Genomic DNA, 72,089 nt, shown 5'->3' with positions numbered 1-72,089 from the left:
ATGAAGACACCAAGAATCAAAAGATATCACATCTTCCAATAGGAGAATGTTTATGATCTAGTGTCTCTGACAACTGGTGATGTTGATTCAGAAGATACACTGAAGCTGCAGTCTGGCAAGAAAATTATCACTTAATTTGTTGGGAACCAACTGGTCACAAAGAATAAAGACTTCCACGACAGCCTCTCCAAAAACATCCTCAAGCCTCTACAGTGCAGAGTGCACTCACTGCCAGTTCACTAAAAAGAGAAAAAAGAGAGCCTGGAAATTGTTCCAGCCCTCAACTTCTCCATAACTTTGGTGAGGATGAAGTACCAAGTACAGCTACTATCTCATTGGCAGTTTGTATGCACACTCTATGACCCCAAATCAACAGCAAATCAATTCATGCAGTTTCTGTGGCCTGTTTTGAAAACTGAAAGCCAATATTGATACAATGCCGCCAACAAGTGATGCCCTGACTCTACACATCATGAGGACCCACTATCAACAAGGGCATCCAAAGCCCTCACCAATGAATTGTGGCTGGCACATGGTAGAAGGCAGGTTGGTCCCCCAGCTTTAAACTTAAGAACCTCTTCAGGCCAGATGCTTGGAACAGTTTGTGCGCTGGTTTCCACTTACAGGCAAGTGTAAACCAGTGCAGTATAGGGCATTGTCTCTGTCATAAAAGAGGGCTTTACTGAAGTGGAGCATATGGATGTGCCTGTGCAGCTTGGTACAAAAACGAATTTGACAATGAAGAAACTGACAATGAAGAATTAGATCTTGATCAGGAGTCTTGCCTCATAGTAAGGAAATAATAAGAGCAATCGTTCACTCGGTGATACAAGCGTGAGAATTGGTACACATCATCTTTGGAGGCCACTCTTTGATTTAAGAAGCTGAGCCACGTGAAAATCAAAGATGGCGGCCCCCCGAAATCCAAGATGTCCGTCCAAAAAAGTGTTTTCCTTTTATTCTCCAAAAGCGTTGGTTTTAAGACCCATTAACATATTATAGTTGAATATGAAGTTGGGCATTGCGGATATTTTGGTACCAAGTATGTGTCTGTATCTATTACAATTTTTGAGATACAACAAATAGGTACTTTTACAGACTCAGGTGTACCTATATGCTGCATCTCAAGAACCGAAATGGATACAGACATGTACCTGGTACCAAAATGTCCGCAATGCCTGATTTTATATTCAACTTGTATACATTTATGGGTCTTAAAATCAATGCATTTGGAGTTATAAAGGTAAAAACACTTTTTTGGACGGACATCTTGGATTTCGGGGGCCGCAGAGGTCAATTCAGAAGTGGTTCCACGTCTGAAAACAAACTTCATAGTATATAGAAACACTGTACTATAAAGTTTCATGCTTCTGTCATAAAATGCACAATACCTTCCATATAATGAGCTTAACAGCCCCACTAATAGGTGAAAAGTAGGCAACTATTAAAGTGATAGTAACAGAATACATTATACCGCCCGGTATATGCTACAGTTAGTTGCAGGGGCGCTGGAAGTGGGGTGCTGAGGGAGCTGCAGCTCCCCTGGTGGTGGGGAGGGGGGAAAAACGTTTTTTTTTTTTTTTTTTTTTTTTTCTTTTAAATAAGCCTATATATACACACACACACAGAGCAATATTAAAACAATAATGTATTTGACTTTGGGGAATAAAATATGTTGAAAAAAGGTATTTGATTATCACATGGTGACCTAATCACATGGTCACCTTGCCACTTCCGGTCAGAAGGGAAGTCAAATTTAAATCCCGCTTTGATGGCACACCAAAGTCTATTTATTTGAGAACTAGAAACCGTCTATAGGCTCATTGTTGCAAACTAACACCGTTGTATATGGGGAATAAAAAACAGTAGAAAACTGTTACAAAAGTAATACCCGATTTTGTAGTGTGTGCGTGAGTGACTGTGTGTGTGCATGCGTGCTGTGTGTTGCACTGTGTGCTAAAATAATAGTAACTATACAGCTCCTTGTTACACCGTTGTGCTGGGAATAAGCACCCGAAACCGTAATAAAAATAACCCAAAACCGGATAAAAAACGTGAATTTTTCGGCACGCATGAACTCCTCCAGGCTCAGCTCCCCTTGGGATTTGGGAGTTCCAGCGCCCCTGGTTAGTTGTACTGTAAAATACAATGAGGGATATCAAAGGGTTAATAGAAGTCAGAAGAGAGTTTATGACACATGCAGCAACTTGTTTGTGTAACTGACTGAGCACATGAAGAGTGAAACTGACACCCCTGACTTCTTGGTATTACTGTGTGTGTGTGTGTGTGTGTGTGTGTGTGTGTGTGTGTGTGTGTGTGTGTGTGTGTGTGTGTGTGTGTGTGTGTGTGTGTGTGTGTGTGTGTGTGTGTGTGTACTGTCTTGTATGTGTTGCTTTATTTCTGTGTGTGGTTTGTTAACACACATGCAATACAAATGCAAATGGAAAAATAAACGTGACATTTGAAACTGTCACGTTTGAAACTGTTTAGTGGTGTGGGTGCCTTGGTATAGAGTGACTAGGTTTGTGTATGTAAACAAAAGTGTTCTTTGTCCACCCTTCCTAACATAAAGCCACCTCCCCCTGTATACTAACTTTCTGTATACTTGTGTAAGCAATTCTTTAGGACAGATGAGACATTCAGAATCATCTTGAATGGATAGTTCACCCCTAAAATTACCTTTTTCCTATCGATTATCAGGTGTGCCACAGCAAATTCTGGGCCCTTGGTATTCAATTCAATTACATTTTAATAAAGTGTCAAATCCTAGACACTTTACATAGGCTACAGAGCCGATCAGAGACCTAAGTAAGTAAGAGAGGACCCCACCCTGAGCGGGCACGTCCTGATAAGGCAAACGCCGATAAGGCAAACGCTGATAAGGCAAACTAATGTACTAAACCTCCTTTTGTTATGGTGAAATGTGAGCTCACCTGCGTCACGTTTCATGATCCCATTCATGCATAAATATAACGATTGCATTCACCACGAAGAGCAGGACCAAGGTCCGCTGGCCCTCGCGGCGCTTGCAATGTCGTGGACAATAACTGTGAGATTGACATATAACCATTGTATTGCTCAATATTCTTTATTCATCACTACAGTAGGAGACCCGGGCGCCGCTTGCAATGTGTTTGCTTTATCTGCGTTTGCCTTATCGGCGTTTGTCTTAGCAGGATTTCCCCCCCTGAGCAAGCCATTTTGCGACAGTGATAACGAAGATCCCCCTCTTAATTGGAGGAAACATCAACACAGACCCAGGCTTTAGGGTGGGTGGCCATCTGCCTCGACCGTGTCGGGGGACAGCAAGGGCCGATTCATACTTCATTTTAGAGCCAAATTTATTTCGGTTCAGTTAGGGGAGTCACAAAATCTCAAATCTCCATGAATTCAAGGCATAATGGGGCGTGTGTGTAATTGATAGAGAATACGTAATTTTTTTTATGTATTTCTACTTGGATGAAATGCATGGGGTCTGGCTTTGGTAGGCTGGAAAAGATTCAGATCAATAGATGTGCACAATGTCAGGTACATTTTATTTGGATAGCACATTTCATGCAGGTGCAAACGTGGTGTAATGAGTTTCACATTGTTGGCAACAAAGTACTGAAATTCACCAAAGTACAGTATAGCAAGATATACAGTGACCACCCTATAACATCCCACCCACACATACTGAAAGCATTTTAAACCCCAATAAATCCACATTCATCTGGCAATGCACTGATAAGGGTTAGGGTTAGCAGTGGTGTAAAGTACAGTTTTGAGGTACTTTTACTTTACTGGAGTATTTCCAATTGTACATACTTTTACTTCTACTACACTACATTTCAGAAGCAAATATTTTACTTTTATCCCACTACAATTTATAAAAACATTTGTGACTTGTTACTTTGTAGATTCAGATGATTACTACAAAACATACATTAACCACTTCAGCCCTATTCATTTCTACTTATTTGGCAAAGCCAAAATGAGTCGCATTGTGAGCTTGTCTGCTATTTTCAAAATACTTTATACAATTGTATACATTTGAAAACCTGTGAAACGTGACATTCTGCATAATGAGTACTTTCTACCTTTGGTACTCGATTTTGCTCAAGTACATTTTGAATTCTGGACTTTTACTTGTAACAGAGTATTTCTATAATTCAGAATTGATACTTCTAAAGTAAAAAAAGAATAAGTACTTTTTCCTAATGAGGGTTAGATATTGTATGCATGCAGATCACAAGTCTAATGGCTGAGGACATTCAAATCAGTCAGAGCTTTCTTTAAGTAAGTCTTGACTTCCTTTTACAGAGAATAGAGTGGGGATGTTTGCACTTGGCCTGGTTTAGGGTTGGTGTCATATACTATATGAGTTATTGTGGTTTGTTGGTCACAGCATCCTGCCATCTCTTCCTGTCCTCTTCTGCGTAACATTGTCACAAATGCAAAGGCAGGAGGTTTAGGACCCAAATGCAGACAGGTACAGGCATAAACAGGAACAAACATAACAACGGTGACTTACAACAAAGATCTGACAAAGGAACTTAACAGACAGGGGAGTATAAATACACAAGCCTAACTAGACACAGGTGAAATCAAACATACAATCAACACAGGGATTGACTGGGACACAGGAGGAGAACATAACTAATGAAAAAGATATGTTGAGGGATTGACAAAAATTATAATTTCCTTGAATACACAAGCAGGAGGCTTATGAATCAATTGAAAGAAAAACATTTATATTATTGACAAAGTCTACACAGTCTCTACCTCCCAACTATATTTACAGTTTATGCATAGAGATGAAGCTCTGACATCATTGCAGGACCTGTAAGTCATACAATTAGGCAAAGAAAATGCAAGAGTTCAATCTCTGTGATTCCATATGGCTACCCTGCTGAAGTGACCTTGAGCAAAGCACTGGATAGGTGTGTGTGTGTGTGTGTGTGTGTGTGTGTGTGTGTGTGTGTGTGTGTGTGTGTGTGTGTGTGTGCGTGCGTGCGTGCGTGCGTGCGTGCGTGTGCATGTGAGTGTGTGTGCAGGTGTGTGTTGGTCCATCAAGTGGCCATATTCCAAGTCCATATTCATTTCCTTGAACATGACTTCGACACACACATCTACCCATTAGACAGGCAGTAGTTCGATGAACTATCACCATCAACACTTCTTTATGGCTAGACGGCTACCTCCATTATGACATGATGTCCTCTCTCCACATTTGCTGCAGCTGAGGAGGGAGAGAGAGAGAGAGAGAGAGACAGACAGACATAATATCACAAGGTTAAAGCCAAATGTATTATTTGTATTCATTCTTTTCAGGTAAGTATGTTTGCACATGTCATTCTAAACACAAGATTATAAACAACAAGATATAACAGATAAAGACCCAAGGACCACGAGGGATATAGTGGCCATTCACGTGGGCAGAGGGACAGTGGGCATGGCCTGTACTCATTTACCTCTAGCCCGACTTGGTATAGACAGACAGACAGACAGACAGACAGACAGACAGACAGACAGACAGATAGACAGACAGATAGATAGATAGATAGATAGATAGATAGATACCTGTATTATCCCACGGGGGAAATTCAGTTGCCCAGAGGCAGCACAGCAGTTTAAGGTTACAAGTTACAAAGAAGTAGGAACAAGAAAAAGAGTACTGTAGTGTACAATCCAAAGAGCAAGGCACAAAGAAAAGAAGAATATAAACATAAAGTGTCACAGGCCTATTATGTTCCCTCAGCCTTATGTTTACACATTTTTGTTAGGCTGAGGGAACATACCGGTAGGTACTAGGTAGGCCCCAACCCACCCCAGCCACCACACAAACAAATATCAGTATGCTGGACACAAGTTAAAGGAGCTAGAGTCAACTTTTTATTGAAAAACATAGGTAATTGTCAGGCTGACACTTTGTTTACATCCTAGTCTATTCTTTTATATGGATTGATAGGATGTAAACAAAGTGTCAGCCTGACAATTGCCCAAAAATATTATTTTACTCTTTTTGTGGACATTTTTATACAGAAACACATATGTGAAGCATTTTCTATTATAAAATATTTTCGAACATTATTTTTAATTTAGCATCCGTTTCTCAAGAAAAAGTTGACTGTAGCTAACACGTTTCACTCTCACCTCCAGCTCTTTCTCTGTGTATTAATACCAGTAGAATGGTCGACACCACGAAAGGAATGAACATCAAAACGTGAATGATCAGATGGGGCAGAGACATGATGAGGGATCCAGATGATGTTGAATCTGAAAAGAGAACCAAGCCTACCAAGGCATTCAGTATCCAAACACCGGTTTATTAGTGTGGTTGCCGACCAAGGCAACACACTACAGTACTAGTGCTACTTTATTTATTATTTCTTTCTTTCATTATTTCTTTCTTAAACAATCTGGACTATAAATAGGTCAAGCTTCATATGACAATTTGGCTATCCAGACAATAAATAGGAAACCACACTCGCAATTTCCCAGAATTGCATTCTTTCTAGTTTACTCATGTTGTTGATAGTGTTCCAATAGGCTCAACACTCACCTCTTACATCCACCCAGCTCTCTGGTGACTCTCCATCGCCAGAGTGGCACTTGTAGAATCCTCCGTCAGACTTGGAAACACTGTGGATGGTCATCTGTCCTGTAGACTCAGTCCCGATGAGGGATCCGTCTTTGTAGAAATCAGCTGGGCGGTCAGAGGATGGATTATCAGTTGTCTTGTCTTTGGACCAGCATCGGAGTGTGACATCACTTCCCTCCATTACAGGGAGTACAGGGCTCTCCAGAATCACAGCCCCATCTGAAACCAACAGCAAATTGAGTTGTTAACCTACATGGTATGTGCAGTTGTCATCAATAGATCAAAATCATTAGCATGTGCTTTAATTAGTATATGGCAACAAAGTACAGTTATACATTTATAATTTCATAGTGAAGTAAAAAAAAACTTCTTATTCTCCATAAAAAAGGAAAATCTGCATATACTGCATAACCAAATATCAAGGACTTTAATGCTTTAATTAAAGTGTTCATAAAATTATATATTCTTATTGTTTTAATAATAAACAAATGTTTGCCTGTCATATTATCCATACCCAAGGTTGAATAAACTAGGAGATAATCCCTAGTTATAATTTATTTATAGTTATACGTTTATGTTGTTCCATCCGGGATTCGAACCGCCGTGTCCCACATAAGGGTCCAGAGTTTTACAGCTCATTCAAGAGGCAATCTCTACTTCATGATGAACTTCATGCGGTACTACTTGTCGACGAATAGACACCAGGGTCTAAATTAGGCACAGTTAAAATGTGACACCATAGATGTCTTATCTATGGAAATGAACATATTCTTGTTAACAATGATAGTATGTGAATTATGTCTGCCTCTTCGTCTACCAACTAATATGTTGTTTATATTGATGTAAGTACAGTAAGTAGTACCAGAGACAGTAATGTTTATGGGCCGGCTGAGTTCTCCTGCCTTGGACTGGCACCAGTAAATTCCACTGTCCCAACGATACACTTCCATCTTACAGGATGCTCCTCCTACACACAATCAGAATGGCAAGAAAGAGGAATTTGAGTTAAAAGCCGTCCGTCCTTCCGTCCATCCGTCCATCCATCCATCCATCCAGGGGCGTCAATTGGGTATGGCAGGGGTATGCAGCTGCCATACCCTAGGTCCAGGGGAGAAAATAAAAGTTACTTTTAAATATAAATCCATGAATGTCTCTTTGTCTATCTGTGCTGGTTATTATGTTGTTAAAAATGGTCACTTTAACAAGGTATTATAATTATATTCTCACACACTTGTATTCTCAGGTCAGCTGCACAGGTGCAATGCATTATTGTTAATTGTGGCACGTTTACTAACATGCCGAATTTAGCTGCACTTGAACAACTGTTCCAGGCTGCCATATCCAAGAAACTGTAGAAACGGGGGAAAAATTAAATGTACTTCTCAAAATAAATGTATCATGCCTGTTGCTAAGGTATGGCAACATGACTGGTGTCTTGCACGCTCGCGAAGGCGCGCTTGCAAGACACCAGTCATGTTGCCATACCTTAGCTTTTTCTGAACTGACACCACTGCATCCATCCATCCATCCATACCTTTGGTGGCTCCCAGTCCCCACTCATAGTTGCAGGTTCCGTTCCCCCTCTCACGGCTCTGTCTTTTCACAGACCACCCCAGCGTAGTGTTCCCTTCATCCTCACAGCTCAGTGAGATGTACTCATATGTAAAGAACTGGCATCTCTCAGGGCTGACTCTCACAGACACTGGAAGGGGGGAAAGAAAGAAGGAAAGAAAGAAAGAAAGAAAGAAAGAAAGAAAGAAAGAAAGAAAGAAAGAAAGAAAGAAGGTGGATAAGATGGAGAGATACATTCTATATTAAATTCTCCTTATACTTGCCACTTCTGTACCCTAACCTACTGGCTGACCTGCAGTGAGGAGGATCCGGGAGGATGTAGCATCTCTGTCCTACTCCTAATTCAAAGTTGTCTGATAGTTTTCTATACCTCAAAATAATATAAAACATTAGAAAAGATTGCATGGAAGCACTTTCTTACAATTTGCAATTACAATTTACGAACTTGCCTACTGGCAGCATGCACAAGACATTTGGGGCTGATCAGTCCAGCGGTTTGCACATTATGCACAACCAGACCCGGACAAAGACAAACAAAACAGACTGAACAAACCATTTTGTAGGAGTCTTGCAGTTTAGTGCAACAGTAACCAAAAGTTGCTGTAGCAACCACACAACTTTAAAATCGCATGCATCGTGGACATAAACCACTCCGTTCTCAGCACGTTCTGTAAAAATGAATATAGTAGGTGTGAAAAGACTCCCCCTACTATGTACAATGATAATACAGGCTAATCGCCAATATTATCTATTGACCTTCTATGAATACATAAAATACTTAATGTATGAGATGCATTCTGGTGGTGTTTGAAATGAAAACCCCTGAATAAAGTTGATTGTGTGTAATTATTAACTGAATGGTTGGAATACATCTGATGGTTTGTCTCACACTAGTACCCATAAAGCAATGCATTGAAGTTGTCTCACCGTTAGTTTGAGCAGGTCCACAACATACAAGGAGATGCAGCACTAGAGAGAGAGAGAGCAAAGAGAAGAGAAGAGAAGATTGTAGATCTGTTATTTTCAAGTCCCAACCCAGTGTTTGGGTATCTCATGATCATCTCAACTAGGATTGATCATCTTCATGTCAATAGATTCAATTTGGCTAGATTTCTCAGAGATTCAGCCGCCACCATTGCTCCAATCATTACCCACATAATTAACCTTTCCATCGAACAGGGTCATGTCCCCCAGGACTTCAAACTAGCAAAAGTAACCCCCCTGCACAAAAAAGGTAGCAAACTAGACCCTGGAAACTACCGCCCGTTTCCATTCTTAGCTCCATATCCAAAGTCATGGAGAAAATAGTCTACGAACAGATTGCAAGATATCTCGATGAGAATAATCTGATTTACGAGTTCCAATCTGGATTCAGTGAGCTGAATGCAATCTTACCTGGTGGGGAGGGAACAGGTGGTGGAGATTAACGGAACCCTGTCCCCCCCCCTCCCAGTAAGCCGTGGTGTTCCTCAAGGTAGCATACTGGGACCTCTGTTGTTCCTAATATACGTGAACGACATGGCATCTGCTTGCGACTGCAACCTGTTCCTGTTCGCGGATGACTCGGCTCTCCTAGTCTCGGGCAAGGACCACTTGCAGGTTGAAAAGACACTTAACTCTGAACTGAGTAAGATCTGCACATGGCTTAACGACAACAAATTATCAATTCACCTGGGAAAAACCGAGTCCATCCTCTTTGGATCAAATCATAACCTCAAAAAGGTAGATGACTTCACAATCAAAGTGGGTGACAAGGTCATAACACGAAAAAACGAAATCTCTTACTTAGGATGTATCCTTGAAGCTAATCTTTCCAGCGAAAAGATGACTTCAAAAGTAATACAAAAAATCAACCAACGAACTCGTTTCCTACAGAGGATCGCCCCAATGGTCAACTTCAACACACTGAAGACCATAGCTGGTGCAATAATCCAGCCCCTCTTTGACTACGGAGTCCACGTATGGTATCGTGACGCCCCACAAGCCCTTAAAACTAAACTCCAAACAGCCCAAAATAAACTAATTAGGGTCCTGCTTAACCTTCCCTATCAGACTCACCTCACCGCTACTCACCAGTTAAGAGTGGGGTGGCTCAGAGTAGATGACAGAGTACAGCAACTTGGCAATGGGCCTGGTGTACAAGATACACTACACCACTTACCACTATGATACCCAAGTACCTGTCAAAATACTTTATAAACGTTAAGGATGTCCATAATTACAACACCAGAGGCAGTGCCACAGATCACGTTCAACCCAGAGTCAACTCAAAGAAAGGGTCGAACTCGTTCTTCTGCTATACCACAAAAATGTGGAATGCCTTACCGAAGGCCATAAAGGAGTGTGGATCACTAGCATCCTTTAAAATTGCCCTGAAAAACCACTTACAGGCAGCAGCCGTTCGCAACTGGTAAAAAACCTAGCCCAACCCTACCCTCCCTGCCCCTTCCTTGTATATACTTTTATACTTGTATATTCCTTGTACATACTTACTGTCTGTTTAGATTTACTGTATATTCCTTGTATATACTTACTGTTTGTTTAGATTTACTGTTTTCTTTTCTTTTTTTCCCCCTTTTTCTTTACATATCTACTGCATAGTACTGTGTTCTATTTGTCTGTCATTCAATGTTATATGAGATACTTAAATGGTTTCCTGTTGAAATAAGCTTAGTCTTTTCATGGATCTCCTTTTAGTAGACCTTGTACCAGTGAACTGTACCGTCATGAATCTGTACATTTTCCTATGCAAACTTCTAATAAAGCCTTCAATCAATCAATCAAAAGGTTCAGTGGTTCATTTCAGTTCATTCGATTTTAAGGGCCCTGTTTTCGCCATCTTCTTTGCCTTTTTTTTTACTATTTTGAAAAACATTTCTAAATAGTTCAAATAGCTGATACAAGATCACAACGTGTCGATGTAGATCGGCTATTTGAATTATTTAAAAATGAAAATGGTACAAAAGGCAAACACGTTTAGGAGTTTAGGGTTTAGCGTGGACAAAAATATGTCCCTAAGTGTTATTCAAGTTCATTTCAATAATCCTTCACTTTGCAAAGTTCAATAAACAGTGTTTATATTACTTCTACAGATTTTGTCCAAACATCAGGAAAATTGGTACTTATTATATCTATAGTCATGACTGTACATATTCACAACTATAACCTATTGACCTGGCTCTGAGGAGCACTTTTTGTGTTTTTAATATGAATATCCTGCACCCCACAGGTGATCTTGAACCTGGGACCTTCATCTTCCCAGGTGGCCAGCTGTTATGGCTATCCAAGGCCATGCAGATTGACTAATCTAACGTTACTTCTAAAACTCAAAATCTGTCATATATATTTGATTCATTTTCAACATGAGCTTCACTCCAGATTGAAAACACTAACCTCCAGCACTTTAATAACTAACATTATTTCTGATGCTGTGCTAAGGAAAAATACGACATAATTAAGTAAAATACTCACGTAATATTATATAGATTGATGCAAATGTCATCCTTCAAACTGAATCACTGAAAGTGACTAACAGCTACATTGTTTGACATACTGTAGGACAGACCAAAGAGTTATATAGACCTCTGTGCTTCCATTTCCTGTGTGACCTCTGTGCTTCCATTTCCTGTGTGGTAAGACCCCCCCCCCCCCCCCCCCCTCATACACCCATACATACATGTAGGGGTGTTGCATTAATTTAACATGGTTAAAGGGCAACACCCCTTCACTCAAGTGTTTACTGCACCATCTAGTTCTCAAAAACATTTGAGAGCAACATTTTGTTGTAAATGACACAATTGATTGATTGATTGAAGAATTTATTAGAAGTTTGCAATAGAAAAAAGTACAGTTTCATGACAGTACAAATCACTGGTACACGGTCAACTAAAAGGAGATCCTAGAAAGCCGAGGCTTATTTCCACAGGAACCACACTTTAAGTATCTCATATAACATTGAAAGACAGACGGATAGAACATAGTACTTTATCTAGGATAATATCAGTTTCAAGAGCATAACATAAAATACAAAAGGCAGAATACAAAGAAAAGGGGGGGGGGGGGGAGCATGGGGGCTTAGTCTATTTACAAGTCACGGGTAGCTGCTGTCTGAAGGTGACTTTTCATACCAATTTTGAAGGAGGCTAGGGATTTGCTCTCCTTTAGGGCTTGTGGAAGGGCGTTCCACATGTTGATGGTATAGCAGGAGAACGAGTTAGCGCCTTGTTTAGTGTTAAATCTACGCTGATGATGATTAGTGGAGCTGCCTCTGGTGTTATGATCGTGAACATCCTTGACCTTTAAGAAGTAGTTTGTCAGGTACATGGGAATCTTGGAGGTGTAGTGTATCTTGTACACCAGGCCCATTGCAAGATGCTGTACTCTGTCAGCTACTTTGAGCCACCCCACGCTTTCGTGGTGATGCTCGGTAAGGTGGGTCAGAGGAGGGAGACCAAGCACAACCCTAATTAGTTTGTTTTGGGCTGTTTGGAGCTTTAGCTTTAAGGCAGCTGGGGCGTCGCGATACCAGACAAGGACTCCGTAATCAATGAGGGGCCCAATAAGAGCACCTCCTAGTGTCTTTCGGGATTTGTTTGCAACAATGTTTGTTTGCATGGCTGTCATGTTTGATACGGCATAAAATTCAACAATGCAGCAGGTGCTCTGATCAAGTCTTTCATTAGGCATCGGTCTGTAACTGTTATTGAGCTCATTAGTCAATATCCAGAAATAACACTAGTGGCATTTCCCCATTGAAATTAATGGGATTTAATAGCAATTAAAAGTGAAATATCTCTATAATGGATAATTTATTCATAAATTCTGTAAACAACAACACCTCGTTTCTTATTCCCATATGAGACAAAATTACTTCACAAAGAAATAAGACAGGAGAATGGATCAAAATGTATATTTAGATTTGACTGGTCTTTGAGGGAGTCAGACAGGTTCAGTACAGAAACAATGGTTCAATGGTTCATGCTCTCTCTGACAAGGTGGTGGTCAAACATTCGTATATAAAAGAATACAGTATATGAATGACAGTTAGATGTGGGACAGTCAGGTTCATAGGTTCCTGCTAATATGACAAGGTTTCCAAATCCATCAAAAACACAAGTATCATAATAAAAAATCTTCATGAGACTGCTGCCAAACATTAGTATGTTAAATCCACAAACGCCTCAACATCTTCACCTGGCCTGGGGTCTTTCTTCCAATGGTCCTGAAAATCAATCAACAAACATAGAGAGGTTTATAAATACATTCACGTTTTCACCAGTAGGGAGCAGTCTTGACACAGGCTGCTGTTGATATAGCCTGATAAATCAGTCCGCACATAGTCTACCACCCCCAACGAAGTGAAACTTAGTGTGTGAAAAGTCTGACGCTTGCAGTCAGGCTACTGTTGATAGGCCTACCTGATGTGTATTCTATTTCAGTAATAAAATATTCGCCTTAGAGGACCAGGGCCTTCATTTTCTCCATCCTAAACGATGAAAAGCATATGAGCAGACTTCCCTGCAATATAATGACATGGCATCTGAACCGTAGATGGCACTATAGCCATGTCAAAATAATCAATACAAATACAAAGCATTATGAATACCAAAATAAATACATTCACCATTTTCTAATTTTCAGCAAAATATCCATCTATCCGATTCCCATCTCTACAAGGATGATGATCGATGATGAATGATGATGATGTTGATTTTTTTTTCTTCTTTTTTAATTTGTGAAGTCATTTTGTCTCATATGGGAATAAGAAACGAGATGTTGCTGTTTACAGCATTTATCCATTATAGAGATATTTCACTTTTAATTGCTAAAAAATCCCAATCATTTCAATGGGGAAATGCCACCATTTCTAGATATTGACTAATGAGCTCAATAACAGTCACTCACTATGTATTAAAATACTCTAAAATATCTTGATCCAATGCTACTAGGCACTCACAGAAGTAGTTTAATAACTGGCTTGGATTTCAAAGGAAATATATAAAACCCATTTGGATTATGATCAGAGGAGTGTTGAATTCAACAAGTCTGTGTTTTGGCGCAAATGAAAGGGCTTCAAGTAGCCTGACTGAAACTTTGTATTTGTTGGATTTTACCAGTGAATTCTGCTCATCATTTTAAAAACAGAATTGAAAGTCACCCCAGAATAACTCAAATAACACATTCTCACAGGCTAGTACTGTTAGTGCCGAAATGGTAAGGCTAAATGAAGAAAATGCGCTGAAAAAAAGACCTCTCAGACAGTCTGTGCATGCGTGGACAAACATTACCAACACCTTGACGTCTCAACCCAAATATTCACCGTGGCGACGCTGCGTGACGGAATCAAGAGTGTGTCCAAAACGCCACCTGAAACATCACCCATATTTTCCAAGAAGTGTCAAAATCAAACAGTAGGCCTACGCGCAGCCAGGACGCAGCTAATGTCTCAATGTCGGGGAGACACCAAGACGTTTATTAGACATGGAGAAGCCAGCTTTATTAGCGTCCATTTACCTTCTCCTAATTCTGGCACATTTTGGCACCGGACAACACCATCACGCACGCGAACGCATTGGACCGTGGAGACAGAGGATCCAGTGGGAGAACAACGGCCGGGTGCATCATTTACTGAGCACGGGGACTGAGTACCGCGCACCTGTCCAAGCCAAAGGCCATCCGCAGGTCTTCTTGTCAACTAAAAGGAGAATCAACCGACAGCCAGCTGCTGTAGGTCTGCTGAGCAGGACCTCCAGGACCCGAGCTGTAGGAGAGGAGCAGAGACCCGGGGCTCCAGCACGCCGTCAACTGGACGCCTCGTTCCTCGGTGCTGATGCTGGCCAGTATTTGCTCGCCACGACGGGCGCACGGACTCGGAGTCAGCCTCAAGTTCCGCGCATGGCGCCCACGAGAACCACTGTAGTTATCACTGCCACTGCATACCCTGGAGCGCACCGTTCTCCCCACCAACCCTCATCTAACAACAGCACCGCTCACACCATTCAGGAGTTCTCTGGCAGCGGGGTGCCGAGAGGAGGACGGAGCCCCGCTGGGGACGTCGGTCCCACGGCTCCACCGCAACATCAGGCCACTGCGCCATCGGTAGGATCACCAGACTTTACGCACGGTCGGAGATCACCAGACTTTACGCACGGCCGGGACTCCCGTCTGCGGACAGAGCGCCTCGAAACAACGGCTCAGCCTGCCGCCACGGCTCGGTGGGTCGGTAATGCAAGGGACCCCGGTGCCATTCGACGCATTCACCAGCCTCCTCCCGGGCCCAGTTTAGGGGACATCACTCGGGGTGTTCACAGAGCCCATTCTTTGACCAGACCCATACCGCCGTCAAACGTCTCCCCCGTATCCAATAATAACGCCGTGGAGAGCGATTTCCCAGCTCGCCCACCCCACGAACCAGCATGGACGGCGGAGGGGCCAATAAACGACGATAGCCGCGACGCACAGATCAATAATCACAGGAACTCTGTTTTTTATAACGTGTACCCACCAGGCGGCAGGAACAGGGCACCTGCTGCGCGCAATCCACCCGGAACGGGCTATGGCACCAGGCTCTTTCACAATGGTATGGCAGAGTGGAAGATTTAACTTGGAAAGATATCAGTCTTTAACATTAGAAATTGGAATATTCTCATGTTTTAGTGCAGTAGCCTAAGCCTACAGTTCTTCTGAGTCTAAACAATAGTGGATCCATTGTGTTCTGACTTCAGGTCTCCCAGATCTGGTTCCTGATCCTTATTACATCCAAGCCTCATCTTACATCCAGAGGGTGCAGATGTATGCCCTGCGCTGTGCTGCTGAGGAGAGTTGTCTGTCCAGGTAACTCCATGGGGCTATAATGTTATACTGCAATACTTTCACTTTTGTGATCTATTTTGTTACAATAAGTGTTAAAAAGCTTTATTTTTATTGCTTCGTCGTTGCTATAAAGTGTTTGTTCAATAACATGGGTCTCCCTTTTTTCAGCTCTTTAGTAAACAGAATATAAATGACAGGTTGTGACACTATACTATTTAAATTGATATCATATTTTTCTCTCCTGATTAGATTGACAACGCACCTGATGCATTTTTAGTTTACTGAAGAGAGAGAGTTGTGGAGACAGGGATACTCCTGTTACTGAACAAACACTATATGACTACAGAATAGAGCTTTATCTTTATGTTATATGTTATATGTTTATGTAAAATAATGAATTAGCCTACTTACAGCAACTTTACAGCAAACTAAAGTTTTCAAATGATTGTACTGGAGGAAAAAGTACAACATTTGCCTCTGAGATGTAGTGGAAGTACTGAAAATACTCCAGTAAAGTAAAAGTACCTCAAAATCATACTCAAGTACAGTACTTTAGTAAATGTAGCCTAGCCTACTTAGTTACTAGCCTCTCTGCCAAAGCTGAAGCAAAACCACTTATAATATGTTTCAGAAGAGAGAGAGAGAGAGAGAGAGAGGTAGGCCTACACTGAGAGTTAAATTATCGCTCTGGACGTGAAAGTGTAGATTCAGCTGTTATTTGTCCCCTCTTGTCTCTTGAAGGTCTGCGTACCATCACAGTGTGGGCGACCTGGACTACAGGGTTCTGCTCCGCTTCCCTCAGAGGGTCAAGAACCAGGGAACAGCTGACTTCCTGCCCGTGAAACCCAGACATGAGTGGGAATGGCACAGCTGTCATCAGTGAGTTCAGACACCACTACACTACTACAGCCTGTCATAGGGGTGGGGGGTTATGCTGATAATTATCGTTGAGACGATACAATGTCTCCACGATATGCCTTTTCAGAGGTATCGTATATATCGTGATACAATTGAGGGAGCCTTGTAAAATAAATCCTGTTTAATTGTTAAAGAGATTCATTGCAGAATTCAATTTAAACCTGCATTTTGGTCTAAATCGGTAGTTCTCAAACTTTAAAATGTCAAGGTCTCCACTTAACTCTGACAGTATACTTGGTTTCATTTGTATAGATACATATAGTTACATACTTGTAAAGTTCAATTTAGACCTCCCAAAAGGAACCCAGAGAGTCTAGTTTTTGTCAAGTAACTTGAAAAATATCCATAAAAACCAACTTGAAAAAAGAATTGTGATAAAATCGTGTATCGTGATACAGCTTGGGAAAATATCGTGATATTGTATTTTTCCATATCGCCCACCCCTAGCCTGTATAATCACCTGTATGCATGCTATGAATGTCTTGCAATGAATTGATATGGTGCACAGGGGCAGCATATGGAGAGTACTTGTGAATAGTTCTTAGTGTTTCTTTTAACCTGTGGGGGGCAGTGGCTCAGGGGTAGAGAAAAAGTCAGTAGGACACAGAGGGTTCCCGAAGGGTTCCCAGTTCGATCCTGGGCTCCCCCAGAGTTAGTGTCGAAGAGTCTTTGAGAAAGACTCTGAACCCCTAGTTGCTCCCGGTGAGCAGGTTGGTGCCTTGCATGGTTTCCTCTGCCATCGGTGTATGAATGTGTGTGTGCATGAGTGAATGTAATGCACAATCTCTGTAAAGCGCCTTGGATAAAGGCGCTATATAAAATATTATAAATGCACCATTTACCATTTTACCTGCACAGGGTACCAGAGTTGAGTTGCCATGTCAAGACAAATACTGTACTGTATATGTACACATAAGTGTTCATTTAACTTAAAGTGTACAAATGGGACCATAAGGGTTCATTTCTGACCACTAGTCTCTCTCTCACCTCAGACACTACCACAGCATGGAGGCCTTCAGTAACTATGACCTGCTGGATAGCCTTAGCGGCAGGAAGGTGGCAGAGGGGCACAAAGCCAGCTTCTGTCTGGAAGACACTTCCTGTGACCCTGGGGTCCGACGGCGATTTGCATGCACTACTCACACACAGGTTGGTCTGCCTGATGCCTGCTCATATCTCCGCATCAGTATGACATCACACCACATGTGTACACAAACCTTTGTGTACGTTGCTGTGGCAACAGTCTGTTGTTGCTGGTCTGTTAGTGTACGTTAGCAACCACCTTAGCAACCATGGTTTTACCCTAGCAACCAACTGTTTACCCTAGCAACCAACTGTTTACCATAGCAACCATGTTTTTTTACCCTAGCAACCAACTGTTTACCATAGCAACCAGATACGCAGAGCAGGGATCTCCATATATGGGCATAAACAGGTGACATCACACTGATGTCAGATACTCAGAGCAGGGATTTTTCCATAATATATGGGCATAAAAGGGATTCTGTTAGGGATCTCCATATATGGGCATAAAAGGGATTCTGTTAGGGATCTCCATATATGGGCATACAAGGGATTCTGTTAGGGATCTCCATATATGGGCATACAAGGGATTCTGTTAGGGATCTCCAATGGGCATAAAAGGGATTCTGTTAGGGATCTCCATATATGGGCATAAAAGGGATTCTGTTAGGGATCTCCATATATGGGCATAAAAGGGATTCTGTTAGCTGTTAGTGATCTCCATATATGGGTATAAAAGGGATGCTGTTAGGGATCTCCATATATGGGCATAAAAGGGATTCTGTTAGGGATCTCCATATATGGGCATGAAAGGGATTCTGTTAGGGATCTCCATATATGGGCATAAAAGGGATTGTATCCCAGATGATGCCCTGTTAGGAGATCCACACTAACAGAATCCATATATGGTCCTACCGACAGCTGCTATAAGCCAACCCTGGCGATAAGGTCTGAGTCGAAGAAATGCTTCTTTCCGGGCAAGAATTGCCCCTTTATTGCGACCGTCAGGGAGCAGTTTACTATGAAAACCTCCACCGGCCGTCCGTCCGTCCGTCCGTCCGTCCGTCCGTCACACGTCACACCTTTGCCCTGCTCATATCTCCGCATCAGTATGACATCACACCACATGTGTACACAAACCTTTGTGTACGTTGCTGTGGCAACAGTCTGTTGTTGCTGGTCTGTTAGTGTACGTTAGCAACCACCTTAGCAACCATGGTTTTACCCTAGCAACCAACTGTTTACCCTAGCAACCAACTGTTTACCATAGCAACCATGTTTTTTTACCCTAGCAACCAACTGTTTACCATAGCAACCAGATACGCAGAGCAGGGATCTCCATATATGGGCATAAACAGGTGACATCACACTGATGTCAGATACTCAGAGCAGGGATTTTTCCATAATATATGGGCATAAAAGGGATTCTGTTAGGGATCTCCATATATGGGCATAAAAGGGATTCTGTTAGGGATCTCCATATATGGGCATACAAGGGATTCTGTTAGGGATCTCCATATATGGGCATACAAGGGATTCTGTTAGGGATCTCCAATGGGCATAAAAGGGATTCTGTTAGGGATCTCCATATATGGGCATAAAAGGGATTCTGTTAGGGATCTCCATATATGGGCATAAAAGGGATTCTGTTAGCTGTTAGTGATCTCCATATATGGGTATAAAAGGGATGCTGTTAGGGATCTCCATATATGGGCATAAAAGGGATTCTGTTAGGGATCTCCATATATGGGCATGAAAGGGATTCTGTTAGGGATCTCCATATATGGGCATAAAAGGGATTGTATCCCAGATGATGCCCTGTTAGGAGATCCACACTAACAGAATCCATATATGGTCCTACCGACAGCTGCTATAAGCCAACCCTGGCGATAAGGTCTGAGTCGAAGAAATGCTTCTTTCCGGGCAAGAATTGCCCCTTTATTGCGACCGTCAGGGAGCAGTTTACTATGAAAACCTCCACCGGCCGTCCGTCCGTCCGTCCGTCCGTCCGTCCGTCACACGTCACACCTTTGCCCTGCTCATATCTCCGCATCAGTATGACATCACACCACATGTGTACACAAACCTTTGTGTACGTTGCTGTGGCAACAGTCTGTTGTTGCTGGTCTGTTAGTGTACGTTAGCAACCACCTTAGCAAGCAACCAACTGTTTACCCTAGCAACCAACTGTTTACCATAGCAACCATGTTTTTTTACCCTAGCAACCAACTGTTTACCATAGGAACCAGATACGCAGAGCAGGGATCTCCATATATGGGCATAAACAGGTGACATCACACTGATGTCAGATACTCAGAGCAGGGATTTCTCCATAATATATGGGCATAAAAGGGATTCTGTTAGGGATCTCCATATATGGGCATAAAAGGGATTCTGTTAGGGATCTCCATATATGGGCATACAAGGGATTCTGTTAGGGATCTCCATATATGGGCATAAAAGGGATTCTGTTAGGGATCTCCATATATGGGCATAAAAGGGATTCTGTTAGGGATCTCCATATATGGGCATAAAAGGGATTCTGTTAGGGATCTCCATATATGGGCATAAAAGGGATTCTGTTAGGGATCTCCATATATGGGCATAAAAGGGATTCTGTTAGCTGTTAGTGATCTCCATATATGGGCATAAAAGGGATAGGTTACACTGTATGACCTTAAAGAGGCGGTGCCATAGTTTTGTACTTTTTCTGGTTTTCATGTGTCTATGAGGTTGACAGTACTTCATTAGACCCCCTGGTGTGGTTGTTATGAGCAATTAAGTCCCTTTGTATTTTGGGTTGTGGGTCAAAAGTGCGATCCAAAAACAGTGAATAAATGACATCATGTAATCATCCCCTCCCCTTTTACCATTCATCCAACACTGTCGGTGTGGCTAACTCCAGCTGGGTCACCACCCACCTGACATCCAGGCATACTTAATGAACTGGTGGGTGTGACCACATAAAAACCAAAATTTAACTCTTTCTGTACACTTTTTTGGAAAAAATCTTCCTCCTAGTATAATCACAATACCTGATAATCATGTTTTAGGGTTGGAAAAATCATTGCACTGCATCTCTAAGCATGGAGTGGAGTGAAAGTTTTTGCCAGACCCATGAAATGGGTAGGCCTACATAAGCAAATGTCGGTCTGTCCCTTTTCTATATAAAGGGTATATATGATGATGACATGATGATGACATGCCTACAAAAGGCATGATGTCATAAATGATGATGACAGACAGGGGGTCTGGCACAACCAGGTTGACCTGGTCTAGTTCTGACTGGTGATGGTGAGGGCTGTGACACTTTTAGAACATCCAAGTCAGCCAACTCAGCCTTCCATTGGCTCATCAGGCCTCTCTGCAGCAGGCTCCTCCTCTTGGGCCACCCGTCTCTGTGGTCTTTCCTCGAGTCCATCGAGGAACGGGGCGACATCGTCATCGTCGTAGATTGTGAACTCCATGTCTTTGCCGACGATCCCAATGGACACATTCTTTGTGGTGAGATCTTGCTGAGCGGGCAGGGTCTCTCTTAGAGCGCGGAGGCCGTGTTGCACGAGGTCATTCAGATTACAGTCAAGGAAGGTGTCCATGTGTCTCTCCAAGTAGGTCCGCGCAGACTGGGAGCGCGCACCGATGGACATGGCCTTGCAATCGAAGAAGTTGGCAGAGGGGCATGTCTGGAAAATGTGTGGACCCATATCATCGTAGCCGGCAATGAGCAGCCCCACGCCATAAGGCCTTCTTCCATACCTCTGTGTCGGTACTTGGGTCTTGCTTCCGACAACCGAGACCAGGCGGGACACGTGAAGCGGCTGGTCGAACACGTACCTGGAGTCAAGGCACTCTTGGCGCATGAAGTTGCAGAGAAGCCTTGCGTCAGCGGTGAGACCAGCGATGGAGATGCCCACGTGGTTATCCACGTGGAGGATCTTCTTCTGGTGAGCGGCCAACTCGGACTGAGCTCTCTTCAGTGCAACAAGGACTGCATGAGTGCGAGATTTCAGACCCACCGTCGCGGATCCTTGCTTCACTGCTTCCATTGCATACTCGATCTGATGGATGCGCCCCTGGGGGCTCCAGATTGTGACGTCGTTGTCATACTGGTTGCGGAACATTATTTTCGATTTATTAGAAACCGGCTATATGTAAGACTGAACGTTGATGGGAATGCGACTGCTTTTATACCCGCAGTGGTTGAGTCATTCTTGGTGATGTCATGATGACAAGTCAGTTATATCCAATATAGAATCTGCATATATGGGCATATCCATATATGGACATCTCCATATATGGGCATCTCCAAATATAGACATCTCCAGCGTCACACATGGGCATCCAAGGCTTGATGAGGTCAGCGTCAAGATGGGTCTCTCCACATATGGATAACCCTTCTGCCTCCTCCTCTCTCCGTCAAATGCGTGGGATAACGTCCTTACGGCGCTTTGTGTACTTGCCGCGGTAGAAATTGTACTTGCATGTGAAAGTCCTGAAGGACATGGATTCTGTTTCCTCGTCGTTGGGTCGCTGTAAGTAAATTTCCCAGCGTGACAGTTTCAAGCTGCCCTCCTCCACGTTCCATTCCTTTGTGCCTCTGAGGCTGGCGATCTGGAAGGAGCGGGAGCATTTGAAGGCAGGTAAGGCAAGAAGGTGGTGGGCCACCTCCTGGGCAGTGTAGTCACGATCCCCCACAGAGCTGACTAGGGCCTTGGCAAATGCGTCACCGGATGTAGCATTGTCACGATTCTGCAACTTGTCGGTAACTTCTTGGAGTGTGGCAGATGAGGGCTCGTGCTTTGTGCAGTACTTGGTAAGGTACTGGACCATGGCATGGCGACTTGTGACAGGTTTAATGTCCATGTTGGCGCGCCAGCACTGGTAGGCATCGGCCTTGATGGGGTAGGCATTCATTAGTGGATCGTTGCGTGCAGGGACATAGACAAAATCTCCGGGGGCCCTGCCTTTGTCGCTGAAGGAGGAGGTTGCAGCCAGTGGCCATGGCACCCCGGCCTTGCACTTCCATTGGCCCTGGCGTTTCTTGAGGCAGGTTTGCGTGGAGCATGTTTTGTGGCGGTTGCAGAAGTTTGCAAGGAGAGCAAGGTCGTTTGGGAGGGTGGGGTCAAATTGTTGACGGCAGGGGTGTTCAGCATTAGGTGGCAAGGGCAGGGGGGGGTTAGCAAGTTCAGGGTGTGTGGGCTCATCCTGTAGCATGGCTTGGAGCTGCTCTTGTGTCCATGAAAGAGGGTCCCAGGCGCTGCAGAAGAGGTCGTAGAACTGGAGGAGGATTTGCTGGTCTGCCCGGCGGGCAGGGTCGTTGATCACGGCCTGGACGTCTTCAAAGGGGCATACGCCAGGCTTGAGCCAAATGACCCCATGGGCGTGAATGGAGCCGCGTCCTTGCCATTCGAAGATAATCCAATGCTCCTCCACCAGCATGCCGTCTTTTCCAATTGTGTCCATGTACGCTTGCAGGCGTTGGACGAACCACTCATCCACCAAGGCAGGGTTGTCATTGACACGGGGATTACGGCCACGGTCATCCACCTCGTGCTGTGGTTGCATGCCATCAGACTGCAGTAGTGTCTGTTGGAGCAGGTTCCACTGCACGTCAGCTGAACTCCAAGTCTTGAAGAAATGGGGAAGGCCCTTGGCGTCCATCATGTCCAGTAGTTCCGCGCGGCGTGCACGTTTCCAGGCGGCTGTGCCGCGCAGTTGTGAGCCAAAGTGGTATAAACGCTGACAGGTGGCGGTGTCACCAGACTGCAGAAGTTGTCGGAGCTCTTCCAGCGTCATGTTGGCCTGACCGTTGTCATGGTTGACAAAGACTTTCCCTGTCATGCGGGCCCGGCGCCTCTGCAGCATGTTGAAGACGTGGTAGCGCCATCGGGGATGCTTAGCGAAACGAGGGTCCTTCCAGCACATGAGAAATTCAGCCCAATCAGCCAAGGAGACATCGCGGATCACGCCATTTGCCCCGACGTTGCTTATGTCGGCTGCGCCAGTGGGGAATAAAGTGGGATATGTCATGGTCCATAGTCCTGCTGTGTTGTACTCAGAGGCGGGCTGCTGGGCTCGCGCTGGCCAGTCAATGGCAGTTCTGAGTTTGTCTGCCTCCCGACGCGGATCAATATCGTCAGTCAAACCAGTAACGACAGTTTCTCCCTGGTCCACCTCGCGGGATTCGTCAACCTGTGCCTGTGCGTCCACGTCTTGATCCGCATCAGCAATCTCCTCCATATCGCTGGGTACGCCATCTTGGGGTAGCAGCTGGATGAGGTCCAGGCGGATGTTAATGCTTGCATACAATGGATTGTGGGCTTGGAGCCATGTCAAGGCGGACAAGATGCGTGCACGGCGCACTCGGAAGTCCTTGTGTGTGTTGTTCTGGCCCTGCTTTCTGATGATGAGCATGCGTGTAGTACGTGGGGTCCGAGGCAGGTCATCAACGAAGGTTTGCAAGTCCTGCTGGAAGGCGATGACGTTGTTTCTGTAGCCGTACTGGCCCCCTGCGCGCAAACGACAGACGTACATGCAGGGCAAGAAGCGAGCAATGAGCATCTCCTCCAAGAAGCTGAGGCCCGAGAGCTCTGCGGGAACATTGGAATCAGGCTGCATGCCATTGGCGGCGCTCCATTTTTTGGGCTCCTGTTTGTCGCGGTGACATATGGCACAGATGTTGTGCGAGTGCATCTTGAGGCAGAGGCGTCGCCGGTGGCAGCAGGCACACTCCTTAAGTGTGAGATTGCGTTCAGCTGCGAGGAACTGTTGCTGTAGTGTGGTAACAGTTTCCTGTCGTCGAGTGGCTCGCGCCCGCATGTGTTGTTGTCTGTTCAGGCGGTGCTGCTGGGCGGAAGCTTCCGGCGTGAGATTCTTGCGTTGGCGCATGTGCTGTAATCTGTTGCTGCGGCGGAGTTGTGCAGAGGCTTCCGGCGTGAGATTCTTGCGTTGGCGCATGTGCTGTAATCTGTTGCTGCGGTGGAGTTGTGCAGAGGCTTCCGGCGTGAGATTCTTGCGTTGGCGCATGTGCTGTAATCTGTTGCTGTGGCGGAGTTGTGCAGAGGCTTCCGGCGTGAGATTCTTGCGTTGGCGCATGTGCTGTAATCTGTTGCTGTGGCGGAGTTGTGCAGAGGCTTCCGGCGTGAGATTCTTGCGTTGGCGCATGTGCTGTAATCTGTTGCTGTGGCGGAGTTGTGCAGAGGCTTCCGGCGTGAGTCTCTGGCGGTGGCGCCTCTGCCGTTCTCTGGCGTGTTGGCGAGAGCGTTTTGCAGCACTCTGGTGGGGCTCATTTTCCTCCCGGAGAGGCTGCTGCTGCGCGGAGGCGTGTCCCTCCCTGAGACGTTGGCTGTGTCGTTGCTGCCGCTCCCTGGCGAGGCAGCGGCGGCGCTGTGCGGCAGTCTGGTTGGTGTGAGTTTCCTCCTGGAGAGGCTGCTGTTGCGGGGGTGGCGTCTCCCACCCTGCGAGACGGCATGTCGTGCTGGGCGACAGTCTGGGCGACTCCAGTTTGCTCCCGAAGAGGCTGGTGCTGTGCGGAGGTGGGTGCCTCCGTGAGAGGCTGGCAATGATGCTGCTGCCGTTCTCTGGCGTGTTGGCGAGGGCGTTTTGCAGCACTCTGGTGGGGCTCATTTTCCTCCCGGAGAGGCTGCTGCTGCGCGGAGGCGTGTCCCTCCCTGAGACGTTGGCGGTGTCGTTGCTGCCGCTCCCTGGTGAGGCGGCGGCGTCGCTCGTCGTGTGTTTCCTGAAGGGTCATTTGTGTACGGTGTGATGTCATACTGATGTCAGCAGTGTGATGTCATACTGATGTCAGCAGCTATGTCTCTATATATGGAGTTATATGTTGTTCGTGTCCAAATATGGGGCGTGTGACGTGTGACCGACGGACGGACGGCCGGTGGAGGTTTTGATATTACGGTCGCAATTTATAATAATAATACATAATTGTATAACATTTGCTTGCATGTGTATTTCTGTCAGGGGCTTGGTCCGGGTTGCTATGATATATATCATGCAAACATTGACTGCCAGTGGATTGATATTACAGATGTGCCACCAGGAAACTATGTTCTCAAGGTAGGACTGTAGTTTAATTAATAATAATATACTGATAAGCTTGGTATGGAAATTTCAAAAGACCCAAAAGGCTTTCTGTTTCAAAGACACATGCTGTATGAGACAGAATAGAAGCCAGTCTCATTCTCTCTCTCCCCCTCTCTCTCTCTCTCTCTGTTGTCAATCTCTGGCTCTCATTTGGTTCCCAGGTGACAGTGAACCCCTCTCAACTCGTCCAGGAGTCAGATTTCTCCAACAACGTGGTGCGATGTGACATCAGGTACACTGGGACCTACGTTCAAGCTAGAAACTGCAGGATCACAGCGTAAGTCAGGCTGGCACAGGTGTGAAGAAGCACTTTGTAATGCGTCTCAAAAACATATTGTGTGACAGAGGCAACATATAATATAATATTGTATTCTATTTTATGTTCCACAGAAGCTAACCTGGCTGGTGAGGAACATATTCTACCTTACACCTGGCCGCATGCAGTCTATATGTTCTTCAATCTTCAGTGTAAACACTTGATCAGCACAGTGAGCAGTCTTTATTCATTTCTGGCTAATAACATACAGTATGATACTGGCTGAAACCAGGCTGAGTTATCCTAGTTGAGTTTAGCTGAGCTATCCTAATTTTAAGAATTTCGGTTATAGCATGGGGGGGGGGGGGGGGGGGGGGTTATGCCTTTATTGATAGGACAGTAGACTGACAGGAATTAGGGAGTAAGATGGGGAGTGACACGCAGCAAAGGTAGTCGGGATCTGGACTTGAACCAGCGACACTGAGCCTATGTGGTATGCGCCTGGACCAGTAGGCCAGCGGGCGCCCATTTTAGCATGTTTTAAACAATGCATGGTCACGGGGGTAGATGTACTGTAGCCGGAGACCAGGATTAATAAAGAGCCTTTTAATTGATCTACAAGTGTAGACAAAACAAAACAGTCATGAAGGAGTATTCATATCAAACATTGACGCTTTACAGTATGACTGAGTCAGTGCTTGTTATGAAAAGTGTTAGTGGTGCTCTTGTCTCAGAATGGTTAGTAACATTTGGTCTCAAATGAAGACGATACTGTGGTCATAATAGTACCATTAACCGTTACAAGGCACGCACATTTCTTTCTGTATGGTATTTAAGATTCTGTGCATTATTTTAGCCATGTACTGCTAAAGCATAATGTTCAACAGTGTGCTAACTATGTATAAATAATGTTTGTAAGTTGTACTTAATTTTATACGGTTGCATTTTATAATAAAGTTTGACATCATATTTTGGAGACCTGGATGCCATTGAAGACTAAAGCCTTTTTCATTTTCTCTCATAATGATGGGAATTAATCTCCACTGACTATAATTTGTACTAAAATGTTATACAATGATGTCATTCCACTTACACTCACAATTAACAGGCGGTCTGTGGCACATTTCGAAAATCATTTGAAATAACACTGCACATCTCAGAGAAATGCCTGAAATGGTCCCACTAAATGCATTATGACTCTCGGAAATGGAGAAGAGAGCATGATAGGGCTACACAGAGTGTTTGACATTAAGTGTGTTTTCACCAGAGTACCTAACGTTATGCTGTTTGTTTGACTTAACCCGAATGACTGGAAAACAACCTGCACTCCTGACTCCATGTGTGCACTGTAAACATTGAAACTTGGTTCCATTTGTACATTCTCAGAGCTAAATGAACACTGCCGATTTTACTGTGTAGTGTCTAGGAATTTCTGACCTGTCTTCATACTCCGTCTAAAGCCCTCCTTCTGTTTATAATAACTAATAATACGATTATTTGTACAAGAGGAGTAAATTGCCTCGTGGTCCTGAAATGTTAAACACACCATGGAGTTGAAAACATCTCCCATTTCATGAGATGTAATGCTTACATGACAAATCTTTCAGAGTCCCAGCTGCCAAGAACCTTTGACTTCAAGGACCACTAATGGACCAAATTAATTGAATTATGAATTCAGCATATTCAAAGAAATACAATTTGGTTGTTCAGGGCATCCGAGTTCAATTCAATTCGCAATGGAAATGCCAAAATAACATGAGTACGTGTGGTTGCAACACCATAGAAGCCCTCACCATTTGTGATCGCATAAGACTTAAGCAGGGACAAAGATTTGGCAACGGGATGAGTCTGGGATGTTTATGGGAAGTGTAGGCAGACAGGTGGGTGCTGAGGTCATGGAGTACAGTCTCTCGACTGTAGCTCTATACAGCATCTGTCTAAAAATGTGTTAAAGCCATTCAGCTCTCACATTGACTCAGCCGGTGAAGCAGACATACAATAGTCCAGCTCATTGCTCTGTCTGGGGAGGTGTGAGATGCTCTCTCCATCATGCGGCCAGTCAACACAGACTACACAGTCAAATCCTTGGCCTAACGTCTGATTTTCTTTATTATTTTTTCCAAATTTCAAAAAAATAAAATAAAAATCTAAAAAAAGGCTCACAATGCATCCCGATATGATCCGTTGTGAGCTTGTAGATCATCTATTTTCAAATAGTCAAAGTAAGAGGGCATAAGTGGTCGAGAGTGGAACTGAACTCTCTCACACTTACAAATCCATACATTAACGCTGATGATTTTTCTGTGAACCACAAGACCTTTTCCTTGAAAAGACTTGGGTGATTGTTTAGCATGGGTGTAGTAGGGCAGGAGAGAGGGGTCTACCAGCACCCCAATGACATGTTTTCGAAACCTGTTTTTTTTGGACCGTTATGATGTCTAGTTATGATTTCTGCTTGTTGCCGTCGCCAACTAATGTCCCATGGGGTTCATTTTTAACCTTTTCTCACAACTATTCCCGATCTGAACCATACAATGGTCATAACAGAAAATGCCATAACGCTTGATGTAAACAACCTACAGGGACAAATGAACACACTTTTCTATATGATTTTGACCCAGGGAATTCATTAAAGTGGTTATTTTTAACATTTATGCACATCTTGACCCTATTTCAGGACAGAAACGGTGAAAAATAACCCAAAAATGTTCAAAACACGTCTATACTTCTCTTTGTACAGATAAATTAAGGTGTATTCTTTTGATACCACAGGTTTTTTAGGACCCTTATGATGTCTAGTTATGATTTCTGCTTGTTGCCGTGGTCAACTAATGTCCCATGGGGTTCATTTTTAACCTTTTCTCACATATCCCCAATTAGTGTGGGGATTTAGGGGAGCAAATGCTAATTTCGTGCAATTTTGACTTAAAGCGCGAAATTTTGCACAGATGTAGCCCAGGGCTTGCTCTAATGATTTAGCTAGGGCGCCCGAGTCTGCGACCTTCGGGGTCGCCACAGCGGTCAAATCAAGTTGGGCTTCCATTGACTTTCTATACAGGAGGAAAATACCCAGAAAAAGATTTTTTTTCTGGGTATTTAAGGAGGATCTGAGGGGTCTAACTAGGGGTTTGTCATGATGCTGAATCCATTGCAGGCATTTGTTTTGCACAAAAAACATTCTGTGGGCTAGAAATGGCCTCAGAAAACAATACACGTATGGGTGAGTATTCATGTTAGTCGGAGGCCTTAGGGTTTTTTTTTCTTGTGCTAATCAGTCTAAAAGTTCAAAATTTTGCACAGATGTAGCTCAGGGCATGTTCTAATGATTTAGCTAGGGCGCCCGAGTCTGCGACCTTCGGGGTCGCCACAGCACCGACACAACTCTGAAAAGTGATGACTCATCACTTTTCATCACTAAAGTCGATGGGAGCCCAACTTGATTTGGCCGCTGTGGCAACCCCGAATGTCGCAGACTCGGGCGCCCTAGTTAAATCATTAGAGCATGCCCTGAGCTACATCTGTGCAAAATCTTGAACTTTTAGACTGATTAGCACGAGAAAAAAAAACCCTAAGGCCTCCGACTAACATGAATACTCACCCATACGTGTATTGTTTTCTAAGGCCATTTCTAGCCCACTGAATGTTTTTTGTGCAAAACAAATGCCTGCAATGGATTCAGCATCATGACAAACCCCTAGTTAGACCCCTCAGATCCTCCTTAAATACCCAGAAAAAAAATCTTTTTCTGGGTATTTTCCTCCTGTATAGAAAGTCAATGGAAGCCCAACTTGATTTGACCGCTGTGGAGACCCCGAAGGTCGCAGACTCGGGCGCCCTAGCTAAATCATTAGAGCAAGCCCTGGGCTACATCTGTGCAAAATTTCGCGCTTTAAGTCAAAATTGCACGAATTTAGCATTTGCTCCCCTAAATCCCCACACTAATTGGGGATATGTGAGAAAAGGTTAAAAATTAACCCCATGGGACATTAGTTGACCACGGCAACAAGCAGAAATCATAACTAGACATCATAAGGGTCCTAAAAAACCTGTGGTATCAAAAGAATACACCTTAATTCATCTGTACAAAGAGAAGTATAGACGTGTTTTGAACATTTTTGGGTTATTCTTCGCCGTTTCTGTCCTGAAATAGGGTCAAGATGTGCTTAAATGTAAAAAATAACCACTTTAATGAATTCCCTGGGTCAAAATCATATAGAAAAGTGTGTTCATTTGTCCCTGTAGGTTGTTTACATCAAGCGTTATGGCATTTTCTGTTATGACCATTGTATGGTTCAGATTGGGAATAGTTGTGAGAAAAGGTTAAAAATGAACCCCATGGGGTATTAGTTGGCGACGGCAACAAGCAGAAATCATAACTAGACATCATAACGGTCCAAAAAAAACAGGTTTCGAAAACATGTCATTGGGGTGCTGGTAGACCCCTCTCTCCTGCCCTACTAGTGAGGTTTAACACCTGTGTGCATTTTTTTGTTATACATTGAGAGGGGGCAGGCACGGCTACAGGTATTGGATAAGTGTCAGAGAGATTAGGTGAACTTCTCTCTGGGACATCACGTTACTGTGCTTTACTGTTATATATAGGCTATCCGTGTTACACTGGGTGCAAACCCACTCTGTAAGCCCTTTCTGTCATGCACTTATCCAAACATGACCTTTTTTATCGAGCCCACGTCATCTTTTGGGTGGAGAGCCCCAGAGGTTAGTTGCTGATGTGAATTTGATGTGTGACTGAGGGCCGGGTCTGTCAGAGAGAGCATCCACTGCCGGGGGAGTTTGCTCAGGGCAGGCTGACGTGCGTGCTAAGCCTCCGGAGCGTGCATGGTGGGCAGAGATGTGGGCGCCCCTGCCTGCCCCCCTGGATATGGCGGGGAGAAGAGAAATTCCACAGTTCCGCAGTTGGCCAGGACAGCCTGGCCGGAGACTGCTGAGATCAGCAGAACCATGGCTACAGCATCCTTATCACAGGCTGATTGTCTCTCATACGAGTCCAGAGGCCCAACTGTCTCAGACTCCCAGTCAACAAATTCCTAGAGCAGGGCTGTCCAAAGTGCGGCCCGAGGACACATTTTATATGGCCTGCAGCTTCATTCCTGAATTGTATTATAAACACCCATGACCCATTGACTGTGACCGTCAGGTCGCAAGTCAGTCACTATGAAAAGCTCCACTGGCTGTCAGTCAGTCTGTCTGTCTGTCTGTCTGTCTGTCCGTCCGTCACGTCATGTCACACTTTTGGCCCTACTGTTATCTCCGGCACGGTTGCCCCTATCCATGCCAAACTTTGCAAACACACTCCTTGGCTGCCAAACCACAACCTCCAGCCCCGATTTCTCACATGGCCCTCTTCTAGTGCCACCATGAGGCCGATTTCTGCAAAACACTTTTTTGTACACTGCTCCGTGCTCCTACAGATTTTGCCCTAAAATCACGCAAAGCGATACACAGTATCTCTAAAGTCATGTCATCAACATGGATCTGTCCCATTTCCCATATTCCCTCCTGATTGGGTACGACTGCCTTCTAAAGTTTGTGTATGCGACCTGACGGTGGCTTATCTCCCGATTAGGGAGTCTTACTGGTATTAAATATTGATGATGATAGTTAAATAAATTTGTTTAAATGCGATGCCTATACAGGTATATGTGACTTTGTTATGGTCCCAAGGTACATGCACGATATGATGAACTAGACGGCCCTTGGGTGTTTTAATATTTTCTAATGTGACCCCCTTTGAAAAAGGTTTGGACACCCCTGTCCTAGAGGCAACTGACTGGACCATTGTGACACATATCAGTCATTTTGTGAATCGTAGTTCTACATATGTTTGCCTAAAGCCGTTTATATACATGTCGTCATACCACTACCAAAATAGCAGATCTACAAGTTCACAACGTGTCACATCTGTGACATGTCGTGAGCTTGTAGATCTGCAATTTTCAGCGTGTATAGCAGTGTTGCATGATGGAGCATAAAGCCTATGTTTGTGACCTGTCCCCATTTGTCAAATAATTGAATGTCAAATTGATGTTGAATTTCAAAACAGAATGTGTTCTTGGAATATGGTCTGTGTTGACTTCAATCAATGGAAGATCTGTCGGTTCACAAAGTTTACAGTGACCATGAGTGTTTGTATGAAAATGTTGGATTAGAAAAAGGACAGAGTGTATTTCACGACTGTTGGGACTACATAGCTGAGTGTCTAGCCTCAGCACTACCCAGGCTTTTATTTTCATTCGCATTCTGAGTGTCTGACATCTCTAAAGAGGAAACCATGTTTACCTGGGCAGGACAAGCACTCCAGACCATTTACACATCATTACACGTTTAACAGGTGTTCTGTTTCAAACAGGGAATGTTTGAAATAGAATAATGTGTACTGCTTAATGGCCCCTGTACTTTTCCCCTCTGAGCTCCTGTGCAAACACCATAATAGTCTGTAGGCCATCAGAGTGCATGCACACTCATTTTGAAATGAGTGAAATCCTGTTATTCTATTATTTTTGGGCAAGGAAGTGGGTCTGGATAGGCGGGGAGGGGTATCCGGATGAGGCTGTGATGGAGGAGGAGGAAGATGGGAGCGGGGCCGGTGGAGAAGAGCAAAGAGAGTAGAAAGAGAAGGGAAGGGTTATTGAACTGAAAAACATGTTGTGGACAATGTTTTTTTGTTTTTTTGCAATGAAATTGTCTCATTTTTAAATATAAAATGACAAGAACAGAACTAAACCTGGCCTCCATGTTCTCTACACGCCAAACCATGTGGACATTGAGGATACAGTTAAGAGACTATGGAATGCATGCATCCACACCACAGTCCTAAGTCTCCAGTCTTCTGGCACCAAGTTTGTGTTTGGTTGGCTATATCCATGTTATTAAGGTTGTTTGTTTTCACGCTACAGTATTAGTTATGAGTCAACTAAAAGCTAACCCTAACCCTTTGTAATCATCATTTGGTTCTTCTGAACATGTATGGAGGAAGGATCTCACATTTGACCTCATTGCCTATAGGGTGGTGGACACTGCTTTACACTTGGAACTACAGGATGCTTATGTTGTATCGGCTGATATACTGGTCAACAGCCATAGAACGAGTATATGTTACTGGCCCAAGCAGCTAAACTTCATCTTGACAGATAAAAAGTGAACTTAAATTCACTCCATTTATATGAGTTTTTAAAAAAAAAAGGATCTCAATGTAAATAAGCTGTGTGCTTTCCTGAGCTCATCCTTTTAGTTGACTTTGTACCAGTGAACTGTACTGTCATGAAACTGTACCTTTCCCTATGCAAACTTCTAATAAATACTTCAATCAAAAATAGGTAGGCTTAGGCTATCTCCTTCTGGTTTAACTTAGACAAGGGCGACACCGTGCGGTTATAATGAGTAGTGTCATTATGAATAATATGAATTCTTCATAAATTATTTATGCTTTTCAGGCTAAAGAGGGTCGGAATTTAACCGAAATGTGTTGAGGTTACGAATTACCAGTAAAAGGGATAAAGAATCCGCACATTCCTGAATTTCTTGAACAGCAGTGCAGCAGAATGCAGACTTGAGTGAGTCGCTCCTTCCTTGTGTTGTGTCTGGTGACGACACTCACAGTCGACCGACTGTCTGTCATCCATATATCTGGCAAGCCGACGGTGCCTGGTGGTGTCAAATTAGTCCTACAAACCGAGGAAGGATGGCGCTTGAAATTAACTTCCACGCTCACAATGTGGCCTCCCTCTTTGTACTGACCGTCATATCGATATTTGCTTTGGCAAATGCTTCTGCGGAGCAAACGAAAACGGTGGAATTCAACGTTAAACCAGGAGGAGTGGTGCACACCTTCGCTGAGGGAATAGTAAGTGTTTCTGTCTCTGTTATTATGTCATTCAGGGTTTTCAATGATTTAAAAGAACCGATAAGCCTAACCACCCTAACCCCAACCCTATTCATACTTCTTAACTCACACATCCGAACGTAACTGTCTAAAAGCTACACTTCAAGAATGGCAAATGATAGCTCTGCATGGTGTCTGCTGCTAGGTAAATGACTCGAAATTACAAATACAATGGCAAACGTCAATTAAATCGTCTGTTAATAGCTTAATTGCTGCAGCAAAAACGTGTGATTTAGTTAGATATAGATATTTAAATCGGCCGTGCTCAGTATGAATAAATGCTGTGGTCGCGGTTTGATGAGGAAAGGAGCAGAACCTTTGAGAGGCTGACACGTCGTTGCCAGAGTGCCACAAGGACGCCTTTCATTGGTCCAGAGCAGAGCCTTGTATGAGAGAGTCGCGTCACCTCCGTTCACTTCATGGTGCCAGGTCTTCTACATACACATCTATTGGCGAATAGTGACAAAGCGCGAACCGGAATTTGCAGAATTGCATTGGAGTCTATGAGGAAAAATTGACATTTCGAGTTACATGAACGACGTGACCGGCACTGTTTCTGCCATCAGGTAAGGCTCCATTGGCAGAACTCTCTATACAAGGCTCTGGTCCAGAGTGCCACAGGGACGCCGTTCATTGGTCCAGAGGACTAAAGGGCCTGATATACTTCTTTGCACGCGGTGTCGCGCGTCGAAAACGGCAGATCTACAAGCTCTAAAAGCGTCGCTGCACCGCTTGTGAGCTTGTAGATCAATGCGCGACACCAAGTATAATAATTCACCCCTTAACAAAGTTTAGCATGCTGTTATGTAAGTGACAGAATTGTTGAATGATTGACCATTTATTATCCTGTAAATACAGAACCTGCCTTGGTTTTCAGATGGCAATTAAATATATTGCCCATACACCACAGATTATCAGCCACAGATAGGATATATTTCCACTGTGTCCCTTACCTTTTAAATAATTATAACTCCTGAGTCCTGGCTAATGGTCTACAACGCATTACACATTTATTATGCCATTGTTTAGAAATCCTTATCCTAATGGTGCTATGTGTTCTATTTCCTGTTACAGCAAGACTATGAGTGCTCATTCACATATGCATCACAAGGGGGAACCAATGAGGTATAAACTATCTTCTTTGTCACACACAACCACATTCTCTCCCATCAGAAAATGTTTAGCATGTCAACCAATCATTAGGCCTGTCACAATTTTTATTATTTGACATAATCACAATTATAATTGTTTCCATGTTGAAAAATGTTCATATATTTTCAAACATTTCAAAAATAGTGGAAATAGCAGATCTACAAGCTCACAACGTGTTGCATCGCTCAATTTCAATGTCATTTCTTTGTATATTTAGGTTATGTGTCATATCTGCCATGTGTAATTTCAAAGCCTACAAGCCAAACAGAAATATAATTGGTCAACAACAAAAACACAATTAAATCGTTAATCACAATTATTTGAGTGACAATTAATCGTCATATGTAAAACATTTTGACTTATTATTGTCTCCACCAGCCGAAGGCATGGGGGAGAGTATGTTTTCCCCTTCGTCCGTCCGTGTGTCCGTCCGTGCGTGCGTGCGTGCGTGCGTGCGTCCGTCCGTGTGTCCTCGCAGTTTGTGAGCAGCTAATCTCAGTCGCCATTGGCCCGGTCGCTGCCAAAGTGAGCACACACATTCCCTGGATGCCAATCTAGAACCTCTGCCCTAAATTTTTCTAATTGGCTTTTTCTAGCGCCACCTAGTGGCCGATGTTCGCAAGACACATTTCTGTGCACTACTCTTACAGATTTTGTCCAAAAATCCTACAAATCGGTAGGCAGTATCTCGACAGTCATGTGATCGACACGGATCTGTACGATTTTTCATATTCCATCCTGATTGGCTAAGATTGGCTTCCAAAGTTTGTAGGATTGAGCCGTTTGGAACAAAATGCCTCAAATCCCAAACGCAAAGTGCAATTATCATGAAATCGCGCACACACGTTCCCACTAGGTTGAAGAAGAAATGCCACTTCAAATTTTTGAAATCAGCCTCATGGTGGCGCTATAACAGGCCGATTTGTGGTTTTACCTATAACTCCACCGATCAGTTTCAAACTTTGTAAGCGCATTCCCTAGAGGCCAAGGAAAAACCCTTTCCCTGCATTTTTCACATTAGCCTTTTATAGCGCCACCAGGAGGCCGACTTATGTAAAACACAATTTTTCCTATTATTCCTTGAGATTTTATCCAAAAATCATGCAAATCGGTACACAGTATCTCTATAGTCATGTGATCAAGTCCGATCCATCTGATATTTCATATTCCATCCTAATTGGCTAATATTGGCTTCCAAAGTTTGCGGGATTGCTCAGTTTTTGAACAAAATGCTTCAAATCATCAACGCAGCTTGCGATTACCGTGAAATTTGCCACATGTTCCCACTATGTCAAGGAACAAATGCTACCCTTTTCATGTTGGCCTGTTATAGCGCCACCAGCAGGTAGACTTTAGCAAAACACATTTTTGGAACACAATGCCTCAAATCATGCATGCAGTGTCCGATTGCCATGAAAGGTCTAAGGTGAAGAACATATGCCAGCCTTTTTACATTGGCCTATTATACAGTAGCACCACCAGGACGCATGGCCTGGTGGAGACCTGTGCTCGGAAGAGCACTGCTTCTAGTTATTAGTATTCTTATTATTAGTGAATTAATATTGCTACAATGTCTACCGGAACACACATGATGTTATTCTGACACACCCATATAAGATATAACAATAAAGAAACCTTGTCACCTCGATGATGTGAATAATATCTTCACATCATGAGATAATAATTATGTTCTGTCATGTTGAACAGCAATGGCTGATGAGTGTGGGACTGAGTGACGATGACAGACTCTTCTCATGCTCTGTGTGGAGGTAAGATGTGGTGTTGTGTTACCCCCCCCCCACAAACACACACACACACACACACACACACACACATACACACACACACGTCTCTCTCACACACACACACACACACACACGTCTCTCTCACTCACACACACACACACACACACACACACGTCTCTCTCACACATGTCTCACACACACGCGTCTCTCACACACAAGTCTCTCTCACACACACACACACACACACACACACACACACACACACACGTCTCTCTCACACACACACACACACGTCTCTCTCACTCACACACACACACACACACACACACACACGTCTCTCTCACACATGTCTCACACACAAGTCTCTCTCACACATGTCTCACACACACGCGTCTCACACACACACACACACACACACACACACACACACACACACGTCTCTCTCACACACGTCTCACACACACACACACACACACACACACACACACACACACACACACACCTAGGTTACACGGTACAAGGTTGCATATAACTTATTCAGCACTTAAGCCCAGTGCCCACTGACCCAGACATCCAGTCGGGAGTCTCTCTCCATTCCGACATGTCGCCACTCCGAAATTGACTTCTAATTGTCGGAGTGGCGACACTCCCATAGGGGTTAAGTTTAGGTTTAGGGTTAGAGATAGGGTTAGTGTCGGAATGGAGACATGTCGGAAAGGAGACATGTCGGAGTGGCGGGATGTAACCCATCCAGTCTTACAAAATCTGTGCTCCTTTTTTCCAGTTCATTAATTATAGGATTATTACATTTCATTTATCTTTTGCCATAATCAAATCTCCATGTTGAAGCAATGTCATATTATTAGTGCGGTTGCCCCTGCAGGGCATCCATCATCCATCTTTCCCTTCCTAGATAAACTTTATTTTTCCGCACTACTCCTCCCAGTTTTGGTGGCGCGCACTTGGGCCATATGTCAAATCGACCGGCTTCATCAGAAATCGATTCCTTGCATTTTATTAAGAGATAAGTTACATAGTATAATTTATATACATTTATTTGTGAATACATTTTCTCCATTGACTTTAATTAAAATTTTAACTTTTCCCAAATATGGAAATGACTGACATCATAGACCACATGAGACTGGCACTATGTCCGTATATGGGCATTCCCATATATTGCTTAATATTGATGACATTAGGGATCTCCATATTGAGACTGACACAATATGTCCATATATGGGCATTCCCAGATATGGGCTTAATATATTGATGACATCAGGGATCTCCATATATGGGAATTCATTTGCAAGTGTGATTTGGGTCACGGCTAGCACACTTGCCATTTCCAATTGCATCTTTCTAGTTACTTGCGCAAGCAGAGCGCGCAAGTACTGCAATGGGCTGGGTATGTATGTCGGTGTCCTCTCTTGTTTAACACATTCCCCGCCATTTAACAATACCTTCGTACTCTCCCCTGCCTCTGTCTCCATAGACTTCCATGTAATTCATAGTGCACGGATCATGCACACCCATGCCTAGATAATGCACCACGTGTCTGCACATTGCTCACAGCTTTCAAACAAAAAAATCCGAATGGAAATCCGTTCAGGCATTCATGAGATAGCAGCCATTATGTTTTCCTAAAATGTAAACAAAGATGGCTGCCATGTTTGAAAGATGGGGTTGCTATGGGGGTTAAACATGCAATTTCGCGATTGCTATCATGCCTACTAAAGTTTTTGGGGTCCAAAATTTTTTTTGAAAAATTCTTTTTTTGATTTTTTTTTTTTTTTTTTTCCTTTTTTTTTTCTTTTTCTCGGGATTATCGGGCCTGGCGGGGAAAGACATTGAAATAATCTTGGGACTATCGGGCCTGGCATGCAATGAGTTAAGACCGTAGCCCAATCTGGGATCATTATCTCTGGCAACATCATCATTAACAGGCAATGAGGGATCAGCATTCTTGGTGATGTCCTGTTTTTTTTTTTTTTTTTTTTTTGGAAGTGGTGATGCCAGTGGTGAGCACACCGCACCCAGTGTTGGGAAAGTTCACTTTAAAAACGAACTAGTTCAAGTTCAAGTTCAGAACTTCAAAAATGAACTAGTTCATTTTTAGTTCATAAATCCCCATTATGAACTAAAGTTCATGGTTCCCCAAAATGAACTACATAGTTCTTTTTTAGTTCTTTTTTTAACCATATTTTTTTTATACTTTTGGCTATTCAAAAAAAAAAAAAAAAAGGAAAAAAAATATATATAAAGGTCTATATATATAAATGTTTAGACGTTGCTGCATGCTATTATTTGTCAAAATTATTGACTCAGCCCATATAGAACCACACACAGCAATAATTTCATCCAACTTAACATTGAGGTGCCCACAATATTTATGTGCCCACTGCCTAGTTCCCAGTCTTCCTGCACCCTTATTGTGAAGGGCTGAATGTAATAACCATGTTATTGTCTCATTGTGTGAAATATCATAATATTCAAAACAAATATTTGACTCCAATTGATTCCCCACACAGTATTGACTTGATATAGCAATAAAAAAATATATATATTACACAGCAGTTGTGGGAAAACTAAGACATTGTTCAAAAAACACAATTCCGATTTTGGTCATTTTGGAAATAGGGCAAAACATATATTTTTCTTCAATCTACTGTCTTGACACTCTAACCAAAATTGTTCTATAAAACATAATCTACAAATTGGAAGTGAAAGAAACTTTAACACACATTTGAAATGAAAACAAAAAATTACATGTACAAGGAACCCCACTAGAAAAAAAAACAAAAAATTACATGTACAAGGAACCCCACTAGAAGGCAGACGTTTCTAAACCGTGCACAGCATGTTTCCGCGTTGGTTAAAATAGCTGATCTACAAGCTCACGTTGTCTCGTGGATGCGACGCGTTGTGAGCTTGCAGATCAGCTATTTTCGCGTGCAACACACATAGGACAAAGTATAGTCAGTCAGGCTTGCGAGACGAGGAGGAGATTCACAGTGCATCAGCAGAGTGCAGACAGCACCGCATATCGGAACGTTCACGAGATGCAGTAGGCACTGCTGCGTGCTGCTGCGTGCAGTGCCTACTATTGGAGCATGTGAATGAAAAGAGAGACGAGAGGAGCAGAGGACAGATGACCGCGGAGGCGCGGACCGCCGCATGAACGGCCGACGAACGCCGACGAACGTCGTTCACGGGCGTCAGAATGACCGCGTTCGACAATATCGTTCATCAAGCGAAAACAATTACGTTCAGTTCACGTTCGCCCAAAATATGAACGTGTTCATGAACGATCGTTCTTTGAACGCGTTCGGGTACAACACTGACCGCACCCCATGGCGCGCTCTGCTTGTGCTCAAGTAGGCCACACGAGGCGCAAGTTGGCACCTTGACAGAGTGCATTTCTAGTTGATGTTGCAATGGGCGAGTTTTCAAATGTCAGATGTCGTGTGATACGTGTACAGTCAGTGTGGATGGAAATGAATGTTGACGATAGCAAATGCAATTTTTCTTATCTGCCAGGCCCCAGGGGAAGTCATACCTTTTCTTCACACAGTTCAAGGCTGAGCTGAAGGGAGCCAAGATTGAATATGCCAACGCATATGTAAGTACTGGGTAAAGGGAACAACATTGTTTTAAAGCTCTTATGCAAATATAGCCTACAACTGTGTATTACCTATAGGCTGTGCTTTGTCATATTTTACATCCATATGAGCAGACCTGGGCATTGTGCGGCCCGGGGGCCGTATGCGGCCCTTTGGTTCACTCTGACCGGCCCTTGTAGGGTTAATGGCAACTTACAAAATAAACACATTTTCAAATTTTCTAATAACAAGCAGTTGGTCAGACTGGTCACAATTAAGTCAAGACGACCTACCTTACCTTAACCATAAAAAATGACTAAAGTGACTAAAAAAAGAAAAGTCAATGCAGAATGCTGTGTTTTCAACACAAATTGGACTGCTAAGTATCCATTTACTGAAGTCGGAGGTAAAGCTGTGTGTTTTGTTTGCGGGGAGCACTGCCTTTTGGCCCGGCCCTCCACAATAATTTCTGTTGTTCATGTGGCCCCATGGAAAAAAATAATTGCCCACCCCTGCATATGAGTGTGTGCCTCTGACAACTGCTGCTGTGGAGGCGTGCATTCAGATGGCAATTTTAGTTTTTTTTTCCCCTCTGTGAAATGAAAGTTTAGGCTACACTCACACTGCTCAAGTCTCTTGACTGACTGACTGTGAAGTAGATTTGAACTGTGTAATGTTTGAAGTCTGCTACTTGCCCACCGTTTTACACTAAAGGCCTGACCATACTTTATGGTAGAAAAGGTCCTTTTCTACCATAAAATGATATCCCTCGGGACTTCTGAAAAGCATTGGACCGAACGAGAGTTCGGAAATTTGCACATCGGAAAACACAACTCACCGAACATTTCGGTCGAAGTATGGAGAGGCCTTAAGACAGCACTGGTCATGGAGTTTTCAGCCTTAGAATCCATTAAAAAACACAAGAGTTGTGGGCACCAATTAGTATATCCTTGATTGGCCACATAGTTCCACAGATACATTATTTATCAGTTTCAGCATTTATGTCCCTCCTTACAACAAGGCCAGCAGAATGTAGAAACAAGTACATTATCATAAACCTGCTCCTTGTCTTAACCACTTTCTGCCTGGTATTCCTAATTTGAGCACACCATTACAGGTAGAGCCGACCAATATATCGGTCAAACCGATATATCGGTCGTTTTTGGACCCCGATGACTGTATCGGACATCGGTCATTATCTCTCCGATGTATCGGTCGTTTTTATAAGAAATATTAGACCACCATGATGACATTTAGCTACTCAGACCCAAAACGTAAAATATATTGTCGTTGCCCGTAAGGATCCATTGGGTTTCATTTTACACTCATGAGTTAAAGATCTTATAAAGGGTCCATTTGGTTACCAAATCTCCATCATTTTGCTGGGGACCACCTGGAAACCCATCAAGGACCACTGGTGGTCCCCGAACCATTGGTAAAAAAAGGGATTTTTTTTTTGAAGGTAAGTTTTTGAAATTTAGGCTATTAATTATTATTTTATATTATTACATAACATCGGTTAAATATTATTACATAACATCGGCAATCGGTGGTCAAGCACTCTCCATCGGCAAACATCGGCAAAAATGATGGCATCGGTCGTCCTAATTATAGGTAAACATTTTTGAGTGGTGCTAACCTCTCCTACATCTGGCTTTGTCCCATGTCCCACCCCATCCGACACTGGCCAAGCTTCACAGTACGCTCAATAAAATTAACTCGGAGATAGCACAGCTCACCTCACTAGATTTTTGCAGAGTAGATCTGCTATCTTCGCCATGCGACATTGTCGTATGATGAGGTACAACATAAGACTCAAGGACATAGTTTTAGGGCCTACCTAATAAACACCTTGATGCGGCGTAGTTTTGCTTTCGAAAAATTCGTTTGGTATATGCATCTTTTAGTCCAACTCGTAGCGACTGGCAAGACTACACGAGGCTTCTCGAGCATTTTAATAGTGATTGGGGAAACAAACGAGGGGAACTAAATCAAAGCGACGCCGCTTCTTCTAGTGGTTTCCGCGCTTTAGGCGGAAACCAAACGGTCTGTTGTGAACGAACACCAGGATTTCTCCCCAGAAAGACTGGTAGGCGAGGTTAGGTATAAAATAGGGCTAAAGTGGTTTATGTATGTTTTATAATATTATAATTTATATCTGCAAAGTAACTAAAGTTTTCAAATAATTGTTGTGGAGTAAAAGTACTATATTAGGATCCACGGTGTAGTGGAGTAGAAGTAAAGGTTTTGGAAACTGGAAATACTCAAGTAAAGTACAAATACTTCAAGTGTACTTGACAGTACTTGAGTAAATGTACTTAGTTACTTTACACCACTGCAGTGCTAGCTTTTATTTTTGGTTGAGCGGCTGTAGTGATGTTTAACAAATAACTTGTAGTTGTACCATACTGCCCAATGAAGTCTATCAGTAATAGCGGTAAATGTGAAATGTAATTACAAAATGATTCCATGGTATTGCCTCCATAGGAACAACACTTGCGGTTCCATCTCATCCCTAAATCCAAAATAAGTTTTAAGGATTACAATTTTCACACTGCAAAACTCTTGGAAAAACCAAAGTAAATCACAGCAAGTTAGCAAATATTTCTGCTTCGTATGCAAGCAATAAATCATCCACTACTGTGCCAACAATTCCATTGACACCACAAGAGATACACTTTATAAGTAACTAAAGCCCCCTTTCTCAGTTGCTTTACTAGGCGAGTACATTACTTTCTACCGCAGCAGAGCCCATACGAGGTGGTCTCAGAGGGACGGATAGATTTGATGGTGACTGCTGACTGCGGTTCGGCTGGCACACAAATGAAGTTAATTAAAAACAGAATGTACATGTCTCTAGATCTGCAATTCCCAACCTTTGGGCCACGAGGGTATTGCAAGGGGGCATCCAAATAATTGGCAAAACATGTAAGATTTTAATGATAACGTCATTTATTAAGAAAAGAAAAGTAACAAAATGTCATTGTGTGTCTTGAAACGTTTCGATCCTTTCTGGGTCTTCTTGAGGTTGATCCCCAGAACGGATGGAAACATTTCAAATAAAAATGTTTTACAGAGGATTAAAACAAGATTTGCAAGCCTTCCTTGTATAAAACGGAACTACTGTGGTTTGCAGTTTGGCTCGGTACCCGGATAGGGGGATGTGTGACTGTGTACAATTGATCACAAACAGTACATTTTATTCCCAAAGGCTGAGAGCATTGTGTGTTGTACAACAAGTCTTTTATTTCCATCCTTCAATTCCTACATCATGTTGAGACCCAGGCACCTAAGTAAACTGAACTGGAACATCAAATAGTCTGTTTGATGATGACAACTTAATGTTGTAAAAGGTGTTAATCCACCACGAGGTATTTGGCAGCAAAGTGTGTGCAGTACTGCACAATGGCACTGAAATGTGCAACCTCCGTTTCCCCTTTTTGTTCTAGACACTTGAATCCCACTGCTGAGTCTCTCCACCCCCCTTCCCCACCAATTACTACAGAATATCTCCATGGAAACCTGTAATCACCTAATTGCAATCCTGTGCCTTTTTTAGAGCAATTGTCCACTGGTGGTGACTGTTCTTGCTAAATCACAGCTTTGATAATCACAGGCATTCAGTCAAAGCAACCATACAACCGTTTTATTCCCCTTCTCACCTTCGTTTTACTATGAGCATATATTCTCCCCTGGAATATTCATTAGGCTTGGTGGCAGATCATGAAAGGTTCACGAAAGCAGAATGTCTAAGCACAGTCACGTTATTTATTCACTCGCTGGCAGTGGTACATAACGTCAGTGTGGTGGTTTCGGTAAAGCACGGTAAACCTTGACATGCCTCCGTCCTCGGTCAGGACAGCTCTTGACACCTTGTCATCCGTCCAGAGTACCCATCCCTCTTCCATTCCAGCGCCGTGCCCTGCAAGGAGACACAAACACACGGAGAGCAACTTCTCTAAGTGATGGGATAAAAATAACTCTCCTTGCCAGTCTCTGCAGTCTGCACACACACACACATGCGTACAGTACACACACGCTCAGCATCTCCTTGACCTTGTCTCAACCCACGCACACACACACACGTCTGTTGGAATCAAATTGTCTCCTTGAGTGCCGCCTCTTAATGTTTTTCTTTTTCTCGTTTTTTTTCCTCCCCCTCCTTCCTGTCCTTCTGTGTCCCCCATCACCCCCTGCTGTGTGTGTGTGTGTGTGTGTGTGTGTGTGTGTGTGTGTGTGTGTGTGTGTGTGTGTGTGTGTGTGCGTGTGCGCGTGCGCGTGTGCGTGCGCGTGCGCTCTATAGTCACAGACGGCGGTGGGAGGACAAAGCGATGTGCCTTTGAAGCCGGAGGAGTTTTCAGTAGGAGACTCTACAGGTGAATTGACTGACTCTCCTGTTGACATAGCTCTCAATCACTCGTCAGCATCACCTGTCACTGTATTCTCTAGTACTGCCTCCCTTGTCGCTCTTATAGCTCCATCTCCTGCTTCTTGTTCGCGTCACCTGCTTTCTACCCTCTTCCTCTGTTTCTCGCTCTCGCTCATAAGGATTGTTGTCACTCACCCCTATTGTGGCAGTCGTTTTGTACTAGAGCTACAAATGATAGCACCCACCATTTTCATTCCGAGGGGATTAACATAAATCGGAAGCTTTTACGAAGATTACTGTGTATTGAATGATAATCCCTGCATCAAGACAAGAGTAATCAAGTCTCTTCAAGACATATTTATGCTGACTAACTTTACTAGTCTAAACATCTATTTATCTGTCGCTCATAGTCAGGATTATTGTGTGTTAATTTCTCACTGGTTAAGCAAAAGCTTAACCCTTTCACATGCATCTTTGTTTTGGCTTACAATTTCTGTAAATCAATAATTAAAACATTTTCAATTGTTGGAAATGTCCATAGAACCTTGTTACCATTGCAGTGTTTGGAATAACTCCACAAGATATGCATCTCTGTTTCCAAAATATAGGCCTTCTATTTGACTTAAATGGAAATACATTTTGTTCCAGCTTTTAAAATTAGACCATAATACAATCTGTATCATTTAACATTAAAGATAATTTGCTAAACTGCAACTGGGTGTGCTCAGAAATTCTATGCTATTTGGCTTTCTATGCTTTTTTAACCTACTGTATAGAGACAGGATACCGCTGATATTATAGCCTTATCATTATAATATCGACCTTGTTGTATATTGTATATCCTATTTACTTGTCTATTACTGAACTTAAAACCTTATTTGTTTTTATCTTTCTTTCTAGTTACCCAAATCGATGGAAAGTTCCGGGCTGAACTCTCAAAACTGACCGCCATTGGCCGGACACGACATACCGAGCTGTAGTTTGGAAGGAACCCTAACCTAACTTTGGTCGTATTGACCAATCAGAACATTTGAGGAAGCTCTGGGGTCAGGGGGCTCCATGCTCCACCTCAGTAGATGGAGGAATTGTGACGGAGAGCAATTCTTGTGCAGTGAACAGCCAGAGGTTGGATTGGAATGCTACTTTACTGTTGAATATTATCGGCACTTTGTCTTTTACAGAACATTAATTTCATGTTATGTTCTCTGTTAAAAAGAAATTTCACAATGAAACGGGGACTTGGAACACATTACAACGAGCCACAATGGTCCTAGCATAAATTATGCTGTAATACAAAGTGCTTTGATTATTGTTTATTAGTTTCTGAGGCTAAAAAAGCTTTGTTTTGGGGGAATCTATTATATTGTAGGACCGGGGAGAATGTACGCATAGAGGATTGATCTTGAAGCTGAGGACGTATAGCTAGAAATATTTAGTGTTGCGAGGGATTTATTCATCCTACGTTTATGCCAGGGGAAAGTGAGTAATCTCCATCAGCGTCATGTGTCCCTGAACAATTACGAATTTCATTCGCTTTCTTTTCTTTCCCGAGCTGCGGAATGATTAATACACTGTTGAGCAGATCATCACCACAGTCCCTGCCTTTATCTCTCTGCTTATCTCATTATCTGTTTATCTGCATCTCTTTCAACATGCTCTGGGGCAATCCATTGGAGCCCCATCATCATTCAATGCATAGATTCTCCTCACTTGAGAATGAAAAGTCTTGATACTGAATATAGTTTAGAATGGTTTGATTTAGGAGATGCACAGTATGGTGTCAGGGGGATAACGGCATGAATCCTACCAGTCGTCACCAAACTGCTACACCCCTTTGACTTGTGTAGATCTGGAGGGATATTAGACATGTGCCAGTAGTAGTAGTGAGCCAACATTACTGTCCTGAACATGGCCCTCTCGTGTGCCAGGTAAGATATTGCGACTGTCGGGCAGAAACCTCGTATCTCCAAGTTTCAAATTTGTATGTTTTTTCGCAAAGTAAAGCCCTGCTTCATCAGACAAGGCCGTCGCACAAATGTAGTGAAAACAGCCGATCTACAGCACACAACGCCTCGCGGTGCGAGGCGTTGTGTGCTTGTAGATCGGCTGTTTTCACTAGTGTAGTTCATTTTTCTTTTTAAATTATAAAAACGAACGGTTTTGGACGTAACAAGGTTTCCACCCGACAACGACGATACCCTTCATCTTACTCACATCGATCCAATTTCCTTAGATCCACACGAGTGTTCAGTTCAGAGGTATGAGTTCTGGAGGTTCGGTTTTCAGTTTGAATATTGTACTGATTGAAAGCTGTGTGGATGGATTGTCTGTGAGAAACATACCGTGTCTTGTCCGGGTGAAGAGTCTGCGGTCTGTCTAGAAGTGATCCTCAGCAGGGACAGTGTCGTCCCCCTCCTAGGCTCCCTCTGGGGTCACAACAGGAAATGCCACAACCAATTGGGAAGGGAAAGACACAAGATAGACAGCACGTTACACAATTTTCTGTTTTTTTTCCCCTCCTTTTTTTCTACTTGTGTTCTTTTATTCTGATTCATGATAATGTATGATGGATGTTTCAATAAAGTCATGTTGTCACTTGGCTATAATATGTATTGGGACGTTTTTTGTTTTGTCAGTCAGAATCTGATTTAACAGTTGCACACTTTTGTCGAGAGGAAACGTTAAAATAAGAAATCGAGTGCGAGCATAAAAAGGACCTAATATTCTGAGCACTGGCAGAGCGGGGTCACGTTGGGTAAGGTCCCTGACACGCGCGCCTCCATCAATCCACAATCATCTCAGTCCTGGTGCTAATGGACTGTAAATGAAACTGCTGCCTGTATTAGCCCAGTGGTTTCTCAACCATTTCAAGCCGCGACCCCCAAAATATTCTATTTTGTATAACACGGTTCTATTGTGAAAATAGCAGATCTACATGCTCACAACGCAACATGTAGATCGGCTATTTTCACAATTTCTGCCTCTAATATTTGACAATTTGGCCAATGTTTAATTTGTCAATTCAGAGGTAAAACAAAAGGTCCTTAAAATTGTCACTTTAGAAATGTGCAGGTACCCTCTACACACTTAAACTTTATGTTGGTTTGTTTAGTGTTGAGAGAGAAAACAATGTTGCACATTAAGTCCTTACAAATAAAAGACCTGACCTACATACAAATGGTGATAAAATGTGCATTCCATCATCATGTATTACAAGGAAAGGATTTTGCAAATGTATACTAAAACTAAAACGTGACCACACAATGTCCCAGCAGATGGTTGGTTCCACAAGATAAGATGCTTCCATTGTTTCATATTGGGTTTGGTGGGGATAAAGGCTTTGCAGGGGAGATGGAGTGAATCCTGGGGCGTGTATGGGAATGTATAGGGCTTGATCTTACAGGGCTTACCGAGCCAAGAGGGATTTCTTCATCTTATGTTAAGCCCAGGGAAAGGTCAGTAATCTCTATTGTCTTCAAATTAACAACACTGAATCTTTGACGCAAGGATGATGGTGTATATGCAATCACGATATGTCCTTTGCCTTAAAGGGGTATTCCACTTTCAAACATACTTTTGGTAATTTTATCGTCTACTCAGGCTTTTGTGAACGCCCTGGACAGATTTTAATTTGCTTCATTCAGTATTTAGATATTTGATTTATCAGACACTCCCCATCCAGGGCCCATTCCTATACAAACCCATTGTAACTTCAAACTCTTTTTTTTTTTTTTTTTTCTTTTTTAACTATGATAGATTCATCAAAAATACTTGTCTTTTTTCTGGTGACTCATACTACCCTCCTAATACGTGAGCTGGCCATGTTATTTCGATAACTTTTCATGTACTTTTAATAATCTTTTGGAAAAATGTAATACAATACAAAATGATTAAAAATAAATGAAAAGGGTTATAGAAAAAACATGGCATGATATGGTATGAGTCACCAGAAAAAAAGATGGGTGTTTTTGATGAATCTATCCTGGTTAAAATGGAGTTTGAAGTTACAATGGGTTTGTATAGGAATGGGCCCTGGATGGGGGGTGTCTGATAAAATGAATATCAAATATCATATCTAAATATTGAATCAAGCAAAATAAAATCTGTCCAGGGTGTTCATAAAAGCCTAAGCAGATGATAAAATGACCAAAAGTTTTTTGAAAGTGGAATATCCCTTTAACATTTGGTATGTTTTTCTTTTTTTTCTATTTGGGGGGATGGGAGGGGGGGCGGGGGGTACGTTCTAAATCATGACGTTTACACTATCTAACTAAGGGTCCTCCCACCCACACCAAAATAGACTATTATTGCGACCGTATGTCGCAGTTTACTATCAGAACCGTCACAGCTTGTCCGTAGACGTCCGTATGGGTAACGCCTGACACTGTGGTTCCCCTGACACATCGCTGTGACATCACAAAACATAAAAGGGATTCTGTTAGGGATCTCCATATATGGGCATAATAAGGGATTGTATCCCAGATGATGCCCTGTTTGGAGAACCACACAAACCACACCAACAGCATCCATATATGGCCAAGACAGACAGGGACGGATTAACCCCAGTGAGGGCCCCTGGCCTATAATTCTTTAGGGCCCCCCGACCCTCCACTATAACCCCCCCCCTCCCTCCCGACTCGCACTATCCAGCTCAGATTTTAAGCCATGATGATCATCTGTGGGCAAAGAAAGCACCTGTAGACAACAGAGGAGGGCCCCACACATTTGATTTTTGATTAACCTATAGTATACACTATGCATGCATACGTGTGTTTGTGTGTGTGTGTGTGTGTGTGTGTGTGTGTGTGTGTGTGTGTGTGTGTGTGCGTGTGCGTGTGCGTGTGCGTGCGCGTGCGCGTGCGTGTGTGTGTGTGTGCGCCTGTCTGTCTATACATCTATCCAAACCACTTGGTATCACGGCCAGGAAATGTCAGGATTATATTGTGCCAACAATTGAAGACCAGTAGAGCAAACCCCAGACTTCCAGAGATTTGTTCACAGAAACCTTTAAGACGCCACACAGGCTGCCTTTTTCAGAACAAGGATTCACTGTGGCACCATGAAAAATAATATTGGTGAGTAAATTAGTCTCCACGCTACAATATGTCTTTATTTGCCATTGTTTTATTCTCCCATGGAGACTGAGCCGTCTCTGTACTCTTGTCCAAACCTTAAGCACATCATTACATTTCACCATCTGGTACCAATAAACGATGTTTACTTCCAACTTCTAAGGTATGGCCAATATCAAGGGGGGGAAACAACTAACACTGTCCAACTCCGGCTGAAATTACATTGGCATCCATTCCAAAGAGCCCTGATTAGAACCATGTTTCACAGCCCTGAAACTGCTGAGGTTTGAGGTGCAAGAAAGAACCACAAGATGGCATTGAAATGAACTACATTATATTATGTACACTCATTGCTTGACAGATTTCACTGGAGACGAAGACATAGGGTGAGCTAATGGAATGAGTCATCGATTTGCGCTGGTAAATGACTGTAATGAGTCTGGCATTTCAATGTGTTCTTTCTCTCTTTCTTTCTCTCTCTCCATCTGCCTATTTTTTGCGGGTGGGGGGTTCAGACTCCTCTCAGACATATGCACACCTGCCCCCTTCCTCCTCTGCGCGTCTCCTGACATTTGGACGGGAACAGATGGAAATTGTGGCTGGTTGGGTCAGGCCGGAGCCAGGACGGGGATGGAATTTCTCTAACATCAGGGGCCCCTGTGAAGGGTACGACTAACAACCAACTGTAGCCCTGTCTCCCCTGTTGCCACCCAGAAACTGGCCCGGTGACCCTGTCAGCCATTAGAGCCAGAGAGCCTTTTTCACTTCTTGTTTGGCCTTGTTAATCTGCATACTACATGACCTTTCTCTCCTTGTGTAGTTTCCACACATGTTGAGCCAAGCCAATCTGAATTGAGCTGAGTTTTGAGTTGGTTGTACTTGTATGTAGTCATCAAACCTATGAACAGGAATTACGTATGCCACCCTAGACAGCACAGATTCAGGTTGAGTGACCATTTCCTACACTGCACAGATTGGCATAATACAACCGTTCAGGCATTATTTTTGCTTTGTTATGTTAATTGGGAGTTACTCATTGGACAAGAGATTAATCAATTATCATAGGCCCATAAAAGGTGTCTGTGTGGGAGGCTGGGGAGCGAGGGGGCAAAAGAGTGGGTTGAGACTCCAAGTGAAGCATCTGTATAGGGGCTCTTGTTGCCACAACAGCAGCATTGACAGCTGTTGTGATACTCTATAGTTCACCGGATGTACACAGATATCTTACAGTGAAAGGGAGAGAGAATGAGTGTGCAGAGAGACTGACAGAAAAGGTACATGAGGAGAGCCAAATTGCTTTGCCTGACATGCTCACCCCAAGTTGCGTCTTCGTCCCATCGCCTTGGAAACTTGGTCTCTGCTCAACTCGACGAGCCTTCAATCACTCTCTGCTCTTGCAGGCCCGCGCGGCGTGGCCGTGACTGTGAATGTTGGCTCCGTTCGATCAACCTCCCCCTCCTGCTGTGTTGTTTCACACAGTGGTAGAGAGCAGCCTTCTCTTCTCGGGATACGGAGGAGCCCTGCGGGTTTCCTTGGCTTTCTTCACCCTTTCAAAGTGTCCGTTGTGTGGGTATGGTGGAGGCTTGCGGCCCCTGCGGCTCTGCGCCTGCGCTAGAGGTATCTTAGGGGGTGTGTGGTCCCTGGGAGCTAAACTATCCGTGCACGTCTTCTCTCCACGAATCGTGTGCCGAGAGTCAAAGTCCCTGGGTGGGCTGCTGGGAGAGGGAGGCCCGGACGATAATGGAGAGAGTGGACTAGCAGGTGGCTGGTCACCGTGCACCGTCAGATCAGACACCACTTTGGTCTCTATGATGACAGACGGGCTGAGGGCAGGAGGTGGGGGAGGTTGCGGGGGCATGGGGGAGAGAGGGGAGGAAGGGCAGACCCTAATGTGGGGGGAAGGCCCAGGGGACTGAGGCTGAGCAGGACCAGGGCTGGTTTGGACGCTGTTTGGATGATGGATGTTGACCGTTAAGGGAGAGAGACCAGGAGTCGGGGGGCGAACAGCAAGAGGACTGCCTGTGTGGGACGAGGACGCGAGGCTTTGAGGTTGAGGAAGACTTCCGGTCCTGATCAATGCAGGAGGGTGGTGGGGATACGAAGGCGGGGCACATCGCTTTAGAGAACACCCGAGTTTACGGGGAGAATTGGGTGTTTTAGTCAGTTCTGTCGATAGCACTGCAGTGCCCTGGGTGTGCTGTAACATGCATGTTGGAGACACGCTTCCGGTACGATGGAACGGCTGACCTCTGCTGATTGCGGCGCTCAGGTCTGTACTTCCAGGATTCTCTTCCTGGTCTGAGGGCCTCTGGTGATTGCTGCTCACTGTGACGCCACTGGAGCTGGAGCTGGAACTGGAACTGGAGCTACTGTCAGCAGGTGGCTCGGTACAATCTCCTCCTCCTCTTGTTTCTCCTGCCAGCTCCACCTCATCTAGGTCAATAGCTGAGGTCAGATAGTCAATCTGTTCCACCACCTGGAAGACAAAGGATGGATGGGATCATGGGGTTACAGTGATGGAGCAGTAACTAGGTAGCATGCTGGTTGAGCTATGAGCTCCCGTTCTGTGTCACCGCGAGACAAACAGATGCCTCATCATGGCATTATGGATGAGATATCCAGAGTCTTAAACGATAACACTGAAGCACAGAATTTAAACCAAATTCCAGTTCTTCCAAAGGACAGTGGCTTTGCCAGCAGATTTGTTCACAAAATAATATACAGACTGAATCCTCTGTTGGCTAGAGAATTGCTTTTGCTAATCAGCTTTTTAAATAGACAAATAAAACTGGCATTAATTCAAACGTTATCGGCTTGAAAGGACCGTATTTTGCATAACTTATCATGCTACCCAATCGACGCATTCTGTGGATTTATAGCATAAAGATTTATAGTGGCCTATAAAGGTGTGTGAAATAAAAAAAGGCTGGCATACAGAGTTTAGGTACACTTCTTCCGCACATCCCTGAATACTATGGAGACAGGTCATACATCATGCACGGGCGCACACATACTGTATAGATATACACACATTTAAATGAGCACACACAGTAATGCACGAGCGTATGCACAACAACCGGTGCATACACACACACCTAGATACAGAATGATGCCATAAAGGTTCAGTGGGGCAGGTGGACACACACACACACACACACACACACACACACATGTATACGTTGATGGAAGCTGGAGAGATTGGAGAAAATTACACTGGGGAAAATGTTTGACCTATCTCTCCACCTGCTCTATGTGAACAGATAAATCCACCTCGGTCCCTGCTGGAACAAATGAATTATTATTTTGTTCTCTGCGCTCAACAACAACCTCGCTCTGATGTCAAAGACGACCTGGATTGTCCTTTTTTATTAAGGCTGTCTTTGTTGTTGTCGTCGTTTCATTTTTTACATTACTTTGAAAGTACACCAAATTATGCACAAGAAGTGTCTGCGGGCAGGTGGCTTGATAATATCAAGAGTCGTCACGCAGAGATAAAAGAGAAAAAGATGTCTGCATTTCGGCTTTGTGCTCCCAAGTGTGTTTATTAAAAATAACGCTCTGACCCCTTAGGTCTTCTTCACGTTGTTGGGCTTTGAGGAAGAGGAGGCCAAAGAGCTGAGACATATTTTAATCAAGCATTGGGGAACAAGGGGTTGTAGTACGACTCTGCCTCCCTTTTATCTCCATGTTGTTTTGGTCCCTTTTATTTTGTGTTTCATTAGAAATAATTCACATTAAGCCTGACTCCCCATATTTTCAAAATGCTTTATTATGAATAATTGCGTTAGCTCATGTAACAGAATAATAAAACTAGAACTGCACTCTGTCGAGGTGCCAACTTGCATCTTGTGCATGCCTACTGGTGCGCCAGCAGAGCACACCATGAGGTGCGCTCACCACTGGCATCACCACTGGCGATGCCAGTGACATCACCACTGGCATCACTTAAACACGCACAGACACAACATACATACATACATATGCAGCCGAACTCAGTACTTGCGCGCTATGCTGGCTTAAGTAACTAGAAATAAATAGGCGGCTCATGCTCTTTTGATCATTCTTCTATGACCTGAAGAAAAAGAAAGAAGAAAAAAAAAGATTTCTCTGGTTGCTTTCCGCAGTGTTTGCGCTTTATTCTGTGTAATATTATTTCTTGGGGGGAAAAAAAGAAGCTAGTATATGAAACGGGCCAGATGATGAGGTTACCACCTCGAGCTAAACCAGCCCCGCGGACGCAGATCAAATGCTGCAGCCAGAGCCCAGATTTACGTGTCACGTTTACGGGATGAGGAATATGAGGCAGAGATGCTTAGCCATAAATGGATTATAAAAGGATTGGATCTAGCCAGCTGCCTCCGAAGCAGCATCTGTCTATAGAAGGGGGGCGACTGGAGAAAAAGAAAGGGAAAGGGGAGAGTGTGCGCGCGTGCGCGTGCGCGTGCGTGTGTGTATGTGTGAGACAGAGAGACAGAGAAGGGAGGGGGTCAGAAGCACACAGAGAGTGCCTACTGCTTTGGCTAATGTTGGACAGCATTATCGGAGAGACAGCCGCTGATACGAACGACCTACGGCCTGGTCGCGACCTAGGCCACGACCTGGAGGTCGTAGGTCCCGGTTCTGGAGGTCGTAGTTCGCGGTACATACTTGTTAGGTCGCGGCCGGTCTAGTTTCGCGACCCCCGGCCGTGGTTGCGCCACCTCGGTCGTCCCCGGGCCGTCTTTTTGCAGAATATTCTAGAGCAGCAGCGCTATTCAACCTTTTGAAGCTTGTGATTGGCTGAACCGGAGGTAGGAAGCGCTCCATTGTAGTCACTTGGACCGCGCGAGGTGCACCAAAACCTATCCTTAACCCTAACCCCAACTCTAACTCTAACCCTAACCTTAACCCTAACCCCAACTCTAACCCTAACCCTAACCCTAACCCTAACCCTAACCCTAACCTGCCGACACTGAGTAGCTAACCTGCCGACGCTGTTGAAAACGAGCGCTCCTTCCCTTAGCAAGCGTAGAGTTTCTAAACTCGCGTCCCTTCCCTTAGCAAGCGTAGAGTTTCGATCGCGGCGCTCCTTCCCTTAGCAAGCGTAGAGTTTCTAAACTCGCGTCCCTTCCCTTAGCAAGCGTAGAGTTTCGATCGCGGACTTCCCAGGTCGCTGAATTACGACCGAGATCGCGCAAAACCTCCAGAACCGGGACCTACGACCTCCAAGTCGTGGCCTAAGTCGCGACCAGGCCGTAGGTCGTTTGTATCAGCGGCTCTTGCTGGAGAGAGAATCGCATCAACCACTGAAAACCACACTGTAAATGGAGCATCACAACTCACAAGTGCCACATCCACCTATATGAAAACAGTGTGATGAATTGGCACCTGTGCCTCTGCACAGACTCAGAGACAGATTATGCCGGATAGTTAGAGTGATGGCTCACATGAAGTGGGCCCGCTGTAGTGCTGTTTCAGAACGGTAATGGTATAACCTATGATATTGCAGCTGAATTTACTTGTTAATGCATGTAAAATTATTCTGAGGTCACAATCTCTAGCTTGCACTGTTTTATCAAAGTGTACAGGCCCCGGGGGTTCTTTTTTAGCAGGCATACGCTTTTCCAGCAAGGTTAAGAAAAGTGTTTAATTCATGTGAAGTGATAACACACAACCAAATATTTATTCTCTCTGCCTCTAGAGATGCTGTATAAATCATTATTCTTTGTTTGGCTGAGTCCTACGGGAAGAATATTGACCTGAATACTGATTTTCACTAGGGTGAACTATTGTGTCAGAAGATGAGATTAGGCAACATAAAAAGGATATGAGACAGACATTACACCACTTATCAAGATGCTGGGAGCCTCTTTATCTCTTTGATGAGCTGCGCTTATCGCAGTCTTCACAGTCAATATCACCGTTACCTCTCTCATTTCCTGGTGGACGTCCTTCAGTGCTCCCAGAACCTGCTCCAAATTATCCACCACTCGTTTAATCTGATTCTGGACTGCCTTTCTCCTCGGTCCTGTCAAGCCTGCATCCTTTGCAGAGGTCTGCGGCTCATCTCCGCTGCTCGGCCTGGTACGCACACATGACGTCTGGCTCTGGCACTGGGCCACGACGTGCTCTGAGCTGGGTCGGGGTCTCCTGGGGCCTCGCAGGGTTCTGTTACGGTATACTCCAGCCCATGAAGGCGCGCCAGTGGAGAAGATGTCTCCGTTCTGCTTGCTCAGGTCTCTCTGGCTCTGGAAGTCAGCCCCGCTCAGTTCTTTGGAGTGGCTGACACCGGAGCCAAGTCCCTGCCGCCTCCTGTCTATTATTCCCTGTGTGGCGAGCCAGCCAGACAATTGCGAGTCTGGTTTGTGGTGGGAGGTGTAGCTGTCACAGTGCCACGGCTTCTCCCTCCCCTCCTCTGTGCACACCACCACCACGGGCGTCTTAAAGTTCGCCCCCTCCTGACCTTTGAACTCTCCCGGAGACGCAGGGAAATGAACAGGGGTCAAAGGCACGTGCTTCCCAAGCGAGGGGCCGGCTCTGTCTGTCTGGGAACGGAGGAGGTTAAAGTGGCTGCGATGGTCGCTGACAGTGGAGCGTTCAGAGTAATGGTCCTGGACAGAGGTAGAGCTGTGGTGCGGACCCTGAGGCTGCTCCCCTGGGCTCGCCACTACGTCTGGGTCTCTATCGAGCTCTGGAGACTGGCTCCATTTAGCTGGACTGCCCTCTCTCTTACCCACTTTCTCAGGCAGTATGCTGTGTGCTCTCAACATTTCAGGCATCAGCCTCCTGGCGAGTCTCACACCGTTGCACCGGAGCTCTCCCTTTTTCCCCTTGTCCTTCCCCTGGATCAGCTCCCTGGAAAAGAATCCCATGCCCTTGGTTCTTTCCAGCGGGGCGAGGTTTCCGCGAGGCTCCCCCCCGGCCGTGCACTTGTACGGTCTGCTGAGCCCCAGGTCACTGGGGCGCTGGGGCTTCAGACCGTTGCGGAACCAGGGCAAGAAGTGGGAGGTGTGGGGCTTACTGAAGCCTCCACGTTCCCCGAGTCCCGGATCCCTGCTGTCCGAGAACATGACAGCGGAGGCTGTCCGGAGGCTTCACAGGACGACGAGGAATAAGAGCAAGTAGAGCACTCCTGAAGGCGAGAGACCTTCCTCCTCTTTCTCCACAAGCCCCCTCCCAACTTTGCCATCAACGTAAACTGTTGTCATTGATCTTCATATTGTTAAAACCTCTCTCTGTCTTGCTATTTTGCCTCTGTCTCTCTCCCTCTCCCTCTCTCAAGCTCTCTCCCAAAAGTTTCATCTGTCTCTTCCCACTCCTGAGCTCGGCTCCAGCTCCATCCACCCACTCCCGTGTTCCCGTTTCGAGGATGTATCTGACAGTTTTCCCTTCTTTTTCCCGTCCTGCCCTGGTTCTCCTCTCCTCCCTCTATTCTCTCCGTTGTCCTTGTTGTATAGCAGCAGTGCCTGTGAGCCCCTCGCTCCCCTTCTCTGTGTGTCTGGCCTCAGAGCTGCTCAGGGCCTTTCCCTCTCTCTCTCTCTCTCTCTCTCTCTCTCTCTCTCTCTCTCTCTCTCTGTCTGTCTCCCTCTCTCTCTCCTTGGCTGCGTCTCTCTGGCTCAGTAGCAGTGGCACGCTGCTTCCTGTCTCTGCCTCTCCCTCCCTCTCTCTCTCTCTCTGTCTCAGTCACTCGACCCCCCTCCCGCACTGCGCCGTATACTGCTCTCTTCTCGCTATTTCTTCCACCCACTCCCTCTCACTGCCGTTCCTGACTCTCTCTCTATTTCCCTCCTCTCTCTCTCTCTCCCCATCTCTATCTATCTGTTATTCCCCATTACTCTATCTATCCTCCTGCCCGAATCATTCAAACCCTCCCTCATGCTCATTCCCCCCCTCTCTCTCTCTCTTCTGCCCACTTTTCCCCCACTCTCTCCCTCTTCTTCTCTCTCTGTCCCTCCCTTGTGTTTTCCGCGATCCGTCCTGCTGTGTCCTATCTTCCTCTCTCCCTCTCTTGCCAGGGAGAGCATCTGAAACTTCAATCAAGATGCCAGTGTTATTAATCCCTGGTTAGCAGGCGTCCTAGTCCCCCCCCCCCCCCCCCCCCCCATCCCACCCCCCCTGCCTCAGCTCTCATCTGATTATTCCTCTTCTGGCTCAGCTCCTCACAATTAAATGCTGCCTAAGGATGAAACTAGAGGTGCTTTTAGGGGAGTTTGTGCGAGGTGGAGGGCGGTGGGAGGCGTGCTAGAGAGGACACATAATTGCAACATGTACCGTATAAGAACAGAGATCAGCGTTAGTTTTACAGACACTTGAAGCCGCCCAGCTGCGAAACAACAGCCTGCCTAGTGTGAGATGAATCTCCTTGGCCCATTGTGACTGTCAGCAAAACAGTGTCACTGTGTACTGTATATATCCCCCGTTGTTTTCTTTTGCCATTTTATTTTCTGCTGCATTCCCGCATCTTCCATTTGTTCCAATTATGCGGAGACAGCTGCTATTTTGGGGGGTTTCTCATTCATATTCCACTTCTTGTGGCTGTCTGGATTAGATTTCTTGTGTCTGACAAGGCTGTTATACACCTGCTAGTTGTGTTTCTGCTCTTTTCCCCACCCTCCTCGGCTGCATGGAGTATGAAACGACGGTGACCCTGCCAGAGAAAACTCTTGACGCTTTGCTGTCAGTCAGTCAGCACTCAAAGCATACAGTATGTGTTAGTCAGCAAAAGCACCCCCTCTGGCATTGCCTGATTGAAATATGACTTCCTTCAGGGACATGTTTGGGACAAGTTTGCATACTGTATAGAGGTATAAGAGAAATACTCATTGTAGGCTATGATCTCATGGCTAAGAATATTTCTTCCTTAAATGTTCATACGTTCTGGTCAGCTGGGAGTGAGTGACCCGTGGTCTGTGTCTGCATAAAGAATTGAAGGAAAGGGGTAGAAGTAATAGAGCATGCACATGCACGCACTCTCACATGCACTCTCACACGCACGCACACACGCACGCACACACACACCTTGCACACACCTTGCAGTCATTCTGTCTTTTAGCCTCACATAGCCAGACACTGCTGCCTTGTGTTAGCAAAGGCAGATAGTCTAGCTGCGCTATAGGCTATAGCTGTCAGTTAACAGTTCTGCATGTCTGAACGTCCTGTCTCCTCAACGTAACTGATGCATGTCAGACTGAACAGATACCCACTAACAAAGCTTGTCACAGATTTATTTTGCACACATCACCAACAAACCAACACTCACTTTGACAAACCACAAACACACTGATCTGTAGTAGGTCATGCAAAATCAGGTCATTACTAAAAATAGAACACATTATATTTCTTAACCGCTTAAACCCCACCATACATATTCTGGGGGAAATATTATTACCCAAAAATAGACAATAAATGGTGCATTTATATAGCGCCTTTATCCAAGGCACTGTACAGAGATTGTGCATTACATTCACACACCGATGGCGGAGGAAACCATGCAAGGCACCATGCAACCTGCTCACCGGGAGCAACTAGGGGTTCAGAGTATTGCTCAAGGACTCTTCGACACTAACTCTGAGGGAGCCCGGGATTGAACTGGGAACCCTTCGGGAACCCTCTGTGTTCTAATGACGGTTTCTCTACCCTTGAGCCACTGCCTCCCACTTATCTCAAAGATCCTTATCTCTTTTTGGCCAGGTACAGAACCAACTCTGGTCCAATTTACTAAGTCTAGGGTTTAAGTGATGAAAATAAAATGCAAGTCACTGTGTTTGTGTGTGCACGTACTGTCTGTCTGTGTGTGAAGGTTGAATAAAGTATCACTGTTCTTCACTATATACAAGTTTGGTGGCTGAAATTACTTTTCAACTGACCATGTATAATTGGACATACTTTTACACTGCAGGAAATAATAGCTAATTACAATGAGCAGGTAAAGTAATCAATGATAAGGCTATTCAGATTATAGACTGCAAATTAACATAAAATGTCCCCTTGACTTTTATTCACTTCAAATTATCATATTGGCTACTGAATGTAATAATTTTATATATTACTGAGTTGGTGTGATCCAATGGATACAGTGATTAGAATCTTAAGCAGGTCATTTAATGTAATGTGGTGACATTACCGTATAAAGCTTCTGTGTGTGTGTGTGTGTGTGTGTGTGTGTGTGTGTGTGTGTGTGTGTGTGTGTGTGTGTGTGTGTGTGTGTGTGTGTGTGTGCGTGTGTGTGTGTGTGTGTGTGTGTGTGCGCGCGTGTGCGTGCGTGTGTGCGTGTCAGGGAATCTTGGACCTTGGCCCGTGCGCCTCTTAAAAATTCTCAGCTTTCAAACAATCAGCCACCCACTGTGCGAGGTCCATAAATAACATGGCGGAGAAACAGAACAGTTGCTCATTTTAAAGTCAATGTGGACTAACGAGATCCTGTCGCAGCTGCTGTTCGTTTAACTCTTGTGAATGTAGCTGATGATGCTGATCCATTCAGACCCCCAGTTGCCTCCACTCTACCCATTTTTTCCATTTTAACTTATTTATTTATACACCTAGCTTATCCCAAGGGGGAACTTAAGTTTTCTGGGGGAGCAATTAGGGGTTAGGAGTCTTGCTCAAGGACACTTCGACACATTGCTGGCCTGGCCTGGAATCATACCTGCAACAACCAGGGGCTCTGGATTCGCCAGGAGAGCTCACTAACCACTCAGCTATTAGTAGAGGAGCCTATCAATTTCCGTAATTTTGGAATGTTAATTTTTGGAGACATGTATATCTTCATTCTTGGGGTTCTCAGAATGCCAAAAAAACATGTCTCCAATTTTTCTTTTTGGGTTTAGCATGTGTAATTAGCATAATTAGCCAATTAATTGACAAAAAAAGGAAATGGCAATAACTTTGCTTCTAGGTAACTTATAAAGGTGATTTAAGAGTCTAAGACTCTAAGTCCATGTTTGTGAGGTCTGGAAATTCATCTGTTACCATTGTGAAGTCATAAAACGTTTCTTAATTAGCATAATTAATACATTATGCAAAAACAAGGTGAAAATAAGCAAATTTCTGCATTTTTTCGTTTTTGTTTTAGTCAACTTTGAAAGCTTCTCACAGACTCTAAGATGTATGTTTACAAGTCCAGGAATTATTATCATCCCTATAAATAAATCATGCAACCTTTTATATGTGTAATAATTATGTAATAATCACACTGAAACCAGAAATAGCTACATTTCTTTATATATCCCTCATATAAAATAAAGAAGAAAATGAGAAATGGTCACAGAATTATCAGATTGTTTATGCTAATATGTACAGAAAGTTTTGAAAACACATTTAAATAGAAGGGTCTCCATCTTCGTTGTCGTCGTGATTTCTTGCTGCCACATTTGATCAGTTGGGTAATGGTGGCTGGAGCTGGGGGATCCTGTGTTGTGACTGGCATCAGTTGATCTCCCTCAGCCTCCTATCCATATTCAGTTGCTGGTGGCATCTGTGGGTTAGGTGACTCCTCATACCATACCATTGCCTGGTAATGGGTACAGGTAATGGCTTGATTTAATGCTCCTTGTGTAGGTGGCAGCTTCTCGGCTTCTAATTGTTTCTTTGTGAATAACCTCCACCTGAGCTCACCAACATCCACAAGATGTGTACCGGGCTCGTACAGCTGGCGAACAAATGCTTCAATCTTTTGTTCTGTGTCAGAACTGAGCTTTTTTTGGTTGTACCTGGAGTAGCAAATATACAAATACCACCTCCACAGGACACTGGTTTAGGGCCTACCAACAGTTTAACTTTCCCTTGCCAGCAAAATGGCCTGTCTGGTCAGCTCCAGAGAAGGCATGGAACCCTGGTGATGAAATAGGTGTCCTTGCACAGCTGTTGGTACCGACGGATTGCAAGAACAAAGACATCAGTATCCGGGGACTCAATGTAGAGCTGTGTTGCCCCTCTTCGGACAGCATCCAGGCTGTGCAGGATTATCCTTGTGTCAGCCTCTTCCTGTGAGCTGTGGAGATGTTTTACATCGATAGAGTTTGAGTGGACATCTTGCCTTGACGTGATTATGAAAACATTGGATTTTCCCTGGAAGTGTTGGAGGGCTTTTCTTAGCAAGATAGACAGTCAGCTCATCTTTGGTGTGGATACCTGACAAGAACTGTTTTTCTGACACCTTCCCTATCAGTGTGTTGTCTTCCACATGATAAGTGGTAGGGGGCTTGCCACCCTGGCGTCGCATACGTGTGGCCTCATTCAGTGAAGATGCGATATCATAGCGGTCAAATACTACATGGGTCTCACTATGTTCTTTGGTCTTCCTATCCAGTGTGGCTATGAAGGAGTCAGCCCACTGGGAACATATCTTGATCCATGATGGCTTTCCCATTGCCTGTACCAATGCCATTTCATCTATGACAGTTACACTCTTAGCTGGCAGGGACAACTGTCAGTGGCAGCAATGTCACCAGTCCTCTTCATTCCGCAGCTCCTGGAGAATGGTCATGAGCTTGCTCTTGTCTGTGCAGGGCCAAAGCTCACCAGTCACTGTGAAGAGAGCACGTGGTTTGGCAGTGAACTTGTGCTGGCCCGTGGTCAAGCAACAATCAGCATTTGAGCAAACAGTGACCTGTCATCCTTCAATATACACCATTCTCGAGGAGCTGCAGAATTAGAAGAGGACTGATGACATTGGTGTTGATCAGCAACCACAGAGTGCTGCCACTGACAGTTGTCCCCTTCCGGCTAAGAGTGTAACTACTAGTGTCATAGATGGAATGGCATTGGTACAGGCAATGAATGGGAAAGCCATCATGGATCAAGATATCGTCGATATCGTCGTACTGAGGAATGTCTGTCTGAATGTCGTACTGACGAACCAGACCAACACATTCTAAAGTACTCTGATGATACCGTTTTAATTTCACTCTTAGATAGTTCCAGTGATCCTGGACTGCACCAAAGTGAATAAGGTGGTTGAATGGAGTGATAACAACACTCTCATCATTAACACTAAAAAGACAGAAGAGATTGTTTTTGATGAACCTAGTGGTGCACACAGATCTCCCATTACTATTCATGGTGAACAGATCAACCTGGTATGTTAGTATACATACCTCGGAGTAGTAATAGACCATCTTTTGTCATGGAAAGATCAGATTGAATCTGTGTGTAAGAAAACAAAGTAAAGAATCTACTTCCTTCGCCGTTCAAGATCATTTGGTGCTAGACAGATTCTTCTTATGTTTTTCACTTCTGTCATTATGTGTTCTTCAGTACTGTAGTACCACCTGGTATGGATGCTTGTCTGCAGCCCTAAAGTCACAACTGCTGCAACAACTGAACATTTGTTCAAAGATAGTTGGACAACCACTTCAGAGGCTATATACGATTACGTATGATAACAGCATTCTAAGGTTTTCAAGAAATATCACCTCTAATAGTAGCCATGTGTTGCATAGAGAATATAGGTTGCTGCCTTCAGGAAGGAGATACCGTGTTCCAGAATACAATAAGGTCAGACTAAAAAGGTCCTTTGTCCATCAGTCGACTTTAAGGCTCAATCAGGAGTTTGGCGGTAGGTAGGCTTAGCGGTGGACATTGCTCTTGTCTATATTATCCTTATTGCGACCGCAGGTCGCATTTACTATCAAACCCTGCACAAAGTGTCTGTCTGTCTGTCAGTCTGTCTGTCTGTCACACCTCACACGTCACACTCTTGCCCTGCTCATATCTCCGCAACCGTTGCCCCGATCCATGCCAAATTTTGCACACACACTCCTTACCTGCCAAACTACAACCTCCAAGGACCCCCGGAGCTCCAGGGACCCCCAGGTCCCTGGGGGACCCCCAGATGTAAAAAATGACCAAATGTGCAAAAATGACCAAATGACCACCCCAACGGGGCTGCTCACGGGGAATTCCCGGGGACCACCGACTCCTGGTGCTCCAGAACGGATGCAAAAGTGGTGGCGCCCCCAGTGGAGGACCCCCTCCACTGCAGCTCACATAAAATGCCGTAACTCGGGCTAGGAGCATCCGGGAGAGCCGGGGCCGGTACCTATTCGTCCGTCAAGGCAACGCGGAGACCCCACCCCTCATTTCTCACATGGCCCTCTTCTAGCGCCACCATGAGGCCGATTCTTGCAAAACACATTTTTGGACACTGCTCCTACAATTTTTGCCCTAAAATCACGCAAATCGGTACACAGTATGTCTACACTCATCCCATCAACATGAATCTCTCCCATATAGCGCCACCTCCAGGACGATTTTTAAAAACACATTTTTGGACAATGCTCCTACAGATTTTGCCCTAAAAACACGAAAATCACTACACAGTATGTCTACACTCATGTCATCAACATGGATCAGGAAGATTTTGGCAAAACACATTTTTGCCCTATTTGTGGAGATAAGTGACCTACGGTCGCTTATCTCCCGATTAGGGAGTCTTACTGGTGTATGTAAACCTGTCTTGTTTTTGTTCCCTTGTGTCAAATGTTTGTATTTATGTTTTGCATAGATGGTTGCTGTGTTGCAAGACAAATTTCAGTGTGAACTGACAATAAAGTACTAATGTTCCCAGTGGGCTGGACAGGATAGGACAGGATAGGAGGCTGAGGGAGATCAACTGGTGCCAGTCACAACACGGGATCCCCCAGCTCCAGCCACCATTACCCGACTGATCAAATGTGGCTGCAAGAAATCCCAGTGCATGTCACATTGTTCTTGTCAATCTCAAAATTTGAAATGCTCTGAGATGTGCATAATATGGGGCAGATGAATAGGTGTGTTGTAATGTAAGCAAGGCACATCTGTTGGGGATTGACGATGACGACTACGAAGATGGAGACCCTTCTATTTAAATGGGTTTTCAAAACGTTCTGTAAATATTAGTATAAAGACCATTTCTCATATTGTTCTTTATTTTATATGAAGGATATATAAAGAAATATAGCTATTTCTGCTTTCGGTGTGATTATTACATAATTATTACACAGACAAAAGGTTGCATGATTTATTTATAGTGTGATAATAATTCCTGGACTTTTAAACATAGGCCAACATTTTAGATTCTGTGAGAAGTTGACTAAAACAAAGAAATGCAGCAATTTGCTTATTTTCACCCCCTTTTTGCATAATTTATGCTAATTATGCTAATTAGGAAAGGTTGTATGACTTCACAATGGTAACAGATGAATTTCTGGACCTCACAAATATGGGCTTAGACTCTTAGATCACCTTTATAAGTTACCTAGAAGCAAAGTTATTGCCATTTCCTGTTTTTGGCAATTAATTGGCTTATTATGCTAATTACACATGCTAGGGGACCACCGACTCCTGGTGCTCCAGAACGGATGCAAAAGTGGTGGCGCCCCCAGTGGAGGACCCCCTACACTGCAGCTCACATAAAATGCCGTAACTCCGGCTAGGAGCGACTGGGACAGCCTGGGCCGGTACCTATTCGTCCGCCTTGCCGGCGCGGAGACCCCAGCCTTCATTTCTCACATGGCCCTCTTCTAGCGCCACCATGAGGCCGATTCTTGCAAAACACATTTTTGGACACTGCTCCTACAATTTTTGCCCTAAAATCACGCAAATCGGTACACAGTATGTCTACACTCATCCCATCAACATGAATCTCTCCCATATAGCGCCACCTCCAGGCCGATTTTTAAAAACACATTTTTGGACACTGCTCCTACAGATTTTGCCCTAAAATCACGAAAATCACTACACAGTATGTCTACACTCATGTCATCAACATGGATCAGGAAGACTTTGGCAAAACACATTTTTGCCCTATTTGTGGAGATAAGTGACCTACGGTCGCTTATCTCCCGATTAGGGAGTCTTACTGGTTATGCTAATTACACATGCTAAACCCAAAAAGAAAAATTGGAGACATGTTTTTTTGGCATTCTGAGAACCCCAAGAATGAAAATATACATGTCTCCGAAAATTAACATTCCAAAATTACGGCCAACAGAATCTGTATGATTGGCTCCCACACTATATGGCTGACACTAAACTGTAAAGATGTGAGTGACTGTTGGTGACCCCATGGCCATGGCCAAAATGAACTGTTCCGTGTGGGGTCCACCCTATGTTCCCCAGGTTCTATGTTCCCCACAGGTTAATATGCATTCACCAGCGTTAGTTTTACTGAGGTTAGGTTTAGGGTTAAGGTTAGGTTTGTTTAGGTGGTAATTGGGGAACATAGAACCTGGGGAACAGTAGGGAGGACTATGGAAGGCTTTCCCAAGTGCAAATGTGTGCCAAAATCTTTGTTTCATATTAAGCCAATTACCAAAGATGGTCCTTTTGTTTAGAACTCAATACTTACATACATTTCAAGCTTTTGGTCATCATGCTTCAATTGACATCACAAGACGGAATTCATTCCCCAGTGGATTCCTCGTGACGTGAGTCATGAGGAATCCACACTTGCAATTTCCCTAGAATTGCACATATCTAATATTCTAGCATAGTCTAATGTAGCGGCAGCAACAGGTGTCACTAAATTAAATTGGATTGCCGTTTTGTTTCCTGCTTGTTTGTTCAGACACTGATGAAGCCCTAATAAACAAGCATAAAACACCTGCCAAATAAACCAGACTTACAACGCGTCTGTGAGAGTGAGCCATCTTCTCCCTTGTAAAGTCAGTGGGAGGGAGGGAGAGAGAGAGAGAGAGAGAGAGAGAGAGAGGGAGAGGTAGAAAGACTGCATAGATTTACAGTACATGAGCCCTAAGTAGAAAATCAGTCATTTAGCCCTAATCACGCCACTCTGCAGTTTCTCTCACTTCCTTTCCTCCTCCTCTCTTTCATTTCCTCTCCTTCTGCCTGCATCCCTGAAAATGAGTTCCACACAGCAGGGCTTTTGGCCACCGCGAACTAGCCTACTACTGAAGGAGTAGGAAATGAGAGAAGGCCATGATTAATGCCTATACAGTATATTGATTTGAACACTGACCTAATACTAGATTTGAAAGTATGTTTGACCCTGGACATATGTCTACAATATATCTATGCCATGGCAGAGAGAGGAAGAGAGACAGAGAGAGAGAGAGAGCATGTAGCCACCACCCTATCGTTTTCAGCAACATCTAGGCTGCCAGCCCATTGAGAACCAGCAGAGCGTGTGTGCACACAGACACCTACCCGCATGAGTGTGTGCGTGTGTGTGTGTGTGCGTGTGTGTGTGTGTGTGTGTGTGTGTGTGCGCTTGCACAACTTTGTAGCCACTGCAGATAGAGTATCCCGACACAGTTTCCCCAAGCAGAGACATCAGAGACAGAGAGAGCACGAGAGAGAGAGAGATGGAGAGAGAGGATAACGTACCATTGAATGGCTTACATAACTCACGGGTAGAGATGGATCTACGTGCACCCCTTCCTTTGAATGATGATACTGTATGCCCCACGTCTCTCTGTCAAAGCTATCTGTGCAAAATGACTTTTTAGTTACAGTGTGAATGCCTCTGGGGCGCGTGCTAATTTTACATTGTGCCTTAGACAGCAGAAACTGCCTGGGTGTTCCTGATGTAGAGTGTGTATGAGTGTGCACATACACACACGCACACTGGCACACACGTGTGTGTGCGTGCGTGCGTGCGTGCGTGCGTGCGTGCGTGCGTGCGTGCGTGTGTGTGAGAGGGGGGTATGGATGCACATAGTATGCACATCAGGCACGTACACAGTACTACTCACACAAAGACATCAAAGGGGCTTGAGCCCCTGCCCTTTTATCCGTCTGTAAAAAGTGCCCTCTCCAGATCATGAATGCAGTTTTTACTATGATGAAAGAAATGTATAAATGCCCTCTTTCCATGCCATACCTGAAGGCAGCATTCAAGAGAATTGCCTTGTCCAAACTCTCCTGAACTTGAATGCAGCATCTTATGTTGAAGGAATTGTGTAGAAATCCATGCTGAACGCCACATCTCCAGTATTGACTTGATTATGCTTAGTTCAGTGTGGTATCAAGCAACGAAAATAGCCGACCTCCAAGCTCACAACGCGTCACGCTGCGACACGTTGTGAGCTTGGAGGTCTGCTATTTTCGATATTTCCACTTATAGGCCCTTTTAGACAGTTCACCCCTGCCTCTCTAACATTCTAAGTCCCTGATTTGCACATGCTTAATTAAAAGGGACATGTTCTTACAGCTCAAAGTGTTGGTTGACATGAATGGATGTGATCCGTTTAGCCGATGCCGTCCACATGCGGTGGAGAGAACATCTTCAGGGCCGAGGGGGCACAGCTTGTTCTAACAGTGACGCAGTGTCTCTTTCTCCATGCTGTCTCTCTCATATATATATTTTTGTGTTTGCTTTTGGATTTCTCTCCACCATGTATGCCTTTCATCCTTGAATAACATGTCAGTCAGGTGTTCCCTGAGGATCCTTGAGCAAGAGACATAACAGAGGCGGGGAATTGCGCGCTGTGATGAGAGAGAGAGAGAGAGAGAGATGCGGGGGGCACAAGAAAGAGCAAAAGACACAAGCCTTAATGTGATGTGCCAACCGATGTGCCTCTAGATCAGCTATTTTCGGCGAGCGACACGTTATAGAACGAAGTATAAATTACGCAACACAGAAAGTGTCGAAGAGTGTAAGGGAAAAGGAGTTTTGAAAGACTTCCGAGTTGCAGTTAGACTTAGCAGTAAAAAATAAATATATTATATAAAAGAAAAGGTAGCCGTGCTTGCCGGAGGGGAGAGCACCTTTAAGCATACAAGATGAGAGACGATGTGAAGAGACTACAGAGTAACCCCGACATAAAGGCTGCCATGTTAGTTTAACACAGAGAGTGTAAAAAGTGACCCTGAAGGGGTCTCAGGGATAAATTACTACTCAGGGTTTTACTGTGTGCTCAAGCAGCTAACCTACATGAGATTGGTACTGATGAGATAAAGCAACAAAACAAAACAAAACAAGAACCTTGTGGATGCTGTTTGAAAATTCAACACAGGTTTCACTTAAACTGGTTTCCATGTTTCTTCATAAACCTAATCAGATTTGCAGTATATAATATAGCCTATACACAATGCAATGCTGGACCACCGCAGATGAATTTCCATAGAAATAAATCACACCATCAAAGAATCTCACCTGACCATATCATACTGTAATGTGGCAAAAATGTTTAACATGTGGAAGAATGACAGATATCAGCTATTCACACAAGATAATCCAAAAGAAACTTTCAGAGTTTCAGAATTCTGCTCAGGATAGGCCTATATAACTGTGCGAGATAAGGCTCAGGAGGTAGAGCGGTTGGTGGAAGTGTCGAAGTGTCCTTGAGCAAGACACTGAAACCGATGAGCAGGTTGGTGCCTTGCATGGTTTCCTCCGCCATCTGTGCATGAATGTGCGTGTGAATGGGTGAATGTAATGCACAATCTATGTAAAGCGCCTTTGATAAAGGCCCTATATATATATATGCACCATTTACCATTTAGATGGCTCAATGAATAAAAGTTACTGTGCAGGATTTGTTTGAAAAGTAGAACGGGGCTATCAAAGAAAAAGCTGAATTGTATTGACAGTTTTTTTCTTTTTAATCTTTTTCCAATGGCATGGATGATAAAAGAAATAGCGTTTTGGGGCATGATGGGTTTTGCATACACCAGCGTCTGTTTGAACACAATGCAAAAATGATGCTTTATTCTTGGCACAGTAATGGTATATAAAACAGAGAGTAAACATGGTTGTTACCCATGTTGTTAACAGGTTCCTTTGTTATGCCATTGCAAATTTCCCGCAGGGCTGAAATTGCTGCTCAGTTTAAACCTACGTTGTGACAGCGTTGTATGACATGAATTAAGCATTACCTTTCCCAGCACATTTCCTATAATCTGTATACAGTCCAGCAGAGAACACTAACGTTTCCCTGCAAGAATCATCGCTTTGTCATCTTTGTTCCACTGACTCAAATTAAATGTTTCCGGTGGTGGTTTTTTTCCACATTTGGTTCCACTTACTGTACGCAATCCATCATTGTCAAATGCAAAAGTACAAAATAATGCCTCATAATGGCTAAACGGCCAAGTACTGTGGGCCCATGCACTGAAGTAGACCTAGAATACTGTAGCAACGTGTCACCCTCTATCAATGAGCAGCATCTCAGGAGCGGTCAGAAGCACCGATGTAGAACAACAGGACTGGGCTGGTCAGGAACCTAGTGTTTGGCTAGAATAGATTATATAATGGGTGAGCCCAGAGTCGTCTAATCAGAGAGTTCTGCCATTAAGGGGTCAGAAACAGCGCTGGCCACGTGGTTCATTGTCACTTTACGCCTCATAGACTTTAATGGATTCTGTAAACTTCCGGTTCGCGGTTTGTCACTATGCGGCAAAAGATGTGTGCGTAGAAGACCTGGACCCTTGAAGTGAACGGGAGTGAAGCGACTCTCCATAGATAGAAGGTTCTGTACGTCAGTGGGTAACGCCCCAATGTCTATAGCTGACCTGTTGTGACATCACATCGTTGACTCAATGACCAAGACAGCCTGTTCTGGCATATGGAGATCCCTGATGTCATCAATATTAAGCAATGCCCATATATTGACGCTCCATATGGCCAAGACAGAATTCATTTGCAAATCAAGACTGCTGACTATCCTATTTGGCCTGCTTTCTTCTTTTTCCGAGTTTTATTTTGAAGAGAAAAACAAATTATACGTTAGTACCCGGACCTATCCTCACCCGGATAGCCATATAGCCTACTGTATGAAGATCACGACACTGACCTCTACATCTGATTCCCAGATGATGCCCTGTTAGGCCAACCACACAAATATAATCCCTTTTATGCCCATCAATATTAAGCCCATATCTGGGAATGGCCATACAATAGAATCCCTTTATGCCCATCATATTAAGCCCATATCTGTGAATGCCCATATATGGACTTATTGTGTAGGTCTAACCATTGTGGTTGACGAGACACGAGTCACACTTGCAAATTAATTCCGTCCTCGTCCCTTTTATGCCCATATGGAGATCCCTGTCCCGATGTCATCTATATTAAGTGCATAGCATATCTGGGAATTAAGCATCTTACTGGTGAATATTATTGTCCCCAATAGTGATGCGCGGGTCAGGTTTTTTTCATAACCCGCACGACCCACAGCCCGCACGAAACGTAACCCGCCCGCGCCCGCCCCGCAGAACAATATACAAATCAACGAATCCGCCCGCCCCGCAACCCGCATTTAAAAAAAAAGATGGTATATCATCTCCAGAATAGCTCATCTGTATACGGCTCTTCTAAGTTACAGTAGCACAATATTGTCATGGGCTAAATAAACAAACGTGTTGTTCAAATTGGGGTTTAGCCTAAAAGACATTCATTCAAAGACGTTCATTCTCTCTGGGGCATCGTCGGGGAAGAATGGCGTTTCAGGTTTTATGTCAATCATATTTATACAGCGCAGACAGCAAAAGACGGACAATATTACATTCTGTTGGTTATTGATTCACCAGATTGGAGAGATGGGATCATGGGAGCGACTCGAGGTGGGCGCATGGTGATTTTCCGATGGCCTTAAAGTCCGAGTGACTTAAAGTCCGAAAGGCTGTTCAATTTAGTAGCCTATATGAGAGCGGAGACACACAGGAGGAGGAGAGAAAGAGGAGGAGAGGCGGCTGACTTTGGATGCGCAGCATGTGATGTTTAAGATGTTAAACTTGGTCTCACACATCACACATAGTATAGGCCTATGAGTGATTACTTTGTTTGATTTGAAAGCATGATGGATAATAAAGACCTGGATGTTACCTCTTATTGTGTGATCCAGGATGGATGCAGTCAATTTGAAGAAATAATAATCCAACATGGACAATAAGAAAGCACTGGCCTACGTTTTCATTCACTTCTTGGCTGAAAATCTATTCTATATAGCCTATATGTCATTTTATAACCTAGTTTAAACTAAGGGAGGCGGGAGCTGCTCGACTCTTTTCAGACGAGCGCTGACACGAGCTTAATTGAAATGACCTACATAGGCCTAATATATGC

General features: G+C 44.1%; 3 protein-coding genes across 3 annotated transcripts; 2 read left to right on the top strand and 1 right to left on the bottom strand.

Moving 5' to 3' along the window:
* Window positions 1-14,635: 14,635 nt before the first annotated feature.
* Window positions 14,636-26,286, top strand: loxl5a (lysyl oxidase-like 5a; the record flags this gene model as incomplete). Its single annotated transcript, XM_080730328.1, has 6 exons — window positions 14,636-15,734; window positions 15,880-15,988; window positions 16,709-16,846; window positions 17,878-18,034; window positions 25,883-25,978; window positions 26,167-26,286. The coding sequence occupies 6 exons, from the start codon at window positions 14,636-14,638 to the stop codon at window positions 26,284-26,286; spliced, it is 1,719 nt and encodes a 572-aa protein (XP_080586454.1).
* Window positions 21,244-22,029, bottom strand: LOC308301811 (proteasome subunit alpha type-1-like; the record flags this gene model as incomplete). The annotated part of the gene is made up of 1 exon (XM_080745915.1): window positions 21,244-22,029. The coding sequence occupies one exon, from the start codon at window positions 22,027-22,029 to the stop codon at window positions 21,244-21,246; it is 786 nt and encodes a 261-aa protein (XP_080602041.1).
* Window positions 26,287-33,892: 7,606 nt separating the features above from the next.
* Window positions 33,893-47,077, top strand: mydgf (myeloid-derived growth factor). Its single transcript, XM_080724372.1, has 6 exons — window positions 33,893-34,125; window positions 35,239-35,289; window positions 37,024-37,085; window positions 40,602-40,683; window positions 44,967-45,039; window positions 45,933-47,077. Exons 1-6 carry the CDS (start codon window positions 33,964-33,966, stop codon window positions 46,010-46,012), a joined length of 510 nt encoding a protein of 169 aa, XP_080580498.1. The 5' UTR covers window positions 33,893-33,963; the 3' UTR covers window positions 46,013-47,077.
* The last annotated feature ends 25,012 nt before the right edge of the window (window positions 47,078-72,089 follow it).

This window comes from Nannobrachium achirus (assembly GCF_963921795.1).
Source record: "Nannobrachium achirus genome assembly, chromosome: 1".
NCBI classification, from domain to species: Eukaryota; Metazoa; Chordata; class Actinopteri; order Myctophiformes; family Myctophidae; genus Nannobrachium; species Nannobrachium achirus.
This window is presented reverse-complemented; position numbering and strand designations above follow the sequence as displayed.

Bases quoted from the DNA above. Each gene is read 5' to 3' on its own strand.
- mydgf (XM_080724372.1), top strand. From the start codon at position 33,964: ATGGCGCTTGAAATTAACTTCCACGCTCACAATGTGGCCTCCCTCTTT. The intron at 40,684-44,966 runs GTAAGTACTGGG...TGCGCTCTATAG, and splicing joins TTGAATATGCCAACGCATAT to TCACAGACGGCGGTGGGAGG. The intron at 45,040-45,932 runs GTGAATTGACTG...CTTTCTTTCTAG, and splicing joins TTCAGTAGGAGACTCTACAG to TTACCCAAATCGATGGAAAG.